We start from the raw sequence: 72089 nt of genomic DNA, 5'->3' as shown, positions 1-72089 counted from the left end.
AAGAGATAAGTTCCAAGTCAAGGTCCTACAATGACAAAAGATCTTCTAGTCATGATCGCAATTGCTACAATTGTGGAAGACCTGGACACTACTCCAATGAGTGTACGGTTCCCTACAAGAGAAGAGAAGATTCACCTAAAAGGAGAAGTAAAAGAGATGAATCGCCACCAAGAGAGAGAAGGAGTAGAGATCATCGTTATGAACGAAGACCCTCTCATAGAAGAAAGGATTCGGAAAGGAAAGACAAGTTATCAAAGAGCTACACAAGACGAAGACATCAAGCTCACGTTGGTGAATGGGTATCCAGTTCTGACTCCGACAACTACTCCGAGAGAAGTTATCACTCAGACTCCGAATATACTCAAGATGAAGGTGTTGCCGATCTTGCACTTGTGTCATCCAACTCCTACAACATATTTGACTCACCAAACAAAGGAATTGGAAGATGCTTCATGGCTAAAGGGCCTAAGGTATCACACCCTGAGTATGTTGATTTCAATAGTGATGAACATGATTTGCTAGGTGATGATGATTTACTTGTTGACAACACTTGGGATGAAAACTACGATGAATTTGCTATTAATCACGCTAATCAGGATAAAACGAATGACAATGATAAGAAGGAGATTGAGCATTTAACTAAAGAACTAAAAACTCTTAAGTTAGCTCATGAAACTACTTTAGAGGATCATCGAGAGCTTTTAAAGACTCATGACAAGCTACGCTTTGAGAAGCTCTATTTAGAGCAAGAGCATGTGTTCTTGAAAGCAATCAATGATGATCTTCGAAAGAAAAGTTCTTCTTACATTGCCAAGCGTTTACTCTTGTCTACTTACAAGCCACAAATAAAATCTAGCAACAAGAGCAAGAAAGATTCTTCTTCTAGTAGTAACAATAATCATGTTAAATCCAATATTGTTGCTTCTAGTAGTTCTATTGATTCCACTAATGTTTCTCTTAGCCAAGTTACACTTGAGCAAGAAAATAGCTTATTGAAGGGAATTATAGAGAAAGGTGTTTACAAGAACCTTGCCGGAAGTAAGCAATTTGAGGAAATTGTACACAAGCAAGGAAGGCACCGAAAGAATCAAGGTGTTGGTTTTGAACAAAAGTTCAATGCCAATGGAGTTGAGTGGGAAGAAGATCAATACCCCAAGACGAAGTTTGTTCCTCGATAAAAGAATTATGCCCCCACTTGTTTCAAGGGAACACAAGCTCAAGATGATCTTACACCACAAGACCACAAGATAAAAGGCAATGACAAGCTTATAGAAGAGATTGACTCATTTGAAGAAGATCCTAAAGCCTTGGTCAAGTGGGTTCCCAAGACTACATCAAGTTCTACTTCATCAAGTATGACTACAACTCCAAGGATTCCCATAAAGTTGATGTAGGTCCCAAAGGAGAAGAACTAGAGAGTTCTTGAGTGTGACTCCGCCAACATACTTCACTCATATTCATTTTGGCAAGAACAAGTGCAATCAACTTCTATATCTTGCACTAGTTCAAGGAGTCACAAACCCTCTTGTTGGTAAGACAAGGGACAAGGTAACCTAATGCTTTCATGGACATCATCATATGTGTATTTCACTCTATGTGTATGGATATCCTCATGTGTTCCTTGTGGGACTAACCCATGTAGGTATTGAAAGTGCAACTCACTCCAATGGATTGCTCCAAATGATCTACATCAACATTGAGCATCCACGTCTTCAACACCTACATGAAGTCATCATCGACAAAACCCAAGGTTAGTTCTTTAAGGGGGGATATCACATCTAGGGGGAGCTTTTCTCTAAGAATTGAGCTAAAGCAACTCTAATGATGTGAACACAACAATGCTTTATGTAAAAGTGGTAACCCCACTTGTGCTTAAATGATGAGTATGACCTACGATTAAATGTTCTCATTTGACTCCTTAGTCAATATACTCATGATGCTAGAGTGATTGTGCATGCTTTGCCACATATTTTATTTGCTATCTTATTGTGTGAGCATGTTGGTTGCACAATTTTCTCCATTCGAGGACATCCATTTGTTGCTTTGATTGTTTAGTTTTTATTTTTGCCAAATGGATGGACAAGAATGCCTAAGTACTCCCTCTAGCTATGTATGATTTTCTCGTCTCAAACTCTATTCATGCTACATCACAAAGTTCGAACAAGTCAATTACGGACCCTTCGGGTGAGGAGCACTCGGAGCCACCGATCCGTCAAAGGGCTTAAACTCCAAAACCTCTTAATGCATCTCGGTCAGACCAACCCACTCCTACTCGGTCTCACCGAATTCATTAAGTTGATCTAGGTTTTCATCTCGGTGCAACCGATTTGAACAATTCGGTCACACTGAGTTGCCGTAACTGCTAGTAGTTTTGCATCTCGGTGCCATCGAGTCGTTCCACTCGGTCACACCGACAGTTACTGGGTATATATACCGCGGGTTGAAATTTGGAAATTTCTCCAAACCTCTCGACCGCGCCTTCCCAGCTCTGCCGCCCCCTTGGTCTCTGGATTGTCACCGTCATCGCCAGTGCCTCCTGCCGCTGGTCTCTGTCGCCGTCAACGGGAATCTCACCGCCATTGCCTCCGTAGCAAGTTCGTCGCCAAGTTAGGGTACGAACTTGACCTCTTTGTGCGCTCCATTATTCTGATATTTGCACAAAGATCATTGCCATTGTTCTTACCACGAATGAGATCAATCTATCCACCGAAAGATTTCATTAGAATAGATTTGATGCAAAAACTTAGGGTTAGGTTTTCGCCAAACTCATCTGGGACCGACTGAACTAAGGATCTCGGTCTCACCGATTTGGCTCAGGCCATTGCACAAGTACAACTCGGTCTGACCGAAGTGTACTGATCGGTGTGACTGAAATCACTTTCTCTGTGAAACCCTAGCATCTCAGAGTCACCGAACTGCATTTTGGTCCAACCGAAACTCCGTGTTTAGACTCTGTTTATGCTTCGATGTCACCGAGTTTGTCAAATCAGTAGCTCCGAAATGCTTTCTGCAGAAAACTAAAATTAAGTTTTGTCTTAATATTTTTGCAAAATAGATGTACTTTGTGATGCTCATCAATTCTATCTATACCCATCTATTCACAGGTCCAGCTTCAGATATGTCAGAGGGCAGTGACAGCCAGAACAGGTCTGAAGAGCAAGTAAACCTCAGTGAGGGCACTAGTCCCTCCAATGGCAGCTATGATGAAGGTAGCATAAGCACTCCAAGAAACTTGCCTAAGGCTGCTACTAGCCAAAGGAAGAAGATAACTTCTGAGTCTGAGGATGAAGACTTTGTTGTTGATGAGGAGGTGACCTCCAAGAAGAAGGTGCTCAAGAAGGAGTATGATGATGCTGCCACCAAGCCTGGTATGCCAAAGAAAGCTCTTGCTAAGAGGAAGCCTATGTCTAAAGCCAGAGCCTCCACTCAAGAAACTATGGAGTTCACTCTTGAACCAAGAGAGGAAGAGGCTGTTGGAGGAAAAAAGAGGAAGGAGAGAGTCAGGAAGACTATAGCCAGAGTCATTGGCAAACCATCTATGATGAGAGACTCTAATGAGGAAGAGGAGGAGGAGGAAGAGCCTGTTGCACCTGCTGCAAAGCCTCAAAAGCTCATGGGGGGTGCTATAAGGACTGGGGCTGCTTCATCAAAGCCCAAGTCAGCCCCCAAGCCTCCAACTCAAGCTCAAGCTCCAAAACCTTCTGCACCCAAGAGATCCACCAGGAACATATCTGCTGCTGAGAAGAACAAGGCCCCAGTGCCTAGAGTTCAGGAAGAAGAAGAGTCACAAGTGCTTAGAAAGCTAAAGCCAGGGATTCCAGATCATAGTGATGGTCATCCTGTGACAGAAAACATGAAGGAAAGGAAGGATGCTGGTCTGAGATTATGGAGACAGACTGATCCTTATGCCACTAGGAGGAGGACTGTTGCAGATTATCGTTTCCATACCAAGGAACAGCAGGACTTCGAGACAGTCTTGCTAGACAAGAAGACCATTGTCAATGACATGAGGTGGGTTGACTGGACATATATTGATGACAATGAGGACTACTTCCCAGGTGTGCATGAGAGCTTCAGGATGAATGAAGTGGACAAGTTTGTTGGTCAGAAGTTGACAAAGTGGAGTGATGAGATGATCATGCAATTCTACTCCACTGCTCACTTCTACCCAGATGGAAGGATTGTCTGGATGATAGAGGGAACCAAGTATCAATCTACAATCTCTAAGCGGGCCATGTTGATCAATGCCCCAAAGGAAGATGAGAATGACACTGATGTATATGCCAAGCCTAGGAAGGATCACAACTCCATGGCCAATATGTACAAGACCATTCCAGATGATGCCTTGGAGACTCATAAGCTTGGGTTAATATACTATCTGATGTCAGGTCTAACCACCATTAACACCATCTTGAGGCACACTTTGTTGCCCAAGTCAGGAGACCATAGAATGATCGGTGGTCACTCCATCAACTTGCTCCATATGTTTGATCTGCCCCAGAAGTTCAAAGTGATGACTTTGATTGTTGAAACAGTGAAGAGGACTACAGCTAATCAGAAGAGATCATGTGGATATGCCCCTCATATACAGATGTTGATCAATTCCAAGATGGGAACAGGGACATATCTTCTAGATAAAGAGCATCTTCCCCTGAGGCCAGAATTTGAGGACAATGAGATTGTCATGGATGCATCTCATCCAACTAGTGCAGAAGCTCGGGAGAAGAGAGAGAGAGAGAGAGAGAGAGAGAGAGAGAGAGAGAGAGAGAGAGAGAGCAAAGGCTGCAAAGGCAGCCAGTGCACTAGATGCTTCAACTGTGATGCTCAAGACCAAGCAAGATCAACTCAGTTATCTGCTTGAGGCTACTGTGAGGATTGAGAAGGGCTTGGCCACTCTGACTCAAAATCAAGAGAGTCTTGAGAGGATCATTGAGACTAAAATCCATGATCTAGATGTGAAGGTCATAGAGATCCAGACCACTGTGGAGAAGCTCCAGGAAGAAGTTGAGGACAGGAATGACAGACCTACCACATATACCTTTCAGAGAGTGCCTAGGGCACAAAGGTCTTCAACAATGCTAGTTGTCAGTGACACCAGGACTACACTTTCAGCACCTGCAGCAACTGCCACTATTGCACCTCCAGTTTCAACTCCTCCAGCTCCATAGACGTCAGCTGAAGTATTTGCAGATGGACTCCTCTCCACGCCATCTACGCACACCGAAGCAGCCAGCCAGAAGACCACTTCAGGGGCTCTTGGAGATCGTGCCTAGAGTGTCGCATGGCACTATGCATTTTCAAGCTTTTTGGTAACTTGTTGCCAAAGGGGGAGAAAGTGTATAGATCATTAGGCTTCGAGAGAGAGAGAGAGAGCATTTTGCCTTTTTGTTGCCTCTCTTGCTACTTTGATCGTTTGCTTGTTTGATTCATGCTACAATATTTGTGTTATGTGTGTGAGATACTCTTGTGATCATGTGTTTGATCACACTATGCCTTAATGTGTGCTTGCATGATGATATCTATGATACTTATGTATGATCAATTATGTTTACTGATACGTCCATTTTGCATCATGCTTTCCTACTGTTATTTATGTATAATAATGCTTTTTGGAGTCATTCTAATGCCTTTTCTCTCATAATATGCAAGGTTCACACAAAGAGGGAGAATATCGGCAGCTGGAATTCTGGACCTGAAAAAGCTACGTTAGGCTACCTATTCCGCACAACTCCAAATGAGCTAAAACTTCACGGAGAATTTTTATGGAGTATATAAGAAATAATGGAGCAAATAAGTACCAGAGGGGGCCCACCAGGTGGGCACAACCCACCTGGGCGCGCCAGGGAGCCCAGGCGCGCCCTGGTGGGTTGTTCCCTCCTCGACCCACCTCCAGTGCCCCTCTTCTGGTATATAAGTCATTTTGACCTAGAAAAAATAAGGGGAGGACTTTCGGGACAAAGCGCCGCCGTCTCGAGGCGGAACTTGGGCAGGAGCACTTTTGCCCTCCGGCCAAGCGATTCCGCTGGGGGAACTTCCCTCCCAGAGGGGGAAATCATCGTCATCATCATCACCAACAACTCTCCCATCTTGGGGAGGGCAGTCTCCATCAACATCTTCAACAACGCCATCTCCTCTCAAACCCTAGTTCATCTCTTGTGTTCAATCATTGATGGTATGTATGTTGTGATTCCCTTAGTGGTGTCATGTGAACATCGACTACATGACACTTCACCATATTTGGGCCTAAGGGAATGCATTGTGGAGTAGTTATTAGATGATGGGTTGCGAGAGTGGCAGAAGCTTAAACCCTTGTTTATGCGCTATTCCGTAAGGGACTGATTTGGATCCAAAAGTTTAATGCTATGGTTAGAATTTATTCTTAATAGTTTTCTCGTAGTTGCGGATTGATGTCTACTACGCAAATTTATTCTTGTAGACACGTGTTGGGCCTCCAAGCACAGAGTTTCGTAGGACAGTAGCAATTTTCCCTCAAGTGGATGACCTAAGGTTTATCAATCTGTGAGAGGTGTAGGATGAACATGGTCTCTCTCAAATGACCCTGCAACCAAATACAAGAAACCTCTTGTGTCTGTCGGTGTTCTGGGAACGGGGGTCCCCAGACTTGCCTGCCTGTGGCCCATGGCGTGGCTCCACTCGTGGCCCAGTACGGCTCGTCTTCACCAGCAAACGCTCAAGACCCTCGCGAGGGGCCAAGCCTCGCGAGGCGGATGACACAAGACCTCCTCGGGAGCGGCCTCACCAGGCTGGCTCGCGAGGGGCGGCGAGATCAAGGCAAGGCGAACCTTGCGAGGTTCCAATGACATAAGCCATGACGACCAAGACCAGGCGGGCGCCAGGTGGACGCCAGTGCACACAGTGTCCTCGTTTCCTCTTTGGTGCTAAGGAGGCAAGCGCAGGCGAGGAGTACCGAGGCATCAGGCAAAGGTTTCCATATCGGTGCAACGAGACCAAGACCAGGAGGACGGCAGGACGGAGGTCACCGTGGAGCCCAAGATGGCGTCACCACGAGAGCCTTTGGCAGGCGAAGACCACCTTTAGTCAAGATAACTCGTACTAGTTGTCTCCCTTCGAATTTGGCAGTTGTTGGCTCCCTTCACGCTCAATATTTGGGGAGAGGACCAAGGCCTCTATAAATAGAACTAGCCACCACAGTAGGAGAGATTAGATTCAGATCATCCTCACACCCACCAAGCACAAGAACACCTCTCCTCAGGAGGCTGTTCTTCCCCTTGTACTGTTCATCCTCAGCCCAAGAGGCAATCCACCACACCACACTGGAGTAGGGTATTACACCACAACGGTGGCCCGAAGCAGTATAAATCTCGTGTCTCTTGTGTTGCGGGTTCGTCGAGCTAGGCTTTGAGATCGCGGCAAGGCTGAGGGCGTGATTAGGTAGGGGGAAATCTTCGTGCGCACCCGAGTGTTCGAACCTCAAGGGTTTTGCCGGAACCCGAAATCCGACATTTGGCGCGCCAGGTAGGGGTGCGCCGGAGCTTTCCTTCCGTCAATCTGCGCTCCACCATCACCATGCTTCGCCCCCATGGCAGGCGCCACGCTTCCGGCTCCAATGACTGGTGCCAGTGGCAGGGCCAGGAGGCTCCGAGCCTTGGCCCCCGCCTTACGGCAGGTGCAGTGGCCGCCAAAGTTCAAGACGGAGATGCCACCGCGCTATGACGGCGTGCCGGACCCGGTGGCTTTCCTACTGGCGTACGAGGAGGCCGTCCTTAAGGCCGGGGGCGACGACAAGGTCATGGCCAACTGGCTTCCCATGGCCCTCACTGACGTGCCGCGTGCCAGGCTGCTCAACCTCCCCGGATCCATGGTGGCATCTTGGGAGGAGCTGCGCGGCCTCTTCGCTGTGCGCTTCGCGGCACCGGCGCCCCACGCGGTCGCGGCCCTCCTCGGCGGCTCGCAAGTGCCACCCTTAGACCACCACGCCAAGCCGTTCTTTTGCCAGATCAGCACCGCTTCCGTGCGACAGGGAGCTCCCCCGGGTTGGGTGGCGCCCAAGGCCGACCTGACCTTCGACTCGGAAGATCACCCCGTCACCACCGTCGGCTCGGGCGTGCTCACCATCTGCCACATAGCCGTCACCAAGACCCTATGCTTTGCACGCACACCATCTGCCACATAGCCATCACCAAGACCCTCATCGACGGTGGAGCCGGCCTCAACATGCTCTCAGTGGAGGCCTTCAGCCTCCTTCACGTACCGCTCGAGCGGCTCCGCCCCAGCAAGCCCTTCTCTGGCGTCGGAGGCGGCTCCTCCAGCCCCTTGGGGCAGATCCATCTTCCCGTGACCTTCGGCACCTGCGACAACTACCGCACTGAGCTGACGACTTCGACATCGCCCACATTGGCCTCCCGTACAACGCTATTCTCGAGTACCCGGCTCTGGCTCAGTTCATGGCGGCGACCCATCCGGCCTACAACCTCATGAAGATGCCTGGGAGCAAGGACGTCCTCACCATAGTGGGAGATACCAAGGAGGCTCTGGCGGCACTCAAGCTTGCCCTCAAGACCGTCACGGCAGCGCAACCGGCCTACGCGGGCACCTCCGGAGCTAAGGCGGCCGCACCAGCCAAGAAGAAGCAGTTGTTCACCCAAGACCGGGCAGAAACCAAGCAGGTGCCGGTCGAGGAAGACGGGTCCTCAGGGGCCACCTCCACCATAGGCGCCAACCTCGGCCCCGACCAAGAGGAGGCACTGGTGAAGTTCTTGCGCGCGAACAAGGAAGTATTTGCTTGGGAGCCCGATCAGCTGGTAGGGGTCCCAAGAGGAGTGATTGAGCATCACTTGAAGGTGTGCCCCAATGTACGCCCTATGAAGCAGAGGGCGCGGCGGCAGTCCACGGAGAAGCAGTCCTTCATCGTCCAAGAAACCCGCAAGCTGGAGGCAGCAGGCGTCATTCGCGAGGTCCGGTACCCTGAATGGTTGGCAAACCCCGTCGTTGTGCCCAAGAAAGGTGGAAAGGAGCGCATGTGTGTCGACTTCACCAACCTCAACAAGGCCTGCCCCCAAGATCCGTTCCCGCTTCCACGCATCGACAAGATCGTCGACTCCACCGCCGAGTGTGACCTGTTGTGCTTCCTAGATGCGTTCTCAGGCTACCACCAGATCAAGATGGCAGTAGAAGACATCGAGAAGACGGCCTTCCTGACCCCGTGCGGGTTATACTGCTACACATGCATGCCGTTTGGGCTGCGCAACGCGGGCGCGACCTTTCAACGGCTGATGCACATCGCCCTGGGTCGATAGCTCAGGAGGAACGCTGAAGCCTACGTCGACGACATTTTGGTGAAGTCTTGGGAGGCAAGAACTTTAATTCAAGACCTGGAGGAGACCTTCGAAAGCCTACGCCAGGTAGACTTGCGGCTTAACCCGGAGAAATGTGTGTTTGGCGTCCCTTCCGGCAAGCTGCTGGGTTTCCTCGTGTCCCACAGAGGGATCGAGGCAAACCCGGAGAAGGTCAAGGCAATCGAAGACATGAGTCCACCACAAACGCTCAAGGAGATGCAGAAGCTCACCAGTCGCGTGACTATGTTGGGGCGTTTCATCTCCAAGCTGGGAGAGCGCACCCTGCCGTTCTTCAAGCTGATGAAGAAAAAGGGCCCATTCGAGTGGACTCTAGAGGCCGACCAAGCGTTTCAAGACCTCAAGAGATACCTGACCAGCCCTCCGGTGATGGTGGCACCCCGACCTCTCGAGCCCCTGGTGCTGTACCTTGCCGCCACCCCTTACTCCGCCAGCACAGCTCTGCTGGGAGTTCGGGAGGAGCGTCGAGCCAGGGACGCATCACGCCAAGCCGCTCCCTCAGCCAGGGCGGCGCAAGACCCAGAGGGCTCCGTGAGGGCTGCGGCGACGACAGCAAAGGACCAGGCTCAACAAGACGGCGCACTTGGGCCTGCGGAAGCCCCAACGAGCGACCAGGCTTTGAGGGCTTCATCGTCTCAGGAGACAACCCAACCTCCGGAAGCCGCGGGCCTCGTCAATGCACCCGCCCTCGTCAAGCACCCTATGTATTTTGTCAGCACGGTGTTGCGGGACGCGAGGGTGCGGTACCCCATGGCTCAGAAGCTCCTGCTCGCGCTATTGGTGGCCTCACACAAGCTTCAGCACTACTTCCAAGGTCACCCCATCAAGGTCGTCTCGGCCTACCCGTTGGAGAGGGTGCTCAGGAGCCCCAACTCCGCCGGGAGAGTCGCTGAGTGGAACATCAAGCTACAGGCATTCCAGTTGGAGTTCAGCACAACCAGGGTCATCAAGGAGCCGCGCTCGCAGATTTCGTGGCAGAATGGACGGACGCCCCAGGGCTTGAAGAAGGCGAGGATCGGTCCCTCTCACCGGGGAGTGAAGCGCCAGGCGGCTGGGTTATGTATTTCGATGGCGCCTTTGCGCGCCAGGGCGCGGGGGCTGGAGCAATGCTCATCTCACCCACTCAGGACAAGCTTTACTACGACATGCAGCTCTACTTCCAGCAGGGCGAGAAGGTCTCCAACAACATAGCAGAGTACGAAGGCCTCATAGCTGGTCTCAAGGCTGCGGTGGCCCTGGGGGTGAAGCGCCTCACCATCAAGGGCGACTCGCAGCTCCTCGTCAACTTCTCCAACAAGGTGTACGAGCTGAAGGACGAGCACATGGAGGCGTACCTCGCGGCGGTGCGCAAGATGGAGAAGCAGTTCTTGGGCCTGGAATTGCAGCATGTGCCCCGTGGCACCAACAAGGAAGCCAACGACATCGACAGGAGAGCATCCAAGCGGCTACCCCAAGGGCCTGGCGTCTTCGAGGAGCGGCTCTTCAAGCCATCGGCAACACCGCCACTTTCAAGAACAGCGCTGCCTCGGGAGGAGCTCCCTCAACCACCAGCCTCGGGAGCCCCGGCCTGTGGCCCGACCTCGGGAGCACGCTTACTTTTGGCGCTCGAGCCTCAGGAGGGGTGCTAGACCAGGGAATTCAAGGAATACCTGATGCAAGGGACGCTGCCGGAGGAGGAGGACACGGAGCATGTGGCCCGGCAGGCCATGACATACTGCGTCCAGGACGGTGAGTTATACAGGAAACGACCAAATGACGTCTCCCTGCATTGCATCTCCAGGGAGCAGGGGAAAGAGCTGCTAGCCGACATACACGGCGGGGACTGCGGGCACCACTCGTTGTCACGGACCCTCATCGGCAAGGTGTTTCGCAGTAGATTCTACTGGCCTACGGCACTCAACGACGCGACTGAGATGGTGAAGTCCTGCGAGGCCTGCCAGTTCCACGCCAAGCAGATCCATCAGCCGGCTCAGGGCCTCTAGACCATCCCACTCTTGTGGCCATTTGCGGTCTGGGGGCTGGATATCTTGGGCCCGTTCCCTCGAGCGCATGGGGGCTACCGCTACCTCTACGTCGCCATCGACAAGTTTACCAAGTGGGCAGAGGTAGAAGCCGTCCATGCCATCCCGGCCGGCTCCGCGGTCAAGTTCATCAAAGGTCTCGTGAGCTGGTTTGGGGTCCCCAACCACATCATCACCGACAACGGCTCGCAGTTCACTAGCAACCTCTTCAAGACATATTGTGCTAACCTTGGAACGCAAATCTGCTACGCTTCGGTGGCGCACCCCCGGAGCAATGGCCAGGCCGAACGCGCCAACGCGGAGGTCCTGAGAGGCCTCAAGACCAGGACCTTCAAGAAGAAGCTCGAGGCCTGCGGCAGGGGCTGGCACGACGAGATCCAGTCCGTACTGTGGTCCATCCGCACCACCGCCACCAAGCCAACGGGCGAGACCCCATTCTTCCTCGTCTACGGAGCAGTGGCGGTTCTCGCTCACGAGGTCAGGCATTGCTCCGCGCGGGCCCTGGCGTTTGATGAGGCACAGCAGGACGCCATGCGGGGGGTGGACCTCGTGCTGGGGGAGGAACACCGCCGTGAAGCCATGCTACGGGCTGCAAGATATCAGTAGGCGCTGCGACGGTACCACTGTCGCAACGTCCGCTCTAGGATGCTCGAGGTGGGTGACCTCGTCCTAAGGCGGGTGCTCTCCAGGGAAGGGCTGCATAAGCTCTCACCCATGTGGGAGGGCCTGTTTAGGGTCGCCCACGTCTCCAGGCCTGGCGCCGCGCGCCTGGAGACGCAGGATGGGGTACCCATCCAGAATGCCTGGAACATCCAGCACCTCCGGAAGTTCTACCCATGAAGAAAGGCCCAGCGCCTGTGAAGAAGGCCCCGTGCCTTTGAAGGTCTCCACTCGTGACGCTCTCACGTAATAATGAGTGAGTCTGTACACGCCCCCGAGTCTCAGGAGTGCCGCCCTTGGGCCTCTGGGGCTCCCTCCCACGTCCTAGTTGCAGCACTTAGCTCCGCGCTGGTGAGAAGACAAGAAGACTAGACTAGGTGCCGGACGCGGCTTTCCATTTCCTTTCCTTAGTTGGCTTGCCCCTCTTTAATCGAAATTTGCTTTCTGGTGTTGCTTGCTGATCTTGTTCCATCGACTTCTGCCTCTGTTTTCTGCCTTGGGTTGTTTGTTTGACCTGTACCCTCTCTCGCGTCCCTCGCGAGGGGGCTAGACAGGTGCCCTCATGAGCGTCTTGTCTGTTTTTCGCGAGGCACCCTCGTTCGAGCTGCATGCTGGCACACCTCTCTCAATCCGTGCCCCTCGGGTACCGCAATACGAGGAGCTTGGTCGTGGCCAGAGGTGCCTGCGACCGGGGCTCGGATCTCCTAACAAATTTTTGCAGTTCCTCCTCGCCAGGTACCGAGAAACGCGCGCCTCGTGAGGCAGAAACTACTTCAAGCGCGTCAAGCTAAGTTATTCCTACGTGCCTATATAAAACATTGATATTGCGACACGGCACAGGAACGATAAACACAGCGTAACAACTTGGAAATCATAGTTTGTTACGCGCCCCCGCGGGGCCCCATACTTGACTGTCTCAATGCAGGAAGGAAATGAAGAACGAAACAAAAGCGGCGCGTGCTTTGCAACAGTTCGCGAGGAGGTAGCCATGACGCCCTCCTGGGCTCAGCCAGACCCACCTCGTGCTTCACCAGAGCGCGACGACGAGACGACCCGCTGCCGCCCTCGAAGCGGGCGCGGCGGCGTGGCGGCTGGTCATAGCCACCGCTGGTGGAGCTGCCGCCGGAGGAAGAGCCACCATAGCTTGACGAGCCGCGGTCGGTGCTGAGAGCGGGTCCGCCTTCGTCCTCATCACGACCGTCGCCAAGACCAAGCACCTCATCGTCGTTGTTGTCCTCAGGGCAGCACCCGACGCGGCGGCCATCTTCTCCGAAGACCCTCACGTAGAGGGTCGCGTTGCCGTCGTACTTGAAGTGCAGGGTGCACCGCCTGCCCAGGCTGCGCGCGCGGGCAAATGTCTGCCAACCACGGGCCAGGGCAGCGTTGCCCGCAACGGAGGCCTCGACCGCAACCCAGGAAGCTTTGTTACAGCAGTCGTCCGCCTGCAGCCAGAGCCCGCCTGGACCTGTGGCCGGCAGCTCATCGGCGAAGGAGCGCGGGAGCTGAAGCCAGTTACCGGCAGGGTTCTCCGACCACACCATGAACTCCGGCAGCACCTCCGCCGAGTGGAAGCACGGCCGGGGAGGCGGCGCGACCATGGTGGGCCCCCCCTCATCGACGGGGCTGCCTCGACATGGGTGGCTCCCACCACACAAAGGGGCACCGCCGTGGCCGCGAGGGGCCACGGCGGGGGTCGCGGAGTGCTTGCGAGGACGGCCGCGTTCATGCTTGGGCGGCGGAGAGCCGGGCCCCTCCTGGCGAGCCTTCCCCTTCTCTGCGGCTGAAAACCTCTTCGCACGCGCCATGGGAGTCGCTACTGGCAATGGAGCAAGGGAGGAGAAGCGAGCGGAATAGGAAGATATGGGCGACGGGGGCTCTGCCCCCCTCCTCATTTATAGTAGGACAAGGCCAACCGGGGTCCCCACGATCACACGTAATGATGATATTTCTCTGCATGCAGCACGGACTCGTCACGTCGGGCAGTTGACGAGGCAGCATGGGGAAGCGGAGACACTCACGTCCAATCAATCACCACGCGTCGACCAAGGCCGCAGGCTGTTGTGGCCCGCGGCGCTCCGCACTTGCCCTTTGGCTTCGCCTCAAAGCCAAGTCCGAGCGCGCCTTGGGCCTGGGGGCTACTGTCAGTGTTCTAGGAACGGGGGTCCCCAGACTTGCCTGCCTGCGGCCCACGACGTGGCTCCACTCGCGGCCCAGTACGGGTCGTCTTCACCAGCAAACGCTCAAGACCCTCGCGAGGGGCCAAGCCTCGCGAGGCGGACGACACAAGACCTCCTCGGGAGCGGCCTCACCAGGCTGGCTCGCGAGGGGCGGAGAGATCAAGGCAAGGCGAACCTCGCGAGGTTCCAATGACGTAAGCCATGACGACCAAGACCAGGCGGGCGCCAGCGCGCACAGTGTCCTCGTTTTCTCTTTGGTGGTAAGGAGGCAAGCGCAGGCGAGGAGTACCGAGGCATCAGGCAAAGGTTTCCATATCGGTGCAACGAGACCAAGACCAGCAGGACGGCAGGACGGAGGTCACTGTGGAGCCCAAGACGGCGTCACCACTAGAGCCTTTGGCAGGCGAAGACCACCTTTAGTCAGGATAACTCGTACTAGTTGTCTCCCTTCGAATTTGGCCGTTGTTGGCTCCCTTCCCGCTCAATATTTGGGGAGAGGACCAGGGCCTCTATAAATAGAACTAGCCACCACAGTATGAGAGAATAGATTCGGATCATCCTCACACCCACCAAGCACAAGAACACCTCTCCTCAGGAGGCTGTTCTTCCCCTTGTACTGTTCATCCTCAGCCCAAGAGGCAATCCACCACACCACACTAGAGTAGGGTATTATACCACAACGGTGGCCCGAACCAGTATAAATCTCGTGTCTCTTGTGTTGCGGGTTCGTCGAGCTAGGCTTTGAGATCACAACGAGGCTGAGGGCGTGATTAGGTAGGGGGAAATCTTCGTGCGCACCCGAGTGTTCGAACCTCAAGGGTTTTGCCGGAACCCGAAATCCGACAGTGTCCCCAACACACCCAACCAATGGCAAATTGTATAGGTGCACTAGTTCGGCAAAGAGATGGTGAGAAAAGTGTAATATGGATGGTAGAAATATATTTGTATAATCTGAATAAATAAAAACAACAAGGTAACAAATAGTAAACGGGCACAAAAACGGTATTGCAATGCTTGAAAATGAGGCCTAGGGTCCGTACTTTCGCTAATACAATCTCTCAACAATGCTAATATAATTGGATCATATAACCATCCCTCAAAGTGCAAGGAAGAATCACTCCAAAGTTCCTATCTAGCGGAGAACATAAGAATAAATTGTTTGTACGGTACGAAACCACCTCAAAGCTATTCTTTCCGTTCGATCTATTCGAGAGTTCGTACTAAAATAACACAAAGCTATTCTTTCCATTTGATCTATCCTAGAGTTCGTACTAAAATAACACCAAAGCTAATTCATAATCATAATACTCAATCCAACACAAAGAACTTCAAAGAATGCCCCAAGATTTCTACCGGAGAAACAAAGACAAGAACGTGCATCAACCCCTATGCATAGATAACCCCAATGTCACCTCGGGAATCCGCGAGTTGAGTGCCAAAACATATATCAAGTGAATCAATACGATACCCATTGTCACCATGAGTATTCAATTGTCACCATGAGTATTCAATTGCAAGACATATATCAAGTGTTCTCAAATCCATAAATGTATTCAATCCGATAACACCGAAATCTCAATTCATCACAAGATAGAGAGGGGAAAACACCATATGATCCGACTATATTAACAAAGCCCGCGATACTTCAAGATCGTGACATCTCAAGAACACGAGGGAGAGAGAGAGAGAGAGATATTAAACACATAGCTACTGGTACAAACCCTCAGCCCCAAGGGTGGACTACTGCCACCTCATCGTGGTGGCCGCCAGGATGATGAAGATGGCCACCGGAGATGATTCCCCCCTCCGGCAGGGTGCCGGAATGGGGTCTAGATTGGTTTTCGGTGGCCACAGAGGCCTGCGGCGGCGGAACTTCTGATCTAGGGTAACCCCTAATGGTTTCTCTATTTATAGGATTTTTTTGGCGTTGGTTTCACGCTAAGATGGGCCTCGAGGTGAGCACAACCCACCGGGGCACGAGCAACGGCCCAGGCGCGCCCCGGTGTCTTGTGCCCTACTCCTTCATCTTCTGGTCCTTCCATGAAGCTTCGGGGGTCCCTTTTGTTCCAAAAAAATCATCAAAAAGTTTCAGCTCATTTGGAGAACTTTCATTTCTGCACAAAAAACAACACCACGGTAGTTCTGCTGAAATCAGCATCAGTCCGGGTTAGTTCCATGCAAATGATATCAAAACCATATAAAATTGTTGTAAACATGGCATGAATACTTCATAAATTATAGATACGTTGGAGACGTATCAACATCCCCAAGCTTAATTCCTACTCGTCCTCGAGTAGGTAAATGATAAAAGAAATAATTTATGAAGTGTGAATGCTAGCAAAGTGCATAAGTTTGATCAATGATAATTTCAATCACTTCTCCTAGCATCATAACAGCAACTCTTTCTCATAAAAAATATCATGATAAAGTAGCAATTTCAAATGGATTTTTTTGTGGAATGCTACCTATCATATTCATCATAAACTCTTTTATTTTGTAGCATGGACATTAGGACTTTTGTATGGTCCAAAGAAATAGTCTAGTTTTGACATGAGGACTTTAATACTCAAGCATACCAACAAGCAACCATGTCTTCAAAATATCAACGCTAAAATAAGTTATCCCTAGCCCATCATGCTCAATCATTGATCCATTCATGAAACACACTCGCATATTAGCTACACCCAATGCTCAAGTACGATCATAGTGCCTCCTAGTGGGTGCTTTATAAGAGAAGAGCAGACTCAAATTAAAAATAAAAATTGCATAAAGTAAAAGAAAGGCCCTTCGCTGAGGGAAGTAGGGATTTGTAGAGGTGCCAGAGCTCAAAGTGAAAATTGAGAGATAAAAACATTATGAGAGGCATACTTTTCCCACCAACGAAAACGACTTAGAGCTCCCAACACTTTCCATGCTAGATATATCATAGGCGGTTCCCAAACAGAAAATAAATTTTATTCCTTTTTCCACCATACTTTCACTTTCCATGGCTAATCGTATCCATGGGTGCCCTCCATACCAACACTTTCCAAGGAATTTATTATTTGACAACATAAATTAAATTCATTTTTCATTTCAGGACTGGGCATCCCTAATACCTTTGCCTTACTCTCGTGCAAAGACAAGTGAATAAACACTTATCGTCAGAATAACACATATAGCATGGAAAATATTGGCCACCCCTCACCGCCTCGCGAGCGGTACGAGCACACAAAAGAGAAATTTATTTTGAGAATTAGAGATGGCACATACAAATTTGCTTAGAACGGCAAAAGAATACCGCATATCGGTAGGTATAGTGGACTCATGTGGCAAAACTGGTTTAAAGGATTTTGGATGCACAAGTAGTGATCATACTTAGTGCAAAATGAAGGCTAGCAAAAGATTGAGAAGCGACCAACCAAGAAACGAATAATATCATAAGCGAGCATTGAGCATAATTAACACTGAATAATGCACCACAACTAGGATGTCATTTCATTGCATAACTATTGACTTTCGTGCTTGCATAGGGAATCACAAACCTTAACACCAATATTTTTACTAAAGCATAATTACTCATCAACATGACTCACATATCACATCATCATATCTCAAAACTATTACAAGGAATCAAGTTTATTTTGTCCAATGATCTTCATGAAATTTTTTATTATATCCTTCTTGGATATCTATCACTTTGGAACTAATTCTCATGTATTGCTTTTGATAAGCTCAAACAAATATAAGTGAAGATCATGAGCATAATATTTCTTTCTCTCAAATTAATTTAAGTGAAGAAAGAGAGAATTTCTTCAAAAATACTAAAGCACACCGTGCTCAAAAAGATATAAGTGAAGCACTAGAGCAATTTCAAAGAAAAGAGCTTCGTTGACGGGATTTGAGTGCCGCTTACTTAGCCTCCCTGGCAAATATTTGAGGACTCTATTTTATCTAAAAACTTTCAGATCTAAGTATTTTATTAAAACCGCAAGCAAAAACAAAACAAAATGCGATTCCAAGAATAGCACACATCATGTGAAGAAACAAAAACTTAGGCTCAACCGATACTAACCGATAATTGTTGAAGAAGAAAGGTGGGAAGCCTACCGGGGCATTCCCAAGCTTAGATGCTTGACATTTCTTGAAATATTATCTTGGGGTGCCTTGGGCATCCCCAAGCTTGAGCTTTTGCATCTCCTTAATTCCTCTCATATCACGGTTTTCCTAAATCTCAAAAGCTTCATCCACACGAAAATCAACAAGAACTCGTGAGATACGTTAGTATAAATCAATGCAAAACCTTATCATTCTCTACTGTAGCAAATCACTAAAATTATTATTCAACATTTCATACTAAATGCCTCTGCATATTTAATACTCCTATCCTCAAATAGAATCATTAAACAAGCAAACATATGCAAACAATGCAATCATAACAGCAATCTGCCAAAACAGTACAGTCTGTAAAGAATGCAAGAGTATCAATACTTCTTAAACTCCAAAGATTATGAAAAGTTACCACCCTGTAGAAAATTTATCAGAGCTTATTTTGCAAAAAGTTTCAAAATTTTATCACATTCTGACTTTTCTAGGGAATTTTTGCAACAGAGGCAAACTTTCTGTTTTCAAACAGCAACATGTAGGCATGCAAAATAAGCATAGTAAAGGCTATCATTGCCACTTTTATTGAAATAAAAGATGCAAAACATTATTCTAAATAACAGCAAGCAAATCCTAACAAAATAAATTGATGCTCCAAGAAAAACACATATCATGTGACGAATGAAAACATAGCTCCAAGTGAGGTTACCGATAATGTTGGAGACGAAAGAGGGGATGCCTTCCGGGGCATCCCCAAGCTTAGTTGCTTGGATCTTCCTTGGATATTAACTTGGGGTGCCTTGGGCATCCCCAAGCTTAGGGTCTTCTCACTCCTTATTCTCCTCATATCGACATCTCACCCAAAACTTGAAAACTTCAATCACACAAAACTTAACGGAACTTCGTGAGATAGGTTAGTATGATAAAGAGAAAACCATTTCACTTTGGTACTGTCAAAGACAAGATTCATAATTGTTTACACACAATTCCTACTGTAGCATATCATTTCCACAATTTATATTGAGCAATATAAGCCATAGAAACTAGGAAACAAGCAAACTATGCATTGAAAACAGAATCTGGCAAAAACAGAACAGTCTGTAGTAATCTGTACTCCAACCATATTTATACTACTCCAAAAATTCTGAAAAAATAGGAAACCCTGGGAAATTTGTCTATTAATCTTCTTCAAAAATAATCAGAATTTTATCACGCTTATGTTAAAAATGAGAAAAGTTTTCCTGAGCGCAAAAGTTTCTGTTTTTCAGCAAGATCAAATCAACTATCACCCAGCATGATCCCAAAGGCTTTACTTGGCACTTTATTGAAACAAAAGCAATAAAACATGATTACTACAGTTGATTAATCATGTTAACACACAAAAACAGTAGGTAAAAGTGTTGGGTTGTCTCCCAACAAGCGCTTTTCTTTAATAACTTTTAGCTAGGCATGATGATTTCAATGATACTCGCATAAAAGATAAGAATTGAAACACAAAGAGAGCATCATGAAGCATATGACTAGCACATTTAAGCCTAACCCACTTCCTATGCATATGGATTTTGTGAGGAAATAATTCATGGGAACAATAATCATCTAGCATAGGAAGGCAAAACAAACATAACTTCAAGATTTTCAACACATAGAGAGGAAACTTGATATTATTGCAATTCCTACAAGAATATGTTCCTCCCTCACAATAATTTTCAATAGCATCATGAATGAATTCAACAATATAGCTATCACATAAAGCATTATTTTCATGATCGACAAGCATAGAGATTTTATTACTCTCCACATAAGCAAATTTCTTCTCATCAATAGTAGTGGGAGCAAACTCAACAAAAAAACTATCATGAGAGTGAAAATTAAAATCATGATGACAAGTTTCATGGTTATCATTACTCTTTATAGCATACATGTCATCACCATATTCATCATAGATAGCAACCTTGTTATCATAATAATCAAGTGAAACCTCTTCCGAAATAGTGGATTCATGACTAAATAAAGTCATGACCTGTCGAAATCCACTTACATAATTATTACAATCAGATTCAACACCCTCAAAAATAGTGGGATCATTAGTACCTAGAGTAGACACTCTTCCAAACCCACTTTCATCAATATAATCATCATAAATAGGAGGCATGCTTTCATCATAATAAATTTTCTCATCAAAACTTGGGGGAGTAAAAATATCATCTTCATCAAATATAGCATCCCCAAGCTTGTAACTTTGCATATCATTAGCATCATGGATATTCAAAGAATTCATACTAACAACATTGCAATCATGCTCCTCATTCAAATATTTTGTGCCAAACATTTTATTGACTTCTTCTTCTAACAATTGAGCACAATTTTCCAAACCATCATTTTCAAGAAAGATATTATAAAGATGATCAATAATATGATGCAACCTCAATTCCATTTTTTATGTAGTTTTATTTTATAAACCAAACTAGTGATAAAACAAGAAACTAAAAGATTCAATTGCAAGATCTAAAGATATACCTTCATGCACTCACCTCCCCGCAACGGCGCCAGAAAAGAGCTTGATGTCTACTACGCAACTTTATTCTTGTAGACACGTGTTGGGCCTCCAAGCGCAAAGTTTTGTAGGACAGTAGCAATTTTCCCTAAAGTGGATGACCTAAGGTTTATCAATCCGTGAGAGGTGTAGGATGAAGATGGTTTGTCTCAAACAATCCTGCAACCAAATAAAAGAAACCTCTTGTGTCCCCAACACACCCAATACAATGGCAAATTGTATAGGTGCACTAGTTCGGCGAAGAGATGGTGATAAAAGTGTAATATGGATGGTAGAAATATATTTTTATAATCTGAATAAATAAAAACAGCAAGGTAACAAATAGTAAACTGGCACAAAAACGGTATTGCAATGCTTGAAAATGAGGCCTAGGGTCCGTACTTTCGCTAGTGCAATCTCTCAACAATGCTAATATAATTGGATCATATAACCATCCCTCAAAGTGCGATGAAGAATCACTCCAAAGTTCCTATCTAGCGGAGAACATAAGAATAAATTGTTTGTAGGGTACGAAACCACCTCAAAGCTATTCTTTCCGTTCGATCTATTCAAGAGCTCATACTAAAATAACACAAAGCTATTCTTTCCGTTCGATCTATCCTAGAGTTCGTACTAAAATAACACCAAAGCTAATTCATATTCATAATACTCAATCCAACACAAAGAACTTCAAAGAGTGCCCCAAGATTTCTACCGGAGAAATAAAGACAAGAACGTGCATCAACCCCTATGCATAGATTACCCCAATGTCACCTCGAGAATCCGCGAGTTGAGTGCCAAAACATATATCAAGTGAATCAATATGATACCCCATTGTCACCACGACAATTGCAAGACAGATATCAAGTGTTCTCAAATCCATAAAAGTATTCAATCCGATAACAATGAAATCTCAAAGGGGAAAACTCAATTCATCACAAGATAGAGAGGAGAAAACACCATATGATCCGACTATATTAACAAAGCCCGCGATACATCAAGATCGTGACATCTCAAGAACACGAGAGAGAGAGAGAGAGAGATTAAACACGTAGCTATTGGTACAAACCCTCAGCCCCGAGGGTGGACTGCTCCCTCCTCATCGTGGTGGCCGCCGGGATGATGAAGATGGCCACCGGAGATGATTTCCCCCTCCGGTAGGGTGCCGGAACGGGGTCTAGATTGGTTTTCGGTGGCTACAGAGGCCTGCGGCGGCGGAACTTCTGATCTAGGGTAACCCCTGATGGTATCTCTATTTATAGGATTTTTTGGCGTTGGTTTCACGCTAAGATGGGCCTCGAGGTGAGCACAACCCACCGGGGCACGGGCAACGGCCCAGGCGCGCCCCGGTGTTTTGTGCCCTACTCCTCCATCTTTTGGTCCTTCCACGAAGCTTCGGCGGTCCCTTTTGTTCCAAAAAAATTGTCAAAGAGTTTCAACTCATTTGGAGAACTTTCATTTCTGCACAAAAAACAACACCACGGTAGTTCTGCTGAAAACAACATCAGTCCGGGTTAGTTCCATGCAAATCATACCAAAACCATATAAAATTGTTGTAAACATGGCATGAATACTTCATAAATTATAGATACATTGGAGACGTATCACGGATGCTTGCGAGGGGGTTAATCATAAGTAGGAGGTTTGTTCAAGTAAGAACAGCACCTAAGCATCGGTCCACCCACATATCAAATTATCAAAGTAGTGAACACAAATCAAACCAACATGATGAAAGTGACTAGATGAAATTCCCATGTACCCTCAAGAACGCTTTGCTTGTCATAAGAGACTATTTTGGCCTGTCCTTTGCCTCAAAAGGATTGGGCTACCTTGCTGCACTTTTGCTACTACTATTATTACTTGCTCGTTACAAATTATCTTGCTATCAAACTACTCGTTATTTACAATTTCAGTGCTTGCAGAGAATACCTTGCTGAAAACCACTTGTCATTTCCTTTTGCTCCTCCTTGGGTTCAACACTCTTACTTATCGAAAGGACTACGATTGATCCCCTATACTTGTGGTCATCAAGACTCTTTTCTGGCGCTGTTGCCGGGGAGTGAAGCGCTCTTGGTAAGTGGAAATTGGTAAGGAAAAATTATTACTACGTGCTGAAATTTATTGTCACTTGTTACTATGGAAAACAATCCTTTGAGGGGTTTGTTCGGGGTATCTTCACCTCAACCGTAACCACAACTAGTCACCCCTCAACCTACTGCACCTACGGAAAATATTGGTTATGAAATTCCTTCGGGTATGATAGAACAACTGCTAGCTAATCCTTATGCAGGAGATGGAACCGAACATCCTGATATGCACTTGATATATGTGGAACAAATTTGTGGATTATTTAAGCTTGCAAGTTTACCCGGAGATGAAGCTAAGAAGAAGGTTTTCCCTTTATCTTTGAAGGTAAAAGCATTGGCATGGTATAGGCTATGCGATGATATTGCATCTTGGAATTGGAATCGACTGAAATTGGAGTTTCACCAAAAAAAAATCCTATGCATCTAGTTGATCTTGATCGGAATTACATATATAATTTTTTGCCTCGTGAAGGAGAAAGTATCGCTCTAGCTTGGGGAGGCTTAAGTCAATGTTATATTCATGCCCCAATCATGAGCTCTCAAGAGAAATTATCATTCAGAATTTTTATGCTCGACTTTCTCATGATGATCGATCCATGCTTGATACTTCTTGTACTGGTTCCTTTATGAAGAGTACTATTGATTTCATGTGGGATCTTTTAGAAAGAATTAAACGCAACTTGAAGATTGGGAACTCGATGAAGGTAAAGAGTCAGGTATTAAGATTAAGTATGATTGTGTTAAATCTTTTATGAATACCGATGCTTTTCAAAAGTTTAGCACTAAATATGTACTTGACTCTGAGTTAGTAGCCTCCTATTGTGAAATTTGCTATTCATGTTGATCTCCCTAAAGAGAAGTGGTTTAAATATCACCCACCTATTAAAGAAGAAATTAAAGAACCAGTAATAGCTAAAGATGAAACTATTATTTATAATGTTGATCCATTTGTTCCTACCGCTTATATTGAAAAACCACCTTTTCCTGTTAGGATAAAGGAACATGCTAAAGTTTAAACTATGGTCAATAAAAGCTATATTAGAACACCTAAACCAGCTGAACAAATCAAAGTAGAACCTAGTGTTGCTATGATTAAGGATCTCCTTGTTGAAAATATAGATGTGCATGTTATTTACTTCTGTGATGAAGCTGCTAGAATTGCCAAACCCGATGAAAAAGATAAACACAGACCCGTAGTTGGCATGCCTGTTGTCTCAGTTAAAATAGGAGATCACTGTTATCATGGTTTATGTGATTTAGGTGCTAGCGTGAGTGCTATTCCTTTTACCTTATATCAAGAAATTATGATTGACATAGCACCCGCTGAAATAGAAGACATAGATGTTACTATTAAACTTGCTAATAGAGACACCATCACACCACTTGGGATTGTTAGAGATGTCGAAGTCTTGTGTGGGAAAATGAAATACCCTACTGCTTTTCTTGTTTTTGGTTCCCCAAAAGATAACTTTTGTCCCATTATCTTTGGTAGACCTTTCTTGAACACCATTAATGCTAAAATAGATTGTGAGAAACAAACCGGCGGTGTTAGTTTTGGTGATGAGTCTCATGAGTTTAATTTTTCTAAGTTTAGTAGAAAGCATCATAAGGAAGGATTGCCTAGTAAGGATGAAATAATTGGTATTGCTTCTATTGATGTACCTCCTACTGATCCACTAGAACAGTATTTGCTAGACCATGAGAATGATATGCATATCCATGAAAGAAATGAGATAGATAAGATTTTGTTTGAACAACGTCCTCTGCTTAAACACAATTTGCCTATTGAAACTCTAGAAGGTCCTCCTCCACCTAAAGGTGATCCTGTGTTTGAATTAAAACAATTGCCAGACACTTTGAAATATGCTTATCTTGATGAGAAAAAGACATATCATGTTATTATTAGTGCTAACCTTTCAGAACATGAAGAAGAAAGATTATTAAAGGTTCTAAAGAAACACCGAGCTGATATTGGGTATACTCTTGATGATTTAAAGGGCATTAGTCCCACTCTCTGTCAGCACAAAATTAATATGGAACCTAATGCTAAACCCGTTGTTGATCACCAATGATGTTTAAATCCTAAGATGAAAGAAGTGGTAAGAACTGAAATACTGAAGCTTCTGGAAGCAGGTATAATCTATCCTATAGCTGATAGTAGATGGGTAAGTCCTGTTCATTGTGTCCCTAAGAAGGGAGGTATTACTGCTATTCCTAATGATAAGAATGAACTTATTCCACAAAGAATTGTCACTGGCTATAGAATGGTAATTGATTTTAGAAAATTAAATAAAGCTACTAGAAAAAATCATTACCCCTCTGCCTTTTATTGATCGAATGCTAGAAAGATTATCAAAGCACACCACTTTTGCTTCCTTGATGGATATTCTGGTTTTTCTCAAATACCTGTTTCAACACCTAATCAAGAGAAAACCACCTTTACTTGTCCTTTTGGAACTTATGCTTATAGACATATGCCTTTTGGTTTATGTAATGCACCTGCTACCTTTCAAAGATGTATGACTGCTATATTCTCTGATTTTTGTGAAAAGATTGTTGAGGTATTCATGGATGATTTCTTCATTTACAGAACTTCTTTTGATGATTGCTTAAGGAACCTTGATCGAGTTTTGCAGAGATGCGAGCAAACTAATCTTGTCTTAAATAGGGAGAAGTGCCACTTTATGGTTAATGAAGGTATTGTGTTGGGACATAAAATTTCTGGACGAGATATTGAGGTGGATAAAGCTAAAGTTCATGCAATTGAGAGTCCTAAAGATATTAAAGGTATTCATAGTTTCCTTGGTCATGCTGGTTTCTATAGGAGGTTTATTAAAGACTTCTCTAAAATTTCTAGGCCTCTTACAAATCTTTTACAAAAGGATGTTCCATTTGTTTTTTATGATGATTGTGTAGAAGCCTTTGAAACACTTAAGAAAGCCTTGATTTCCGCACCTATTGTTCAACCACATGATTGGAACTTGCCTTTTGAAATTATGTGTGATGCTAGTGACTATGCAGTTGGTGTTGTTCTAGGACAAAGAGTTGATAAGAAATTAAATGTTATTCATTATGCTAGTCAAACATTAGACAGTGCTCACAGAAATTATGCTACTACTGAAAAAGAATTCTTAGCAGTGGTGTTTGCTTGTGATAAATTTAGATCTTACATTGTTGATTATAAGGTAACTGTTCACACCGACCATGCTGCTATAAAATATCTGAAGGAAAACAAAGATGCTAAACCTAGACTCATTAGGTGGGTTTTGTTGCTACAAGAATTTGAGTTACATATCACTGGTAGAAAAGGAGCTGAGAACCCCGTGGCTGATAACTTGTCTAGGCTTGAGAATATTCTTGATGACCAATTAGGTGCAATAAATGTTTCCCATAACACTCCTTGGTATGCTGATGCTAATTACATTGTTGCTAAATATATAGCACCTAGTTTCACATACCAACAAAAGAAAAGTTCTTCTATGATTTAAGACATTACTTTTGGGATGACCCACATCTTTAGAACGAAGGAGTAGATGGTATTATTAGACATTGTGTACCTGAGCATGAACAGGGACAAATCCCATGAAAATGTCACTCTGAAGCTTATGGAGGGCATCATGCGGGAAACATAACTGCTCACAAGGTATTGCAATCCGGATTTTATTGGCCTACTCTCTTCAAGGATGCCCGTAAGTTTGTTTTATCTTGTGATGGATGTCAAAGAATTGGTAATATTGGTAAGCGTCAGGAAATGCCTATGAATTATTCTCTTGCTGTTGAACCATTTGATGTTTGGGCTTTTGATTATATGGGACCTTTTCCTTCCTCTAATGGGTATACACATATTTTGGTTGCTGTTGATTATGTTACTAAGTGGGTAGAAGCTATTCCAACTAGTAGTGTTGATCACAACACCTCTATTAAAATGCTTAAGGAAGTTATTTTCCCAAGGTTTGGAGTCCCTAGATATTTAATGACTGATGGTGGTTCACATTTTATTCATGGTGCTTTCCGTAAAATGCTTGATAAGTATGATGTTAACCATAGAATTGCATCACCTTATCATCCTCAGTCTAGTGGTCAAGTTGAACTTAGCAGTAGAGAAATAAAATTAATTTTACAAAAGACTATCAATAGGTCCTAGAAGAATTGGTCTAAGAAATTAGATGATGCACTTTGGGCTTATAGAACAACATACAAAAATCCTATGGGTATGTCTCCTTATAAAATGGTTTATGGAAAAGCTTGTCATTTGCCTCTTGAGTTAGAACATAAAGCATATTGGGAAATTAAAGTACTCTACTATGATTTCAAACTTGCCGGTGAAAAGAGGTTATTTGATATTAGCTCACTAGATGAATGGAGAACCCAAGCTTATGAAAATGCCAAGTTACTTAAAGAAAAAGTTAAAAGATGGCATGATAAAAGAAGCCAAAAGCGTGAGTTCAAAGTTGGAGAATATGTTATTTTGTACAACTCTCATTTCAGATTCTTTGCAGGAAAACTCCTCTCCAAATGGGAAGGACCCTATGTTATCGAGGAGTATCGATCGGGAGCCATCAAAATAAATAATGCCGAAGGTACTAACCCAAAGGTCGTCAATGGGTAAAGAATAAAACATTATATCTCAGGTACGCCCATTAATGCTGAAAGCAATATTATCCGAACTATGACACCGGAAGAACACATAAAGGAAACCTTCTGTAATACTCCAGAATCGTGAAAAAGGGGAGGTACGTGATACGGTAAGTAAACGGACTCCGAAAAATCCGCAAAAATATTTTTTGTCAGTTTTGGAATATTTAAAATTTTAGGAAAATAAGAAACTACCAGGAAGGTGACCCTGGTGGGCACAAGACACCAGGGCACGCCTGGCCCAGGTGGGTTGTGCCCACCTCGGGTACCTTCTGGACTCCGTTTTTCTTCCGTTTGCTTGTTTCCTGAGATAAAAAATCTTTATATACCCCCCGAACCTATTGACCACCGTATCGCAGAGAAATCTCCTATTTTCGTTTCCTTGCTATTTTCTGAAAGATCCCATCTACCATGGCCGCTTCAAGCTCCTCCAAGGACAAGTTCATTGAGAACGTCATCAACCCATATTTGCGAGAGGTGATGCAGCACCCTCAGGCTATCCAGATGCATGAGGGGGTGCTTCACATCCGCGATGTGCAAGGTCCCAAAAGGACGGGAACCTTGGAAGCCAGGCTTGAAGCTATGGAGCAGGAGGTCTTCAGGTGCAAGGGGATGGTGGAACGTGGACTCAATGCCAATCACCTCATGATCGCTGACTACACCCGTGATCTCAAGGTGGATGGCAAGTCCATGAAGGACATCGTCTTCACCTTGAATGAGCAAATCAACTTCCTCCAAAGCTAGATCTACGATCTCCAGAACCATGTCTTTGAATATGAGGCGAGGTTTAAAGGTATGAGTTCGGCTGCCGGTTGTAGGACCCGTGAGACTCACTCCTGCTCTTATGATGGTGAGCCTCTGCCATGGAATCCCAAGGATAAGATTGCTACATCATCACCAAAAGAAACAAGAGTATCGGGTATGGGCACTCCCCTTGGCTTGTGCCAAGCTTGGGGGAGGTGCCCGGGTATCGTACCACCTCCACTATCTTTTGCCTTTACTTTTCTTAGTTCCATCCATAGTTATCTTTTGCTTTATATGCATAAAAGTTTAGTTCGATCCTTTCTTTTTGAGAGTTTGCTTAGTGATCTATCCTTGTAATTGTGTGCGAGATATATAATAAAGTTTAGTTTGAGTTTTGCTTCCTTTACTTTCATGTTTCAATAAAAAGAAAGGAAATAAATGAAAAAGATCATATGCTAATCTTATGGCAAGTAATGACATCACATAAGGAGGAGTATAAGTAGAAAATTTTATTGGAGATTTACAAACATAGCATTGGTCAATGATGCAATTCATGAAAGAATTAATAACGGAAGAGAAGATTCACATACAAATATACAACCTTGGACATCTTTTGTGATTGTGAGCCCCCATCAAATTATTATATGCCAAAATTATTGGCGTTGGACAAGGAAGACAACTTAATGATTTATGTTTGTTCATATTCACATAGAAGTTATATTGTCATAGATCCTTTAACATGTGGTGCTTTTCCCTATCTTTGCTAACCAAAAATTCCGCACTAAGTAGAGATACTACTTGTGCATCCAAAAACCCTTAAACCCAAATCTTATTTTGAGAGTCCACCATACCTACCTATGGATTGAGTAAGATCCTTGAAGTAAGTTGTCATCGGTGCAATAAGGCAATAAAAAATTGCTTCTAAAAGTGTTAGATCATTTAGTGTAAGAGAAAATTGAGCATTGTACGAACTTGTGATGGTAAAGAATAAAAGCGACAGACTGCATAATAAAGGTTGCTATCATAAGGGGCAATATGACGTGACGTTCTTTTGCACTAAGAGATTGAGCATAAAAACAAAAAGCGCATGGCAACCTCTGCTTCCCTCTGCGAAGGGCCTATCTTTTACTTTTATGTATTTACTTTTATGCAAGAGTCGAAGTTTTTCTCTCTATTCCTTTTTATTTTCTCCTTTGGCAAGCATCATGTGGTGACGAAAGATCTAGGCACATATATCCAGTTGGATATGGGTGGCATGAGTTATTATTGTTGACATCACCCTTGAGGTGAATACGTTGGTAGGCGAAACTATAAGCCCCTATATTTCTATGTGTCCGGTTGAAACGTTTTTCTCATATGTATGCGGTGAGTGTTAGCAATCATAGAATACTATATGATGGTTGAGTATGTGGACTTGCCAAAAGGGCTCCGATACGTGACCCTTCCTGAAAAGATGATGAATTGTAGTTGCAAAGTTGACTGAGAACATAGTTTGTTGGTTTCCAATAGAGTTTATGCTTTATACTTCGATGTTGTGATCAATTGCTACTTATTCATGAGAAGTCTATGATAAAAGTTTTATGTTAAAGTTTGTTGTTGTTATAATAATATACATGATGCTTCTATGTCTGTATTTTGTTTTTATCGACACCTCTCTCTCTCTCTAAGCATGTGGACATGTTTTTCGATTTCGGTTTTCGCTTGAGGACAAGCGAGGTCTAAGCTTGGGGCAGTTGATACGTCCACTTTGCATCATGTTTTCCTACTATTATATATAATGTTTTTATGTATAATAATGCTTTTTGGAGTAATTCTAATGCCTTTTCTCTCATAATATGCAAGGTTCACACAAAGAGGGAGAATACCGGAAGCTAGAATTCTGGACCTGAAAAAGCTACGTCAGGCTACCTATTCTGCACAACTCCAAATCATCTGAAACCTGACGGAGAAACTTGATGGAATATATAAGAAATAATGGAGCAAATAAGTACCAGAGGGGGGCCACCAGGTGGGCACAACCCACCTGGGCTCGCCAGGGAGCCCAGGCGCGCCCTGGTTTGTTGTGCCCTCCTCGGCCCACCTCCGGTGCCCCTCTTCTGGTATATAAGTCATTTTTGACCTAGAAAAAAATAAGGGGAGGACTTTTGGGACGAAGCGCCGCCATCTCGAGGTGGAACTTGGGCAGGAGCACTTTTGCCCTCTAGTGGAGCGATTCCGCTGGGGAAACTTCCCTCTCGGAGGGGGAAATCATCGTCATCATCATCACCAACAAATCTCCCATCTTGGGGAGGGAAATCTCCATCAACTTCTTCAACAGCCCCATCTACTCTCAAACCCTAGTTCATCTCTTGTGTTCAATCTTTGTACTAGAACTATAGATTGGTACTTCTGGGTGACTAGAGTGTTGAGTACATCTTGTAGTTGATTACTATATGGTTTACTTGGTGGAAGATTACATGTTCAGATCCATTATGCTATTTAATACCCCTCTGATATTGAGCATGATTATCATTTTGAGTAGTTACTTTTGTTCTTGAGGTCACGGGAGAAATCTTGTTGCAAGTAATCATGTGAATTTTATATGTGTTCGATATTTTGATGGTATGTATGTTGTGATTCCCTTAGTGGTGTCATGTGAACGTCGACTACATGGCACTTCACCATATTTGTGCCTAAGGAAATGCATTGTGGAGTAGTTATTAGATGATGGCTTGCTAGAGTGACAAAAGCTTAAACCCTAGTTTATGCGCTACTTCGTAAGGGACCGATTTGGATATAGATGTTTAATGCTATGGTTAGATTTTATCGTAATACTTTTCTCGTAGTTGCGGATGCTTGCGAGGGGGCTGATCATAAGTAGGAGGTTTGTTCAAGTAAGAACAACACCTAAGCACCGGTCCACCCACATATCAAGTTATCAAAGTAGCGAACACAAATCAAACCAACATGATGAAAGTGACCAGATGAAATTCCCGTGTACCCTCAAGAACACTTTGCCTATTATAAGAAACCATTTTGGCATGTCCTTTGCCACAAAAGGATTGGGATTCCAGATGCACTTTACTTACCATTATCGTTACTTGCTCGTTACAAATTATCTTGCTATCAAACTACATGTTATCGACAATTTTAGTGCTTGCAGAAAATACCTTGGTGAAAACCACTTGTCATTTCCTTCTGCTCCTCGTTGGGTTTGACACTCTTAATTATCGAAAGGACTATGACTGATCCCTTATACTTGTGGGTCATCATTTACCCTGTGTGATGAGTGCATGTTGTTTAACTCTTATTATTTTGAGTCCTACACCAAGATGTATGTGACATGGAAGAGTGACCCATGATCCTAATCGATTGTGCATTTGCATTCAAAAGCAAATTTTAAATAATGCACAAATTTAGGAGGAGCTCTTGCTTATCACATACTTCTCAAAGCGATGATTTATTTCATTCATATTATCATTTGTCGAAGCTTTGATCTATATGTTGCAATCAATTACCAAAAAGGGGGAGATTGAAAGTGCAACTAATCCCCGGGTGGTTTTGGTAATTCATAACAACATATAGCTCATTGAACTAATATCCATTCAAGTTTGACATTTCAGAAAGTTCAATGATTGGCTTGGCATGGACTAGAGGTGTGGATCCCTCAAAATGCTAAGGACAAAGATAGGCAAAAGCTCAAGACTCTTCATTTTTATTTTAGTGATCCAAGATCACATTGAGTCCATAGGAAAGCCAATACTATTAAAAGGGGATGAGGTGTTGCTTAATGATCTACTTGCTCAAAGTGCTTAGTGATATTTCTCATTTCCACATTGGTCCAAAACTCAAAGTCAAACTTGGCCCCACCGATTTGATCTATCCGGCGCCACCGAGTTCATTTGACCTATCCACTGCCAGAAACCCTAGACAATTCAGTCTCACATCACCGAGATGGCCTTGCAAACTCTCTGTTACCTGTTGTAACTATTTTGGTCTCACCGAAATGTGCAATCGGTCCCACCGAGTTTGCTTGACCAACTCTTTGTTTGATCTTTGCTAAAATCAATCTCACTGAGTTCATGCAATCGGTCTCACCGAGATGAGGTTTTGCCCTAGCCCGAGCACATCAGTCCCACCGAGTTGATCATGTTGGTCCCATCGAGATTCCTAACGTTCACATTTTGAACTGAATCGGTCTCAACGAGTTCATCTATTCGGTCTGACCGAGTTGGGTCAAATGTGTGTAACGGTTGGATTTTGTGTGGAGGCTATATATACCCCTCCACCCCCTTCTCCATTTGTGAGAGAGCCATCAGAATGTGCCTACACTTGCACTACTTATTTTTGAGAGAGAACCACCTACTCATGTGTTGAGACCAAGACATTCCAATCCAACCACAAGAATCTTGATCTTGGCCTTCCCCAAGTTGCTTTCCACTCAAATCATCTTTCCACCATTGCCGGTGTCAAAACCGTCGGATCTCGGGTAGGGGGTCCCGAACTGTGCGTCTAGGATCGATGGTAACAGGAGACGGGGGACACGATGTTTACCCAGGTTCGGGCCCTCTCTATGGAGGTAATACCCTACTTCCTACTTGATTGATCTTGATGAATATGAGTATTACAAGAGTTGATCTACCACGAGATCGTAATGGCTAAGCCCTAGAAGTCTAGCCTGTATGACTATGGTAATGATGTGTCCTATATGGACTACACCCTCCGGTTTATATAGACACCAGGGGGATATAGGGTACATAGAGTCGGTTACATAGGAAGGAATCTTCATAATTGATCGCCAAGCTTGCTTTCCACGCCAAGGAGAGTCCAATCCGGACACGGGTATAGTCTTCGGTCTTCATGTCTTCTCAGCCCATCGGTCCGGCCCAATGGATAATAGGCCGGACGCCCGAGGACCCCTTAGTCCAGGACTCCCTCAGTAGCCACTGAACCTGGGTTCAATGATGAGGAGTCCGGCGCGCAGTTTGTCTTCGGCATTGCAAGGCGGGTTCCCCTTTCCGAACTCCAAGATATTCTTCAGATGTAATGATTGTATCCGGACCTGTATACACAACTTCAGAGGATATAATATTTCATGAGCTCAATCCGCTGATAATTTTTGGTAATATGACATCACGCCTGCTCGGCCATTATTTTTGAGCCGTTAGCTGGCCCACTGTCCCACGTCTCGAGATGTGGTTTTATTGGTATGTCTTATCCAAGCGGAGATCGTGTCTCCCCTTCTTTAGGGGATTCTTGCCAACCCATATGTGGGTAATCCAACCGTCGCTTGGGTACAACTCCTTGGGAATAGGCAAGTTTCGAGGCCCAGGAGGAGACGTTTGATATTCGCAGGCTTTATATCGCGGTATAGACCCGTCTTTTTCTTTCACGCTGGCTTCTCCTTCAACTCCTGCTACCCCGAGTTCCAACACCCGGGTCTCGATTGCCTCAAGCTCCAATCATGTCCGGATCCAGCTGTCAAGGTCGGTGGGTAGCTTCTTCTGTCACAGAGGGAGATATCGCCAAGCTTCGGTCGGCGAGGTACCTGACCGCAGAAATCCATCATCGGCTTCCTACCGAGGGGCAGGTCATTCCCACACCCAGATCCGGCGAGAGGGTCGTGTTTGTATCCCACTTCCTTCATGGTTTAGGGTTTGCACTTAACCCCTTCATCCGAGGGCTCATGTTCTATTACGGGCTAGATTTTCACGATCTGGCCCCGGACTCTATTCTTCTTATCTCGGCGTTTATCGTCACGTGCGAAGCCTTTCTGCACACTCCTCCGCACTTTGGTTTGTGGCTCATGACTTTTGATGTGAAGCCGCAAGCGATAGAAGGGGATCAAGCTGAGTGCGGTGGCGCTACTATGAGCAAGCTTGCTAGCGCTGTTTGGCTGAAAGGATCCTTCTCCAAATCTTCCGATTTATGGCAGCAGGGATGGTTCTATATCACCAAGCCCCGTGGCTCCAAGTGGGCAGCTGCGCCTGCCTTCCAATCCAGCCCACCAATTCAGCTTGCATCGTGGATTAACAAGGGGCTGGATTGGGGATCAACAAATGATGTGTGAACTCTGCGAAGTCGCATCCGAAGCCTCGTTGAGAGGGACATCGACATAGCCAACGTCGTTCAAGTAATGATAGTTCGTCGGACCCTGCCGTGCCAGCGACGGCCTCTCCGCCTATGGGAGTTCAATCCGGAAGGGCCGCCGACTCTTCAGCACTTCTTCGACACAATGCACGAAGGAATGTGGAGATTATTCTTTGGGAAACGAAGGCAATGGCCGGACACCACCGAAGATGTCGGCCTAGACTGTAACCATCCGGATACCCCGATAAGTACCCGTTTACCGAATACCTTATAGTCAGATGCCCGGTGGCAAGATACCAACAGTATCATCCTTTTCTCAGGGCTGGATAAAGAAGGTGGAACGGATTAGGTGTCCGGCTCCCCTTCCTGAAGACTCAGCTACTCCTATGTTAACAAGGATGCTGGTCTCGGCGCCATACCGGGCATCAGCAGGGGAGGGTGAGAAGACCCAAGATGACCTTGGTTCCGGAGGTAAGTCGGACACTGGGTCCGAAGAAATCGACCTTTCCTCGCCCGAACACGGAGGCGGAAAAGGACCCAGTATCCCTTCTCCAAGCAGGAGGAAAAGGGCCGCCTCTGAAGATTGGGAGGGGCGGTCTTCCAAGAAGAGCAAGGTGCCACCATCGAGCGGCTTGGGTTTGGAAGGCTGATACGTCCCCAACGTATCTATAATTTTTTATTGTTCCATGCTATATTATATTCTGTTTTGGACATTGATGGGCTTTATTATACACTTTTATATTATTTTTCGGACTAACCTATTAACCGGAGGCCCAGCCCAGAATTGCTGTTTTTGCCTATTTAAGAGTTTCGCAGAAAAAGAATATCAAACGGAGTCCAAACGGAATGAAACCTTCGGGAACGTGATTTTTGGAACGAACATGATCTAGAGGACTTGGACCCTATGTCAAGACATCAACCAGGAGGGCATGAGGTAGGGGGCGCGCCTACCCCCCTGGGCGCGCCCTCCACCCTCGTGGGCCCCACGTTAATCCACCGACGTACTTCTTCCTCCTATATATACCTACGTACCCCCAAACTACCAGATACGGAGCCAAAAACCTAATTCCACCGCCGCAACCTTCTGTACCCGTGAGATCCCACCTTGGGGCCTTTTCCGGAGCTCCGCCGGAGGGGGCATCGATCACGGAGGGCTTCTACATCAACACCATAGCCTCTCCGATGATGTGTGAGTAGTTTACCTCAGACCTTCGGGTCCATAGTTATTAACTAGATGGCTTCTTCTCTCTTTTTGGATCTCAATACAATGTTCTCCCCCTCTCTTGTGGAGATCTATTTGATGTAATCTTCTTTTGCGGTGTGTTTGTTGAGACCGATGAATTGTGGGTTTATGATCAAGTTTATCTATCAACAATATTTTAATCTTCTCTGAATTCTGTTATGTATGATTTGTTATCTTTGCAAGTCTCTTCGAATTATCAGTTTGGTTTGGCCTACTAGATTGATCTTTCTTGCAATGGGAGAAGTGCTTAGCTTTGGGTTCAATCTTGCGGTGTCCTTTCCCAGTGACAGTAGGGGTAGCAAGGCACGTATTGTATTGTTGCCATCGAGGATAACAAGATGGGGTTTATATCATATTGCATGAGTTTATCCCTCTACATCATGTCATCTTACTTAAAGCGTTACTCTGTTCTTATGAACTTAATACTCTAGATGCATGCTGGGTAGTGGTCGATGTGTGGAGTAATAGTAGTAGATGCAGGCAGGAGTCGGTCTACTTGTCTCGGACGTGATGCCTATATACATGATCATACCTAGATATTCTCATAACTATGCTCAATTCTGTCAATTGCTCAACAGTAATTTGTTCACCCACCGTAATACTTATGCTCTCGAGAGAAGCCACTAGTGAAATCTATGGCCCCCGGGTCTATTTTCCATCATATTAATCTCCCGTCAACAAGTTATTTATAGCGTTGTCTTTATTTTGCTTTCTTTACTTTGCATCTTTATCATAAAAATACCAAAAATATTATCTTGTCATATCTATCAAATCTCACTCTCGTAAGTGAGCGTGAAGGGATTGACAACCGCTTTATTGCGTTGGTTGCGAGGATTTATTTGTTTGTGTAGGTGCGAGGGACTTATGCGTGGCCTCCTACTGGATTGATACCTTGGTTCTCAAAAACTGAGGGAAATACTTACGCTACTTTGCTGCATCACCATTTCCTCTTCAAGGGAAAACCAACGCAGTGCTCAAGAGGTAGCAAGAAGGATTTCTGGCACCGTTGCCAGGGAGTCTACGCAAAAGTCAACATACCAAGTACCCATCACAAACCCTTATCTCCCGCATTACATTATTTTCCATTTGCCTCTCGTTTTCCTCTCCCCCACTTCACCCTTGCCGCTTTATTCGCCCTCTCTTTTCCGTTTGCCTTTTTTTCGCTTGCTTGTCACTATGGCTAGTCCCCTATCTTCTCCGTTGTCTCCCGAGAATGAAGTTCTTAATTTTAAGCAAAGGGAGGGAGAAAATCTAAAAGACGCTTGGTATAGAATTTGCAATGCTCAAAATAGATCTACCAGGAAGCAATCTACTTCCGTTCTTCTCCGCAATTTTTATGTAGGCGCTACTCCTTGGTACAGATATATCCTTGATACCATAACCGGAGGGAATTTCTTGGGTAGCCATACTTTTGATTCTTATAATGCTATGATAGATTTGTTTGGCTCACCACCTCTTTTGGTTAATGGAACTATGTTAACTTTGGAGCATGTAATGCAAAGACTTGAAATTATTGAAAACAAAGTTGCTACCGTAGAGTTAATTGAAAATCTAGGTAAAAAGATCCACAACCAAATTACCCAATATGGATCTAAAGTAGGAGTCACTTTGAAAAATATTAAGGACAAGGAACCCATAGTTAATGAAAGAATAAATCAGGATTCCACTAGAATCGATAAACTTGAGGGTCTCAATACCAACTTGGGAACCGCTTTTTCTTCCGTAAAGAATACTCCAAGTCCTCCAACTAAAATTGCCAAGCTTATGTATGTTCCTAAAAATAAGGGTGAATCCTCTAGTAAGGAAACTGCGGATCTCAAATCTATAAGTATTCATCCCAATCTTTTTGCTATCATTAAGGAACCATTTGCTACAAATGAATTTTTCGGTTATGTGCCTAGAAGTTTGATAATTAATAAAAAGAAAGAAATTCCTAAGGATGATAGATGTCTCATTTAAGAATTGCCTACCAAAGATGGCAATACCTAGATCTATCCTTGCTATTATGCCTAGCTAGGGGCGTTAAACGATAGCGCTTGTCGGGAGGCAACCCAATTTTATTTTTAGTTTTTTGCTTTTTGCTTCCGTTTAGGAATAAATATTTTATCTAACCTCTGGTTAGATTTGTTTTTATGATTTAATTAGTGTTTGTGCCAAGTTTAACTTATAGGATCTTCTTGGATGATAGTTATTTGATCTTGCTGAAAATTGCAGAAACTTTCTGTTCACTAAAACAATTGTTAAAAATCACCAGGAGGTGATAAAATATTGATTCCAATTGCTGCTGATCAATAAACAAATTGTCTAGGTTTTCCTATTTTGGCTGAATTTTTGGAGTTCCAGAAGTATGCGTTAGTTACATATTACTACAGACTGTTCTGTTTTTGAAGGATTCTGTTTCTCGTGTGTTGTTTGCTTATTTTGATGAATCTATGGCTAGTAAAACAGTTTATAAACCATAGAGAAGTTGGAATACAGTAGGTTTAACACCAATATAAATAAAGAATGAGTTCATTACAGTACCTTGAAGTGGTGTTTTGTTTTCTTTCGCTAACGGAGCTCACGAGATTTTCTGTTAAGTTTTGTGTTGTGAAGTTTTCAAGTTTTGGGTAAAAGATTTGATGGATTATGGAACAAGGAGTGGCAAGAGCCTAAGCTTGGGGATGCCCATGGCACCCCAAGATAATCTAAGGACACCAAAAAGCCAAAGCTTGGGGATGCCCCGGAAGGCATCCCCTCTTTCGTCTACTTCCATCGGTAACTTTACTTGGAGCTATATTTTTATTCACCACATGATATGTGTTTTGCTTGGAGCGTCTTGTATGATTTGAGTCTTTGTTTGTTAGTTTGCCACAATCATCCTTGCTGTACACACCTTTTGAGAGAGACACACATGATTCGGAATTGTTAGAATACTCTATGTGCTTCACTTATATCTTTTGAGTTATATAGTTTTTGCTCTAGTGCTTCACTTATATCTTTTAGAGCACGGTGGTGGTTTTGTTTTATAGAAACTATTGTTCTCTCATGCTTCACTTAGATTATTTTGAGAGTCCTACAAAACAGCATGGTAATTTGCTTTAATTATGATAGGCATTCAAGATTAGTAAAAAAATTCTTATGAGTGTGTTGAATACTATGAGAAGTTAGATGCTTGATAATTGTTTTGAGATATGGAGATGATGATATTAGAGTCATGCTAATTGAGTAGTTGTGAATTTGAGGAATACTTGTGTTAAAATTTGTGATTCCCGTAGCATGCACGTATGGTGAACCGTTATGTGATGAAGTCGGAGCATGATTTATTTATTGATTGTCTTCCTTATGAGTGGCGGTCGGGGACGAGCGATGGTCTTTTCCTACCAATCTATCCCCCTAGGAGCATGCGCGTAATACTTTGCTTTGATAACTTGTAGATTTTTGCAATAAGTATATGAGTTCTTTATGACTAATGTTGAGTCCATGGATTATACGCACTTTTCTTCCTTCCACCATTGCTAGCCTCTCTAATACCGCGCACTTTTCGCCGGTATCATACACCCACCATATACCTTCCTCAAAACAGCCACCATACCTACCTATCATGGCATTTCCATAGCCATTCCGAGATATATTGCCATGCAACTTTCCACCGTTCCGTTTACTATGACACGCTCCATCATTGTCATATTGCTTCGCATGATCATGTAGTTGACATCGTATTTGTGGCAAAGCCACCGTTCATAATTCTTTCATACATGTCACTCTTGATTCATTGCATATCCCGGTACACCGCCGGAGGCATTCACATAGAGTCATATTTTGTTCTAAGTATTGAGTTGTAATTGTTGAGTTGTAAGTAAATAAAAGTGTGATGATCATCATTTTTAGAGCATTGTCCCAAGTGAGGAAAGGATGATGGAGACTATGATTCCCCCACAAGTCGGGATGAGACTCCGGACTAAAAAAAAAGGCCATAAAAAAGAAAAGGCCCAAATAAAAAAATGAGAGAAAAAGAGAGAAGGGACAATGTTACTATCCTTTTACCACACTTGTGCTTCAAAGTAGCACCATGATCTTCATGATAGAGAGTCTCCTATGATATCACTTTCATATACTAGTGGGAAATTTTCATTATAGAACTTGGCTTGTATATTCCAATGATGGGCTTCCTCAAAATGCCCTAGGTCTTCGTGAGCAAGCGAGTTGGATGCACACCCACTTAGTTCCTTTTGTTGAGCTTTCATATACTTATAGCTCTAGTGCATCCGTTGCATGGCAATCCCTACTCACTCACATTGATATCTATTAATGGGCATCTCCATAGCCCGTTGATACGCCTAGTTGATGTGAGACTATCTTCTCCTTTTTTGTCTTCTCCACAACCACCATTCTATTCCACATATAGTGCTATGTCCATGGCTCACGCTCATGTATTGCGTGAAGATTGAAAAAGTTTGAGAACATCAAAAGTATGAAACAATTGCTTGGCTTGTCATCGGGGTTGTGCATGATTTAAATACTTTGTGTGGTGAAGATAGAGCATAGCCAGACTATATGATTTTGTAGGGATAACTTTCTTTGGCCATGTTATTTTGAGAAGACATAATTGCTTAGTTAGTATGCTTGAAGTATTATTATTTTTATGTCAATATTAAACTTTTGTCTTGAATCTTTCGGATCTGAATATTCATACCACAATTAAGAGAATTACATTGAAATTATGCCAAGTAGCATTCCACATCAAAAATTCTGTTTTTATCATTTACCTACTCGAGGACGAGCAGGAATTAAGCTTGGGGATGCTTGATACGTCTCCAACGTATCTATAATTTTTTATTGTTCCATGCTATATTATATTCGGTTTTGGACATTAATGGGCTTTATTATACACTTTTGTATTATTTTTGGGACTAACCTATTAACTGGAGGCCCAGCGCAGAATTGCAGTTTTTTTGCCTATTTCAGAGTTTCGCAGAAAAAGAATATCAAACGGAGTCCAAACGGAATGAAACCTTCGGGAACGTGATTTTTGGAACGAACGTGATCCAGAGGACTTGGACCCTACGTCAAGACATCAACCAGGAGCGCACGAGGTAGGGGGCGCGCCTACCCCCCTGGGCGCGCCCTCCACCCTCGTGGGCCCCATGTTGCTCCACCGACGTACTTCTTCCTCCTATATATACCTACGTACCCCCAAACTACCAGATACGGAGCCAAAAACCTAATTCCACCGCCGCAACCTTCTGTACCCGTGAGATCCCATCTTGGGGCCTTTTCCGGAGCTCCGCCGGAGGGGGCATCGATCACGGAGGGCTTCTACATCAACACCATAGCCTCTCCGATGATGTGTGAGTAGTTTACCTCAGACCTTCGGGTCCATAGTTATTAGCTAGATGGCTTCTTCTCTCTTTTTGGATCTCAATACAATGTTCTCCCCCTCTCTTGTGGAGATCTATTCGATGTAATCTTCTTTTGCGGTGTGTTTGTTGAGACCGATGAATTGTGGGTTTATGATCAAGTTTATCTATGAACAATATTTGAATCTTCTCTGAATTCTTTTATGTATGATTGGTTATCTTTGCAAGTCTCTTCGAATTATCAGTTTGGTTTGGCCTACTAGATTGATCTTTCTTGCAATGGGAGAAGTGCTTAGCTTTGGGTTCAATCTTGCGGTGTCCTTTCCCAGTGACAGTAGGGGCAGCAAGGCACGTATTGTATTGTTGCCATCGAGGATAACAAGATGGGGTTTATATCATATTGCATGAGTTTATCCCTCTACATCATGTCATCTTACTTAAAGCGTTACTCTGTTCTTATGAACTTAATACTCTAGATGCATGCTGGATAGCGGTCGATGTGTGGAGTAATAGTAGTAGATGCAGGCAGGAGTCGGTCTACTTGTCTCGGACGTGATGCCTATATACATGATCATACCTAGATATTCTCATAACTATGCTCAATTCTGTCAATTGCTCAACAGTAATTTGTTCACCCACCGTAATACTTATGCTCTCGAGAGAAGCCACTAGTGAAACCTATGGCCCCCGGGTCTATTTTCCATCATATTAATCTCCCGTCAACAAGTTATTTCTAGCGTTGTCTTTATTTTGCTTTCTTTACTTTGCATCTTTATCATAAAAATACCAAAAATATTATCTTATCATATCTATAAGATCTCACTCTCGTAAGTGACCGTGAAGGGATTGACAACCCCTTTATTGCGTTGGTTGCGAGGATTTATTTGTTTGTGTAGGTGCGAGGGACTTGTGTGTGGCCTCCTACTGGATTGATACCTTGGTTCTCAAAAACTGAGGGAAATACTTACGCTACTATGCTGCATCACCCTTTCCTCTTCAAGGGAAAACCAACGCAGTGCTCAAGAGGTAGCAAAGGCGACGCCGTTAAACAGCTCCAACAAGGGAATAAGCCCTCTGCCAAACCGTAAGTGAATCTGGAGTACTTTGATAGCGTCACGCTTTGTTGCTGTTACCGTAACGCGTTCATACATTTTACAGGTCGGCCTAGAGTTTTTCTGGGGATCCTCTTCTTCGGGAAGTCTCCTCCCCGAGATGATGGAGAGCGAAACGCCTCCTCCAACCTCTTCGCCCAATAAGGCGGATGACTCCGAAGTGTCATCACGGAGGGTCCCTTTAGACTAGGGGAAAAAAGAGGCAGTACCCGAAGGTGGACCTCCGACCATCCGGGAGTCCCGGGCTGATGATAACAAAGGCCCCGGATTGTCCGGTTCACAGCCGACAGTGATTTTGGAGACGGGTGAACAGATTCCTTCAAAGGATGATTGTGCTTTTGGAGCAGCTTCCGGGGACCTGGAGACTTCGGATATATTGCGGGACGTGTTGCGGAAAGCATCTGTCTCGGCGGAGCAGCGTACCTTGATGGGTACAGTGATTGAGAAGGTTTTGTCCGTGAAAAGCGGATTAAATGATGCCTTCGCGAGCCTACTGAAAGGTTTCGAGGTTTGTGACATAATGTTTTCAGCTATGTTTCATTTGTGAAGATGCGCCAGTGTATAGGTAGTAGCCCCTAAGACTCGGGTTGCCTTCCCTGGGGAAGCAAACGGAGGATCGAAAAGGATCGCTTGAGGACTAACCTGATAAACTTTGAACACAGGCTGCTTCCCCCTTGGCCACTTCCCGGACTATGGAAATTGCCGAGCTGCAGCGGAAGATTGATGCGGCAGGGGATGATCTTGCATTAATCAATATGCGTCTTGACGAGTCGCAAGGTATGTATTCGGTGCAATCCATATATATTTTTATGGTATAAGCATGACGCTAAAATCTGTATGCTGGAGTATGTGTGGCTCTAGATAGTGCTGCCGCCATTGAAGTTCTTCGAGCGGAGCTGGCCCAGGCCAAGGAGCGGGCCTGGCGTAGCAATGCTGCTGCCAAAAAGGCATCGGCCGAGCTAAAAGCGGAACAAGCAGCACGGCGCCAGGACGAGGAGAAGATATCCATGGTGGCGCTTGAATTGCAAAATGCCACTGGCCGCTGTGAACTTCTGGAGAAGGAGAATAAAGCCTTAATGGCTGAACTGGACAAGGCCTCATGAGAGGCGAGGGAAGCGCGATCGGAAGAGCAGTCCGTGTGGAGGTTCGGCAGGCTAGGGAGATTGCGGCTGGAAAGCAATTTCTGCTGCAGACTAAGTTCAGTGACCCGAACTATGCGCAGCTTAAACAAGTGTGGAGTTCTCCGGACGAGTTCTTGGACTTGCCGAAGAGTTCTGCCAATGCGGCGTGGTATTACCAAGCGCGAGATGGGTATGCAACGGAGAAGCTTTTTTGGTCGCAGTTTGGCGCGTCAAAGCGCCCTCTGTTGCTTAATGAACAGCTGTCCCAATGGGTCGAACTTCATAGGATATCCGGCGCTGCCATGAAGGATGTCATAATCCGGTTGTGGCCAACCGAGCCTGCTCCGAATAGCTATCTCGGTTTGGTGCGGAGGCTTGTTGACGCGGTGCCGCGTATCGACGCTATGAAGCGGTCAACGTGCATTGAGGGTGCACGGATGGCTTTTGCCCAAGTCAAGACGTTCCGGGGGAAGATGAAGGCCATCGATGTTGTGACGAAGAGTCCACCCAAAGGCAAGGACCATCCGGAACCGGAGCATTATTTTGAAGACGTCCTAGAGGCCGCCCGCTTGATAGAGGGTCAGTGCTCGAAAGACATAATGTTCGAGTGAGATGTATGGGAATTGTAAAAGACAATTTTATAGTTAATCTATTTTTATGTTTTGCTCGAAAGCTTGAATTCCTCCTGTGCGGCCGTTTTAATATAATCTGAAAGTTTTCCAGTCGTCGGCTTCAGCCCCCTCGTAGGAAGTACGGGGTGTTCGGGAAAGCATTTAATCACTCTTTATCCAACGTCTTGGTCCATGAAGGAGGTGATAATGCGGCCTACCAGGCAATCGGACTATAGGGCGTTAACACTTTCACTTAGCCATAGGAGTTTTACGGTGGGACTACGACATAGCCCCTCGTGTGTATGTGGCGTATGGTGCCTTACATATTTGATCTGAAAAAGATCCTTCATGTGACACGGAGAATCGCTAAAGATTCCAAGAAGTCGTCAAGTTGTTGACCAGCTCACGCCGCATCATGACAGTCAGTTTTTGGCTTTCTCTACTGAGGTGCTCGTCCGGTTTAGACCAGGGCACAATCGCAGTAGTTCTCCCTTTACTACCCTAGCCGATAGAGCGGAACATAGGGTAGCAAGCACAGGAGCCGGGCAACCCAACTATTGACCCAAGATAATGATTCAGAGCTGATGCATATAAGGCCAAACTTGCGACGCCGAAGTACGCTGTAGAGCTGTTCGGGCTTTTGCTGGCAACTGATTTGTTCCCATACCGAGCCCCTGGCAGTTTATGCCAAGGTATATCTGTGAAACAACCATGTGAGACATACTTAGTGGCAAGACAACACGGATGATTAGTTTGGATACTGTTTACTGGGAACTGGGCAATATGTCAATGATTACTTATGATATATATAAAAGCCATCCTCCCGGCTATTTGACATGCTCGGGGTCGGAGGGGGAGGAACAGGCATAGTACAGGCTCAAAAATAGAGAGTGCGGTCTAGAAAAGTTATTTTGGACCTCCTGTCGCACGTCCGCGCCGCCAGTCCTCGGTGGGGGGAATCCTTGATGGAAATAGCCCCTTAGGTGAGTGTACGGATCCGCACTCCGAGAGAGCCAGTTTCAGATGTTTATCCTGTTCGCCACCTATTTTTAAAGGGTAGAGAAGGAGGAAATAAAGAGAAACTAAATAATAATAATAATATGTTACTGGGGTGCTTGCAGGCTTGTCCATATTGTGCTTCCGCCAATGCCCATGGTATCTTGAGTACGTAATGATGTATGCGCGGTACAAACTTTGTAGGTGTACGGAGTGGGCGGCGGAAGCTGGGTTGCTATTTCCGCTCTGGGAGTGGCTGAACCTCGGGCGGAAATTGCTTCTGACCTCCAGTACTTCGTTGGTGAACCTCTCCGTCATCCCTGTCGCCTGGCGGCCTTCTCCCCTTGTGTTCGGCGTTGAGCTTGCTGGCTTGTTTAAAGACCCAACAGTTTCTGTTAGTATGATTAGCTGGTTTATCAGGGTGGCCATGAATCTGGCAGGGTCGGTCCAATATCCTGTCTAGGTTGGATGGTTCGTCTCGATTTGCCTTGAATGGCTTCTTCCGTTGACCGGTCTTGGGATTGTTGAATCCGGCGTTGACCGCTGTGTCGCGTGATCTTTCATCATCGTTGCGACTATTGTATTTGCTTTGTCGTGGCTTACCGTTGCCGTCTCGGATTTCGGAAGTGCCCGGGTCGCTGGCGCTGTTGCTTCTGTGAGCGAGCCAGCTGTCTTCTCCCGTGCAAAAGTGAGTCATCAGAGCAGTGAGGGCTGTCATGGATTTAGGTCCTTCTTGGCCGAGGTGGCGCACAAGCCATTCGTCCCGGACACTGTGTCTGAAAGCCGCCAGGGCTTCCGCGTCCGGACAGTCGACGATTTGGTTCTTTTTGACTAAGAACCGAGTCCAGAGCTTCCTGGCTGACTCTCCGGGCTGCTGGACAATGTGACTTAGGTCATCGGCATCCGGTGGCCGGACATATGTTCCTTGGAAGTTATCGAGGAAGGCCTCTTCCATGTCCTCCCAGCTGCCTATGGAATTTTCAGGCAGGCTGTTTAACCAGTGCCGAGCTGGCCCTTTCAGCTTTAGTAGGAGGTATTTAATGGCGTGGAGGTCATCCCCACGGGCCAGATGGATGTGGAGGATGAAATCTTCTATCCATACCGCGGGATTGGTTGTCCCGTCGTACGATTCAATATTGACGGGTTTGAATCCTTCGGGGAATTCATGATCCATTACTTCATTAGTGAAGCAAAGCGGGTGTGCGGCGCCTCTATGTTGGACCACACTGCGACGTAACTCCGAAGGAGTCCCTTTGTGGTTTTCGGTTCGGGCGTGGAGAGGTTTGATACGTCCGAATAGGTAGCCATCGTCGCGTGTCGAGGCATGCTTGCGTGTTCCGTAGATCGGTCTTGCGTATCCTGCTCTATTGTCCAAGTCCCACTGCAGGTCGTCTGGGCGATCGTGATCCGCGTTATTCTTGCCTTTACGGCGAGGTGGGGCGGTCTGGTGTTTGGCTTGAGTTGCCTCTTTATCCGGACAGAGTCGTCGGTGACCTGCCGCATTGTGTGACGATGGTACGGGCTCCAACGCCCTGTCGTCGGACTGGTATAGCAATCTGTGCGTTGGGTAGCTTTCGGCTAGGCCACTAAGGTTGTATTCTTCGGCGACCAGGACTTCGGTCCATCTGTCGTTGAGTAGGTCTTGGTCAGCTTGAAGCTGCTGCTGCTTCTTTTTCAGGCTCCTTGCAGTAGCTATTAGCCTGCGCTTGAAGCGCTCCTGCTCGAGGGGCTCTTCGGGTACGATGAAGTCTTTGTCGCCGAGGCTTACCTCATCTTCGAAGAGCGGGAGGTAGTTGTCGTCCTCCGAATTGTCGCTGGGCAGGGCCTGTTCATCGGGGCTGGCTTGCCTGTTTTCCTGTTCCTCCTGTTTGGATCTTGCTCCAACATAGTCTTCATTGTTTTCGACGTCGTCCGTAGTACTATTTACTCAGGTGCCAGCGTCGCTGCGATGTGACTTGGAGCGGTGTTTAGGGCGCCGGTACTTAGACTGTGTCCCAGGAGGTTTATTCTCAACTGGATCTCCTTTGTCATCGTCGCGAGTTTTTTTAGGTGTATCAACCATGTACGCGTTGTACGAAGGGGTGGTCGTCCCACGTCCGGTGACTGGCGGGTCTTGACCTTGCTCCTTGTCGGCATTGTCGTCTATACCGTCAATGTCTTCGGAGCCATAACCAGGCATGTCGGTTGAGTCCTCGACAGTGTCTATGAAGTGGGTGGTGGGTGGGAAGCGAAATTCACCATTATCAGCCTCTAGCTCGAACCGGACATAGTTCGGTCGCGAGTTCTCCGCTAGGGACAGGCTTTGCAATGAATTCAGCACATCGCCGAAGGGCGAGTGTTGAAAGATATCTATGGCGCTGAACTCGAAGATTGATAACCGATCCAACTCGGTGACCGGGGGTGTGCATGGTTCGGAACTTATAGCCGGAGACGAGTCTGGAATTCCGTCGACGCTGATATTGCCTGCTGTTGATTCTATGTGCGGCTCCAACACCGCGGACTCTGCGGCTTCGGATGGTGCTATCTGCTCCTGATCTAAGGCCGTAGCAGTTATAGGAACCATCTGCTAAACCTGGTCCGATGACAGATTTAAGCCATGTTCGTCGGAGCGAGGGGGAGCGATCGCCGCGGTCTCGAATCCATTGAAGATCAAGTCTCCACGGTATCCGCAACATAGTTCAAGCTCCCAAATCTGACCTGGTGGCCGGGGGCGTAGCTGTCGATCTGCTCCAGATGGCCAAGAGAGTTGGCCCGCAGTGCAAAGCCGCCGAATACGAAAATCTGTCCTGGGAGGAAGGTTTCTCCTTGGACAGCGTCACTATCGATGATTGAAGGGGCCATCGAACCTTTCATCGACGGCACAGTGGAACTCTCAAGGAAAGCACCAATGTCGGTGTCAAAACCGGCGGATCTCGGGTAGGGGGTCCCGAACTGTGCGTCTAGGATCGATGGTAACAGGAGACGGGGGACACGATGTTTACCCAGGTTCGGGCCCTCTCTATGGAGGTAATACCCTACTTCCTGCGTGATTGATCTTGATGAATATGAGGGTATTACAAGAGTTGATCTACCACGAGATCGTAATGGCTAAGCCCTAGAAGTCTAGCATGTATGACTATGGTAATGAATGTGTCCTATCCGGACTACACCCTCCGGTTTATATAGACACCGGGGGATCTAGGGTTACATAGAGTCGGTTACATAGGAAGGAATCTTCAGAATTGGTCGCCAAGCTTGCTTTCCACGCCAAGGAGAGTCCAATCCGGACACTGGTATAGTCTTCGGTCTTCATGTCTTCTCAGCCCATCGGTCCGTCCCAATGGATAATAGGCCGGACGCCCGAGGACCCCTTAGTCTAGGACTCCCTCAACCATAGCATAATCTGTGGGAGAGACTTGAGTGTTGGGGAGACTATCATTTGAAGCACAAGAGCAAGGAGTTCATCATCAACACACCATATATTACCTTTTGGAGAGTGGTGTCTCCTAGATTGGTTAGGTGTCACTTGGGAGCCTCCGACATGATTGTGGAGTTTGATACGTCCATTTTGCATCATGCTTTTATATCGATATTTATTGCATTATGGGCTGTTATTACACGTTATGTCACAATACTTATGCATATTCTCTCTTATTCTACAAGGTTTACGTAAAGAGGGAGAATGCCGGCAGCTGGAATTCTGGGCTGGAAAAGGAGCAAATATTAGAGACCTATTTTGCACAGCTCCAAAAGTCCTAAAACTTCACGGAAGTTATTTTTGGAATTAATAAAAAATACTGGTGAAAGAATCCACTAGAGGGGGCCCACACCCTGGCCATGAGGGCGGGGGGCGCGCCCTACCCCCCTGGGCACGCCTCTGCCTCGTGGGCCCCCTGGCAGGCCTCCGGTGACCATCTTCTGCTATATGAAGTCTTTTACTCTGGAAAAAATCATAAGCAAGCTTTCGGGAAGAAAATCCGCAGCGACGGAACCTTGGCGGAACCAATCAAGGGCTCCGGCAGAGCTGTTCTGCCGGGGAAACTTCCCTCTGGGAGGGGGAAATCGTCGCCATCGTCATCACCAATGATCCTCTCATCGGGAGGGGGTCAATCTCCATCAACATCTTCACCAGCACCATCTCCTCTCAAACCTTAGTTCATCTCGTGTATCCAATCTTTGTCCAAAAAGCCTCAGATTGGTACATGTGGGTTGCTAGTAGTGTTGATTACTCCTTGTAGTGATGCTAGTTGGTTTAGTTGGTGGAAGATCATATGTTCAGATCCTTTATGCATATTAATACTCCTTTGATTATGAACATGAATATGATTTGTGAGTAGTTACGTTTGTTCCTGAGGACATGGGAAAAGTCTTGCTATAAGTAGTCATGTGAATTTGGTATTCGTTCGATATTTTGATGAGATGTATGTTGTCTCTCCTCTAGTGGTGTTATGTGAATGTCGACTACATGACACTTCACCATTATTTGGGCCTAGAGGAAGGCATTGGGAAGTAATAAGTAGATGATGGGTTGCTAGAGTGACAGAAGCTTAAACCCTAGTTTATGAGTTGCTTCGTAAGGGGCTGATTTGGATCCATATGTTTCATGCTATGGTTAGGTTTACCTTAATACTTATCTTGTAGTTGCTGATGCTTGCAATAGGGGTTAATCATAAGTGGGATGCTTGTCCAAGAAAGGACAGTACCCAAGCACCGGTCCACCCACATACCAAATTATCAAAGTAACGAACGCGAATCAGATGAGCGTGATGAAAACTAGCTTGACGATAATTCCCATGTGTCCTCGGGAGCGCTTTTCTCTATATAAGAGTTTGTCCAGGCTTGTCCTTTGCTGCAAAAAGGATTGGTCCATCTTGCTGCACCTTAGTTACTTTCATTACTTGTGACGTGTTACAAATTACTTTATCACAAAACTATCTGTCACCTATAATTTCAGTGCTTGCAGAGAATACCTTGCTGAAAACCGCTTATCATTTCCTTCTGCTCCTCGTTGGGTTCGACACTCTTACTTATCGAAAGGACTACGATAGATCCCCTATACTTGTGGGTCATCAAGACTCTTTTCTGGCGCCGTTGCCGGGGAGTGAAGCGCCTTTGGTAGGTGGAATTTGGTAAGGAAAATTTATATAGTGTGCTTAAATTTACTGTCACTTGTTACTATGGAAAGTAATCCTTTGAGGGGCTTGTTCGGGGTATCTTCACCCCGACCAGTAGAGCAAAGAGTTGCTCCTCAACCTACTGAACCTACTGAAAATGTTTACTTTGAAATTCCTTCGGGTATGATAGAGAAACTGCTAGCTAATCCTTTTACAGGAGATGGAACATTACATCCCGATTTGCACCTAATCTATGTGGATGAAGTTTGTGGATTATTTAAGCTTGCAGGTATGCCCGAGGATGTTATCAAGAAGAAGGTCTTCCTTTATCTTTGAAGGGAGAGGCATTGACATGGTTTAGGCTATGTGATGATATGGGATCATGGAACTACAACCGATTGAAATTGGAATTTCATCAGAAGTTTTATCCTATGCATCTTGTTCATCGTGATCGTAATTATATATATAATTTTTGGCCTCGCGAAGGAGAAAGCATCGCTCAAGCTTGGGGGAGGCTTAAGTCAATGTTATATTCATGCCCCAATCATGAGCTCTCAAGAGAAATGATTATTCAAAAATTTTATGCTCGGCTTTCTCTCAATAATCGCTCCATGCTCGATACTTCTTGTACTGGCTCTTTTATGATGAAGACTATTGAATTCAAATGGGATTTATTGGAAAGAATTAAACGCAACTCTGAAGATTGGGAATCTCGACGAAGGTAAGGAGTCAGGTATAACACCTAAGTTTGATTGTGTTAAATCTTTTATGGATACCGATGTTTTCCGTGAATTTAGCACTAAATATGGACTTGACTCTGAGATAGTAGCTTCTTTCTGTGAATCCTTTGCTACTCATGTTGATCTCCCAAAGGAGAAGTGTTTTAAATATAATCCTCCCATTGAAGTAAAAGTAGTTGCACCTATTAAAGTTGAAGAAAAGACTATCACTTATAATGATCCTGTCGTTCCTACTGCTTATATTGAGAAACCACCTTTCCCTGTTAGAATAAAGGATCATGCTAAAGCTTCAACTGTGGTCAATAAAAGTAACATTAAGACCCCCAAACCCCCTGAGAAAATTAAAGTTGAACCTAGTATTGCTATGGTTAAAGATCTCTTGGCTGATAATATTGATGGGCATGTTATTTACTTCTGTGAGGAAACTGCTAGAATTGCCAGACCTGATACTAAAAATAAACATAGACCTGTTGTAGGCATGCCTGTTATTTCTGTTAAAATAGGAGATCATTGTTATCATGGCTTATGTGATATGGGTGCTAGTGCAAGTGCAATACCTCATTCCTTATACAAAGAAATTATGCATGATATTGCACCTGCTGAAATAGAAGAAATTGATGTTACAATTAAGCTTGCTAATAAAGACACTATTTCACCAATGGGGATTGTTAGAGATGTTGAAGTCTTGTGTGGGAAAGTTAAATATCCTGCTGATTTTCTTGTTCTTGGTTCCCCACAAGATAACTTTTGTCCCATTATATTTGGTAGACCCTTCTTGAATACTGTTAATGCTAGGATAGACTGCGAAAAGGATGTTGTTCCTATTGGTTTGGGGGATATGTCTCATGAGTTTAATTTTGCTAAATTTCGTAGACAACCCCGTGACGAGGAATTGCCTAGTAAAGATGAAATTATTGGTCTTGCTTCTATTGCCGTGCCTCCTAATGACCCTTTAGAACAATATTTGCTAGACCATGAAAATGATATGTTTATGAATGAAAGAAGGGAAATAGATGAGGTATTCTTTAAACAGGGACCTATTTTGAAACACAACTTGCCTGTTGAAATCCTAGGGGATCCTCCTCCACCCAAGGGTGATCCCGTGTTTGAGCTTAAACCATTACCTGATACTCTTAAATATGCTTATCTTGATGAAAAGAAGATATATCCCGTTATTATTAGTGCTAACCTTTCAGAGCATGAAGAAAAGAAATTATTGAAAACTCTGAAGAAGCACCGTGCTGCTATTGGATATACTCTTAATGATCTTAAGGGCATTAGTCCCACTCTATGCCAGCACAAAATAAAATTGGAGAAAGACGCTAAACCAGTTGTTGATCACCAACGACGGTTAAATCCTAAGATGAAAGAAGTGGTAAGGAAAGAAATACTAAAGCTTCTGGAGGCAGGTATAATTTATCCCGTTGCTGATAGTCAGTGGGTAAGTCATGTCCATTGTGTCCCTAAGAAGGGAGGTATTACTATTGTTCCTAATGATAAAGATGAATTGATCCCACAAAGAATTGTTACAGGTTATAGAATGGTAATTGATTTCTGCAAATTAAATAAAGCTACTAAAAAGGTTCATTACCCTTTACCTTTTATTGATCAAATGCTAGAAAGATTATCCAAACACACACATTTTTGCTTCACATCTCTGCAAAACTCGATCAAGGTTGCACAAGCAATCATCAAAAGAAGTTCCATATACGGAGAAATCATCCATGAAAACCTCAACAATCTTTTCACAAAAATCAGAGAATGTAGCCATCATGCTTCTTTGAAAAGTAGCAGGTGCATTACATAAACAAAAAGGCATACGTCTATAAGCAAAGGTACCAAAAGGACAAGTAAAAGTGGTCTGAAAGACGCATTGAAGTTGACAAAGCTAAAGTTGATGCTATTGAAAAGATGTCGTGTCCAAAAGACATTAAAGGTATAAGAAGTTTCCTTGGTCATGCCGGTTTTTATAGGAGGTTCATTAAGGACTTCTCTAAAATCTCCAGGCCTCTGACTAATCTCTTACAAAAAGATATTCCTTTTGTCATTGATGATGATTGTGTAGAAGCATTTGAAATACTTAAGAAAGCATTGATTTCTGTGCCTATTGTTCAGCCACCTGATTGGAATTTACCCTTTGAAATTATGTGTGATGCTAGTGATTATGTTGTACGTGTTGTTCTAGGACAAAGAGTTGATAAGAAATTAAATGTTATACAATATGCTAGTAAAACTCTAGACAATGCTCGGAGAAATTATGCTACTACTGAAAAAGAGTTTTTAGCAGTTGTTTTTGCTTGTGATAAGTTCAGACCTTTTATTGTTGATTCTAAAGTAACTGTTCACACTAATCATGCTGCTATTAAATATCTTATGGAAAAGAAAGATGCTAAACCTAGACTTATTAGATGGGTTCTCCTGCTACAAGAATTTGATTTGCATATTATTGATAGAAAGGGAGCTGAGAACCCCGTTGCAGACAACTTGTCTAGGTTAGAGAATGTTCTATGACCCACTTGTCAGTGTCAAAACCGGCGGATCTCGAGTAGGGGGTCCCGAACTGTGCGTCTAGGGTCGATGGTAACAGGAGACGGGGGACACGATGTTTACCCAGGTTCGGGCCCTCTCTATGGAGGTAATACCCTACTTCCTGCTTGATTGATCTTGATGAATATGAGTATTACAAGAGTTGATCTACCACGAGATCGTAATGGCTAAACCCTAGAAGTCTAGCCTATGAGTATATGGTAATGAACCCGTCTCTATCCGGACTATGCTCTCCGGTTTATATAGGCACCGGAGAGATCTAGGGTTACATGGAGTCGGTTACATCAATGGGAATACATAGTCGGCGCCAAGCTTGCCTTCCACGCTAAGTAGATTCCAATCCGGACACGGGTGCAGCCTTCGGTCTTCATGTCTTCACAACCCATCAGTCCGACCCAGTAGATAACAGGCCGGACGCCCGAGGACCCCTTAGTCCATGACTCCCTCAGTAGCCCCTGAACCTGGCTTCAATGTCGAGGAGTCCGGTGCGCAAATTGTCTTCGGCATTGCAAGGCGGGTTCCCCTTCTTCCGAACTCCAAGATAGTCTTCGGATGTAGTGAAGATATCCCGACCTGTGTATGTAATTGCAGAAAATACAACATTCCACGAGTCCAATCTGCTGACAACTGTTTATGACATTGCATCACGCCTGCCCGGTTACTATTTCCAACCGTTGGCTAGCCCGTCGCCCCACGTCTCGGGGAGCGGTTTTATTTGCACGTCTTGTCCAAGCAGAGATCGTGTCCCCTTATTCACGGGATTTTCAATAATGTAGGCATGGGTAACCCAACCGTCCCCCGGGTACAACTCTTTGAGGATAGGTAAGTTTCGAGATCTAGGAGGGGACGCTCGATGTTCTGGGCCTTTATATAGGGACCCAAACTTGTCTTTCTCTTCTGCGTTTGCTTCTTCCTCAACCCCAGCGACCTCGAGTTCTAGCCCTCGGGTTCCAATCGCCACCAGCCCCAATCATGTCCGGGTCCAGCCGTTCAGGCCGGTGGGTGGCCTCTTCTGTCATGGAGGAGGATATTGCGAAGCTCCGCCTGGCGAGGTATCTGACCCCAAAAATCCTTCATCGGCTTCCTGCCGAGGGGCAGGTTATTCCCACCCCCAAATCCGGCGAGAGGGTAGTATTTGTGTCCCACTTCCTCCATGGGTTAGGGTTCGCGCTTAACCCCTTCGTCCGGGGGCTCATGTTCTACTACGGACTAGATTTTCACGATCTGACCCCGGACTCCGTTCTCCTCATCTTGACATTTATCATCGCATGTGAGGCCTTCCTCTAGACTCCTCCGAACTTTGGTTTGTGGCCGCGGGTGACAGAGGAGGAGCAGGCAGAGTGCGGCAGCGTTATAATAAACAAGCTTGCAGCACAGGTTGGTTTGAAGGATCTTTCGCCGAGTCTTCCGACCTATGGCAGCAGGGGTGGTTTTATGTCAACGAGCCGCGGGGCTCCAAGTGGGCAGCTATGCCCGCATTCCGACCTGGCCCTCCAACTCAGCTTGCTTCATGGATCAATAAGGGATTAGACTGGGGGTCCGCCAATGAGGTGCAGACTCTGCAAAGTCGCATTCGAAGCCTTACCGAGAAGGGCATCGAACTTGTGAACGTTGTTCAAGTAATGCTAGTCCGCCCGACCCTGCCATGTCAGCGGCGGCCTCTCCGTATGTGGGAGTTTAATCCAGAAGGGAGGCGGACTCTTCAGCACTTCTTCGGCGCTACGCACGAAGGGATGTGGAGATTATATTTCGGGGAGCGAGAGCAATGGCCGGACACTACTGAAGATGTTGGCCTTGACCGCAATCATTCGGACACTCCGGTAAGTATTCAATCTCCGAACACCTTTCATTCAAGCATCTCTTGACAAGATACTGAATGACCCGTCCTTATATAGGACTAGATAAAGAAAGCGGTGCTGATCTGGTGTCCGGCGCCCCTTCCCGAAGACCCCGCGTCCGCCCTGCTTACGCGGATGTTAACTCCGACACTGTACTAGGTGTCTGCAGAGGGGGTGAGAGCGGGGAGCCCAAAGGAGATGCCCGCCCTGAGGACGATTCAGACGCTGTGTTTGAGGAAACCGAAACCCTTTTGTGCAGGGGCAAAGGTGTAGAGGGGGCCTTCCATAGCAAGAAGAGGGCCGCTTCTCGAGGTCAAGAGGGGAAACCTTCCAAGAAAGGGAAAACACCTTCGTCGGGCGGCTTGGGTCGGGCGAGCGATGTCGATGTAGAGCTTGATGATGAGGACGAACCTCCGGCCAGACCGTAAGTGACACAGGGTACTTTAACCATACCTCATTCCTTTCTTATTACTGAAGTAATCCTCTGACATATGTACGTCCTCGCTGGTTAACGCCTGGTGTTTCTCAATCGTCCTCCTCCTCGGGAGACCTTCTTCCAGAGATGATGGAGAGTGACACGCCTTCTCCGGCCTCCTCGCCCAACAGGGCGGATGATTCTGAGGCGTCGTCCTGGAGGGCCCCTCCCGTCCGGCAAGTAGCGCAGGAAGCGAGGAAGGAGTTACCCGAAGGTGGTGCCTCTGTCCCTCAGGGTTCGGGGGTCAAGAATGACGGCCCCGTACTGTCCGGTTTAAAGCCGGAGACGATTCTGGAGGCGGGTAAGCGGATTCCTTCAAAGAAATGTCATGCTCCGGCGGCGGTGTCCGAAGAACCAAGAGTGTCGGAGACGCTGACGGACATGCTGCGACGAGCGTCCGTTTCAGAAGAGCACCATGCCTTAATGGTTACGGTGGTCGAAAAGGTTCACTCCGCGAAGAGCAGGTTTACGAGACCTTTACGAGCCTTCTAAGAGGTTTTGAGGTTTGTGATGTAATGCTGCCAATTGAATGATATTGACAGAATGCACCTGTTGTGTATGCAGTAGCCCCTGAGACTGTTGCCTTTTGAAGGAAGCAATCGGAGGATCAAAAAGATGTGCTCAGGTACTAATCTTGATTTAATTTGGGATACAGGCTACCGCCCCTCCTGCCACTACTCGAAATACAGAAGTGGCCAAACTGCAGCGAAAGCTGGATATTGCGGAGGATGACATTGCATTGATCAACAGGCGTCTTGACGACTCGCAAGGTATATATTTCGAGCATTCCTTACATCAATGTGCTTGTAATTTAAGCCTGACTCTGAAAAAGAGTTTTATATGAAATGTGCATGAACACAGATGGTGCCACCGCCGTGGAAGCCCTTCGGGCAGAGCTGGCCCGGGTCAAGGAGCAGGCCCGGTTTAGTGATGCGGCTGCCGAAAAGGCATCGGCTGAGTTGAAAGCCGAACAAGCTGCGCGGCGCCAAGATGAGGAGAAGATGTCCACCATGGCGCACGAGTTAGAGAATGCGGCTAGCTGCTGTAAACTTCTTGAGAAGGAAAATGAAGCCAAAACGGCTGAACTGGACAAGGCCTTACGAGAGGCAAGAGAAGCGCGGTCCGAATCCAGAGCAGCCCGTGAGGAGATCCGGCAAGCTGGGGATATTGTGGCTGGCAAGCCCTTTTTGCTACAGGCTAAGTTCGGTGATCCGAACTATGCTCAGCTTAACCAAGTGTGGAGTTCTCTGGACAACTTTTTAGACTTGCCGAAGAGTTCTGCCGATGCGGCGCAGTTTTACCATGCGCAACAGGGGTATGCAACGGAGAAGCTTTTCTGGTCACAATTTGGCGCATCGAAGCGCCCTCTGTTGCTAAATGAACAGATGTCCCAGTGGGCCGAGCTGCATAGGATATCCGGGGCTGCCATGAAGAACGTCATAGTCCGGTTGTGACCGACTGAACCTGTTCCGAGTAGTTACTTCAGCCTGGTGCAGCGGCCTATTGATGCGGTGGCGCGTATCGACGCTGTGAAGCGGTCGGCGTGCATTGAAGGTGCACGGATGGCCTTCGCCCGAGTCAAGACATTCTGGGGGAAGATGAAGGCCATAGATGTTGCGGCGAAGAGTCCACCCAAAGGCAAGGACCGTCCCAAACCGGAGTATTATTTTGAAGACGTCCTAGAGGCCGCCCGCTTGATAGAGGGTCAGTGCTCGAAAGACATAATGTTCGAGTGATGTGTATAAGTGTTGTAACAGACAACTATATGGTTAATCTGTTTTCATCTTTTGCTCGAAAGCTTGTATTCCTCCTGTGCGGCCGTTTTAATGTAATTTGAAAGTTTTCTAGTCGTCGGCTTCAGCCCCCTCGTGGGAAATACGGGGGTGTTCGGAAAAGCCTTGAATCACTCTTTATCCAACGTCTCGGTCCATAAAGGAGGTGATAATGCGGCAAACCAGGCAATCGGACTATAGGGCATTAACACTTTCACTTAGCCATAGGAGTTTTATGGCGGGGCTACGACATAGCCCCTCGTATGTATGCGGCGTATTATAATTTTTGCGCCTTTACATGTTTTGATCTAAAAAAGATCCTTCGTGTGACACGGAGAATCGCTAAAGATTCGAATAAGTCGTCAAGTGGTTGACTAGCTCTCGCTGCATCATGACAGTCAGTTTTCGGCTTTCTCTACTGAGGTGCTCATCCGGTCAAAGCCAGGGCACAATCGTAGTAGTTCTCCCTTTACTACCCTAGCCGATAGAGCGGAACGTAGGGTAGCAAGCACAGGAGCCGGGCAACCCAACTATTGACCAAAGACAATGATTCGGAGCTGATGCATATAAGGCCAAACTTGCGACGCCGAAGTACGCTATAGAGCTGTTCGGACTTTTATTGGCGACTCATTTGTTCCCATACCGAGCCCCTCGCAGGTTATGCCGAGGTGCGTCTTGTGACACAGCCGTTACGGCCGTACTCATTGTGGGAAGAGTATGGAAGATTGGTTCGGATATAGTTTACTGGGAGTGGAGTAATAAGCCAATGATAAATTCATATATAAATAGGAAAAACCACAACCCGGCTATTTGACATGCTCGGGGTTGGGAACGGAGGAAAAAAGGCATAGTACAGGCTCAAAATAAAGAGTGCGGTTTACAAAAAGCTGTTTTGGACCTCCTGTCACACATCTGCACCGCCTGTCCTCGGGGAGGGGAGTCCTTAACGGAAGTGGCCCCTTAGGTGAGTGTACGGATCCGAACTCCGATAGAGTCCGATTAGATGCTGTCCTGATGGTCACCTGTTTTTAAGAGATAATAAAGAAAGATATGGAAAACAGATAAAAATGTTACGTGAATGTTTGCAGGGTTGCCCGTATTGTGCTTCCGCCGGTGCCCATGGTATTTTGAGCGCGTAGTGATGTACGCGTGGTGTGAATCTTGCCGGTATAGCGGGTGGGTGGCGAAAGCCGAACTGCTATTTCCGTTCCGGGAGTGGTCGAACTTCGGAGGGAAACTGTTTCTGACCCCTGGTGTTCGGCTGGCGAGCCGCTCCGTCGTCTTTATCACCTGGTGGCCTCCTCCCATTGTGTTCGGCGTTAAGCTTGCCTGCCTGCTTAAAGACCCAACAGTTTCTGTTGGTGTGATTAGCTGGCTTATCAGGGTGACCGTGAATCTGACAAGGTCGGTCCAATATCCTGTCGAGGGTGGATGGTCCATCCTAGTTTGCCTTGAATGGCTTCTTCCGTTGACTGGGTTTCGGATTGTGAAATCCGGCGTTGACTGCTGTGTCGCGTAATCTTTCATTATTGTTGCGACTGTTGTGTTCGTTTAGTCGTGGCTTGCCGTTGCCATCTCGGTTTCGGAAGTGCCCGGGTCGCTGGTGTTGTTGCTTTTACGAGCGAGCCAGTTGTCTTCTCCAGCACAAAAGCGAGTCATTAGAGCGGTAAGGGTATCATGGATTTAGGTCCTTCCTGGCCAAGGTGATGTGCTAGCCATTCATCCCGGACGCTATATTTGAAGGCCGCAAGGGTTCCGCGTCCGGACAGTCGACAATTTGGTTTTTTTGACTAAGAACCTAGTCCAGAGTTCCCTGGCTGACTCGCCGGGCTGTTGGACAATATGACTTAAGTCATCGGCATCTGATGGCCGGACATATGTTCGTTGGAAGTTGTCACGAAAGGCGTCTTCCATATCTTCCTAGCTGCTAATAGAATTTTCTGGCAAACTGTTTAGCCAATACCGTGCTGGCCCCTTAAGCTTGAGAGGCAGGTATTTAATGGCATGAAGGTCGTCTCCGCGAGCCAGGAGGATATGGAGGAGGTAATCCTCAATCCATACTGCGGGATCTGTTGTTCCATCGTATGATGCGATGTTGATGGGTTTAAACCCGTCTGGAAATTCGTGCTCCATTACCTCGTCGGTGAAGCAAAGAGGGTGCGTGGCTCCTCTATGTTGGGCCACACTGTGAAGCACCTCCGACAGACTCCGCTTACGGTTTTCGGACCGAGCGTGCTCGGGTCTGTTGTGTCCGAATAGATAACCGTTATTACTGGTCAGGGCATGTCTCCGCGATCTGTGTGTCGATTTTGTGTGTCCTGTTCTACCCTCCAGGTCTTGTTGGATGTCGCGAGTGTACCCCCGAGCTTCTTTATTCTTGCTTGGACGGCCGGATGGGTTGGTATGGTGCTCTGCTTGGGCTGCTGCTTTGTCCGAGCCGAACTGTAGTCGGCCTACCGGCTTATTCGATGGTGGTGTGGGCTCCAACGCCTTGCCATCGTATTGAGGGAGCCACCAACAGTTGCGGTGGCTTTTGTCTGGGCCACTAAGGCCGTATTCTCCGGCGGCCAGGACCTCGGTCCATTTATCATTGAGCAGATCTTGGCTTGCTTGAAGCTGCAGCTGCTTTATTCTTAGATTCCTTGCCGTGGCTATTAGCCGGCGTTTAAAGCGTTCCTGCTCGAGAGGTTCCTCAGGCACAATGAATTCCTCGTTGCCGAGGCTCTCCTCTTCCTCGGAGAGCGGGAGATAATTACTATCCTCCGAGTCTCCATATATGAATTGTTCATCAGGGCTATCTTTCCCGCTTTCCTGGTGCTCCTGTTCGGATCCTGTCTCAACAGGGTCTTCGTTGTCCGGAGTATTATCACCTCCGGTGCTAGTATTGTTTTCTCTTGAGTGACGTGACTGAGAGTGGCACCGGGGGCGCAGGTGTTCGGACTGTGTACCAAGAGGCTTATCCTCGACTGGATCCTCCTTGTCATCGTCGAGGTCGTCGTTGGGTGTGTCTACCATACACGCGTCATACCAGGAAGTGGTTGCCCCGCGTCTAGCGGATAGTAAGCTCTGACCTTGCCCCTCATCGTCGTCCAGACCATCGATGTCTTCGGAGCAGGGGTCAGGTGTGTTGGTTGGGTCTTCGACGGTGGCTATGAAGTGGGTGGCGGGTGGGAAGCAAAATTCTCCATCATCCGCCGTAAGGTCGAACCGAACATAGTTCGGCGACGAGCCGTCTGCCAGGGATAGGTTTTTTAGTGAGTTTAGTAGGTCACCCATGGGCGAGTGTTGGAAGATATCCGTGGTGCTGAACTTGAAGATCGATAGCCGATCGAGTTCGGTATCCACGGGCTCGCAGGGTTCGGAACTCGATACCGGAGACAAGTCCGGGGTTCCGTTGATGCAAGTGTCGTACGAAGTTGAATCTGCATGCGACTCCAACGCCGCCGGATCGGTAGCCCCCATGATGGGGTTGAGTTTCCCATCTTCCGACGACTTGATCTATTCAGGATCTAAGGCCAGAGTTGTTACAGGACCTATCTCCTGGATGCGGCCCGATGACAGGTTTAAGCCATGTTCATCGGGGCGAAAGGGATCGGTTGCCGCGGTCTCGAATCCGTCGAAGATCAAATCTCTACGGATGTCCACGATGTAGTTTAGGCTTCCGAATCTGACCTGATGGCCAGGGGCATAGCTATCGATCTGCTCTAGATGGCCGAGCGAGTTGGCCCGCAGTACGAAGCCACCGAATACGAAGATTTGTCCGGGGAGGAAGGTTTCTCCCTGGACCACGTCATTGCTGACGATTGAAGGGGCCATCGAACCTTTCATCGATGGCACAATGGAACTCTCAATGAAAGCACCAATGTCGGCGTCAAAACCGGTGGATCTCGGGTAGGGGGTCCCGAACTGTGCGTCTAGGGTCGATGGTAACAAGAGACGGGGGACACGATTTTTACCCAGGTTCGGGCCCTCTCTATGGAGGTAATACCCTACTTCCTGCTTGATTGATCTTGATGAATATGAGTATTACAAGAGTTGATCTACCACGAGATCGCAATGGCTAAACCCTAGAAGTCTAGCCTATGAGTATATGGTAATGAATCCGTCTCTATCCGGACTATGCTCTCCGGTTTATATAGGCACCGGAGAGATCTAGGGCTACATGGATTCGGTTACATCAACGGGAATCTAAATAGTCGGTCGCCGAGCTTGCCTTCCACGCCAAGTAGAGACCAATCCGGACACGGGTGCAGCCTTCGGTCTTCATGTCTTCACAGCCCATCACTCCGGCCCAGTAGATAACAGGCCGGACGCCCGAGGACCCCTTAGTGCAGGACTCCCTCACCACTGCCGATTGATGATAGCTTTCCTGATGAACAATTGGCTGTCATAAATGCTTCTCGTACTGCTCCATGGTATGTTGTTATGCTAATTATATTGTTGCTAAATTTATACCACCTAGTTTCACATACCAGCAAAACAAAAAGTTTTCCATGATTTAAGACATTACTTCTGGTATGACCCACACCTTTATAAAGAAGGAGTAGATGGTGTTAGTAGACGTTGTATACCTGAGCATGAACAGGAACAGATCCTACGCAAGTGTCACTCCGAAGCCTATGGAGGACACCACGCTGGAGATAGAACTGCACATAAGGTATTGCAATCCGGTTTTTATTGGCCTACTCTCTTCAAAGATGCCCGTAAGTTTGTCTTATCTTGTGATGAATGTCAAAGAATTGGTAATATTAGTAGACGTCAAGAAATGCCTATGAATTATTCACTTGTTATTGAACCATTTGATGTTTGGGGCTTTGATTATATGGGACCGTTTCCTTCCTCTAATGGGTATACACATATTTTAGTTGTTGTTGATTACGTTACTAAGTGGGTAGAAGCTATTCCAACTAGTAGTGCTGATCATAACACCTCTATTAAGATGCTTAAAGAAGTTATTTTTCCGAGGTTTGGAGTCCCTAGATATTTAATGACTAATGGTGGTTCACATTTTATTCATGGTGCTTTTCGTAAAATGCTTGCTAAGTATGATGTTAATCATAGAATTGCATCTCCTTATCACCCGCAGTCTAGTGGTCAAGTAAAATTGAGCAATAGAGAGCTCAAATTAATTTTGCAAAAGACTGTCAATAGATCTAGAAAGAATTCGTCCAAGAAACTTGATGATGCATTATGGGCCTATAGAACTGCATATAAAAATCCTATGGGTATGTCTCCATATAAAATGGTTTATGGAAAAGCATGTCACTTACCTCTCGAACTAGAACATAAGGCATATTGGGCCATTAAAGAGCTCAATTATGATTTCAAATTTGCCGATGAGAAGAGGCTATTTGACATTAGCTCACATGATGAATGGAGAACCCAGGCCTATGAGAATGCCAAACTGTTTAAAGAAAAGGTTAAAAGATGGTATGACAAAAGGATACAAAAGCGTGAGTTTAATGTAGGTGATTATGTTTTGCTATACAACTCTCGTTTAAGATTTTTTGCACGAAAACTCCTCTCTAAATGGGAAGGTCCTTACGTTATCGAGGAGGTCTATCGTTCCCGTGCCATAAAAATCAACAACTTCGACGGCACAAATCCGAAGGTGGTGAACGGGCAAACAATCAAACATTATATCTCAGGTAATCCTATAAATGTTGAAACTAATGTTATTGAAACCGTAACCCCGAAGGAATACATAAGGGACACTTTCCAGAATGTTTCAGACACCAAAAAGGAATAGGTACGTGGTACGGTAAGTAAACCGACTCCAAAACAATTCTAATGGCAATTTTTCTCCGTTTTGGAATATTTAAGAAAAGAGAAAAATATGAAGTAGTCCGGGAAGGACACGAGGCGTCCACGAGGGTGGAGGGCGTGTCCTACCCCCTGGGCGCGCCCCCTGCCTCGTGGGCACCTTGAGTGCTCTCCGGACTCCGTTATCTTGCACGATGCTTCTTTTGGTCGGTAAAAATTCATTATATAATCTCCGGAAGGTTTTGACCACTGTATCACGCAAATATCCTCTGTCTTTGTTTCGAGCTGTTTTTCTGACAGATCTGGATCACCATGACGTCTCCAAGTGCCCCCAAGGACAAGTTCCTCGAGAAGGTCATCAACCCCTACCTCGCGGAAGTGCTGCAACATCCTCAAACCATTAAGACGCATGAGGGGGTGCTGCACATCCGCGATGTTGAGGGACCAAGGAGGACCGGAAGCGTGGAGACAAGGCTTGAAGCAATGGAGCAACAAGTTTTCAAGTGTCATGAGATGGTGGAGCGTGGACTCGACACCAATCACATAATGATCACAGAGTTCACCAACAACCACAACCTGGATGCCAAGGACATTGGGGAGGCCATCTTCAAGCTTCATGAGAAAATCGAGCACCTCCAAGCCCAGATCTATGACCTGCAAAACCAAAACTGTGAGTATGAATATAGATTCAAGAGGATGAGTTTGGCTGCGGATTTAAGGATCCCGGAGACTCGATCATCCTTTTATGATGGAGAGCCTATGCCTTGGAAGAGGGACGACAAGCCTACATCATCAACAACTCCATCTCCTTCATTAGCGAAAGAGATATAATCACATGGGTATGGGCACTCCCCTTGGTAACTTCCAAGCTTGGGGGAGGTGCCCCGGTATCGTATCACCATCACACTCCTATCTTTACCGTTTTTCTTAGTTCGATCCTTTTGGTAATATCTTGATCTAGTAGAATAAAGTTTTAGTATGATTTAGTCTTGAGTTTTGCTTTATGATCCTTCTATGTAATCGAGTCCGTGAGCTATATATAATAAAGATTAGTGTTGAGTCAAGGGCTTGGTTATCTTACTATGACCGTGAGAAATAAAGAGATCATATTGATCTTATGGAGAGTAATGACTTCACATATAAAGATTATGATGAATAAAAATTGTTGAGAGTTGACAAACATAGTTTTGGTCATCGTTGCAATTAATAGGAAGTAATAAAGAAAGAGAGGTTTTCACATATAAATATACTATCTTGGACATCTTTTATGATTGTGAGCACTCATTAAAGTATGACATGCTAAAGACTTGATGTTGGACAAGGAAGACAACATAATGGGTTATGTTTTCTCATATCTAAAATAAAGTATATTGTCATGGATCATCCAACATGTTGATCTTGCCTTTCCCTCTCATGCTAGCCAAATTCTTTGCCCCAAGTAGAGATACTACTTGTGCTTCAGAATATCCTTAAACCCAGTTTTGCCATGAGAGTCCACCATATCTACCTATGGATTGAGTAAGATCCTTCAAGTAAGCTGTCATCATTTCATGCAATAAAAATTGCTCTCTAAATATGTATGATTTATTAGTGTGGAGAAAATAAGTTTTATACGATCTTGTGATGTGGAAGCAATAAAAGTGACGGACTGCATAATAAAGGTCCATATCACAAGTGGCAATATAAAGTGACGTTCTTTTGCATTAAGATTTCATGCATCCAACCATAAAAGCACATGACAACCTCTGCTTCCCTCTGCGAAGGGCCTATCTTTCACTTTTGTCTTACACTTTATGCAAGAGTCATGGTGATCTTCACCTTTCCTTTTTACATTTTATCCTTTGGCAAGCACCTTGTGTTGGAAAGATCCTGATATATATATATATATATATATATATATATATATATATATATATATATATATATATATATATATATATATATATATCCAATTGGATGTAAGTTAGCATGAACTATTATTGTTGACATTACCCTTGAGGTAAAAGGTTGGGAGGCAACACTATAAGCCCCTATCTTTCTCTGTGTCCGATTAAAACTCCATACCCATAAGTATTGCGTGAGTGTTAGCAATTGTGAAAGACTATATGATAGTTGAGTATGTGGACTTGCTGAAAAGCTCTTATATTGACTCTTTCCGATTTTATGATAAATTGCAATTGCTTCAATGACCGAGATCATAGTTTGTTAGTTCTCAATGAATTACTGATTCATACTTGACATTGTGAATAGATTATTACTTGAGCATAAGAAATCATATGACAATATATATGTTGCTGTTATAAGAATGACCATGATGCCCTCATGTCCGTATTCTATTTTATCGACACCTCTATCTCTAAACATGTGGACATATTTATCGTTATCGGCTTCCGCTTGAGGACAAGTGAGGTCTAGCTTGGGGGAGTTGATACGTCCATTTTGCATCATGCTTTCATATTGATATTTATTGCATTATGGGCTGTTATTACACGTTATGTCACAATACTTATGCCTATTCTCTCTTATTTTACAAGGTTTACATAAAGAGGGAGAATGCCGGCAGCTGGAATTCTGGGCTGGAAAAGGAGCAAATATTATAGACCTATTCTACACAGCTCCAAAAGTCCTGAAACTTCACGGAAGTTATTTTTGGAATTAATAAAAAATACTGGCGAAAGAATCCACCAGAGGGGGCTCACACCTTGACCACGAGGGTGGGGGGCGCGCCCTACCCCCTGGGCGCGCCCCCTACCTCGTGGGCCCCCTGGCAGGCCTCCGGTGACCATCTTCTGGTATATGAAGTCTTTTACCCTGGAAAAAATCATAGGCAAGCTTTCAGGAAGAAACTCCGCAGCCACGAGGCGGAACCTTGGCGGAACCAATCTAGGGCTCCGGAAAAGCTGTTCTGCCGGGGAAATTCCCTCCGGGAGGGGGAAATCACCGCCATCGTCATCACCAACGATCCTCTCATCGGGAGGGGGTCAATCTCCGTCAATATCTTCACCAGCACCGTCTCCTCTCAAACCCTAGTTCATCTCTTGTATCCAATCTTTGTCCCAAAGCCTCAGATTGGTACCTGTGGGTTGCTAGTAGTGTTGATTACTCCCTGTAGTTGATGCTAGTTGGTTTACTAGGTGGAAGATCATATGTTCAGATCCTTTATGCATATTAATAGTCCTTTGATTATGAACATTAATATGATTTGTGAGTAGTTACGTTTGTTCCTGAGGACATGGGAGAAGTCTTGCTATAAGTAGTCATGTGAATTTGGTATTCGCTCGATATTTTGATGAGATGTATGTTGTCTCTCCTCCAGTGGTGTTATGTGAACGTCGACTACATGACACTTCACCATTATTTGGGCCTAGAGGAAGACATTGGGAAGTAATAAGTAGATGATGGGTTGCTAGAGTGACAGAAGCTTAAACCCTAGTTTATGAGTTGCTTCGTAAGGGGCTGATTTGGATCCATATGTTTCATGCTATGGTTAGGTTTACCTTAATACTTCTCTTGTAGTTGCGGATGCTTGCAATAGGGGTTAATCATAAGTGGGATGCTTGTCCAAGAAAGGACAGTACCCAAGCATCGGTCCACCCACATACCAAATTATCAAAGTAACGAACGCGAATCAGATGAGCGTGATGAAAACTAGCTTGACGATAATTCCCATGTTTCCTCGGGAGCGCTTTTCTCTATATAAGAGTTTGTCCAGGCTTGTCCTTTGCTGCAAAAAGGATTGGGCCATCTTGCTGCACCTTAGTTACTTTCATTACTTGTTATGCTTTACAAATTACTTTATCACAAAACTATATGTCACTGATAATTTCAGTGCTTGCAGAGAATACCTTGCTGAAAACCGCTTATCATTTCCTTCTGCTCCTCGTTGGGTTCGACACTCTTACTTATCAAAAGGACTACGATACATCCCCTATACTTGTGGGTCATTAGAGTTGAACCAAGGAGTTTGTTAGGGCAAGAAGATCGCCTACATCGTGAAGATCAACCCGAGTGAGACAAGTCCTTCGTGGGCGATGGCCATGGTGGGATAGACAAGTTTGCTTCTTTGTGTACCCTTCATGGGTGGAGCCCTCCGTGGACTCGCACAACTGTTACCCGTCGTGGGTTGAAGTCTCCATCAACGTGGGCGTACGATAGCACCACATATCGGAACCACGCCAAAAATCTCCGTGTCTACATTGTGTTTGCCTTCTCCAAACCCTTCCCTTTACCTTCATACGCAATGTTTTACTTTCTGCTGCTACACTCTTAGAATTGCATGTGTAGGTTCATTGCTTGACTTGTGCTAAGTTGCTAAAATCTGCCAACACTTAAAATTGGGAAAAGGCTAGATTTTTATTTGGTCAAGTAGTCTAATCACCCCCCTCTAGACCTATTTTCGATCCTACAGAAACAATACATGTGTGTCATGTCTCTTTCTGTCACTGAGATTGAGCACCACAAGATTGAACCCATCACAAAGCACCTCTTCCCATTGCAAGAAAAATCAATCTAGTTGGCCAAACCAAACCAAAGTTTCGGAGAAGAAATACAAGGCTATAAAGATCATGCATAAAAGAGTTCAACAAAGACTCAAATAATATTCATGGATAGATCTGATAATAAATGCACAATTCATCGGATCCCAACAAACACATCGCAAAAAGTCATTACATCAAATAGATCTCCAAGAACATCAAGGAGAACATTGTATTGAAGTTCAAAAAGAGAGAAGAAGCCATCTAGCTACTACCTACGGACCGGTAGGTTTGTGGTAAACTACTCACGCATCATTGGAGGCGCAAGGGTGATGATGATGAACCCCTCCGTGATCGTTGCCCCCTCCGAGAGAGTGCCGGAAAAGGCCTCTAGATTGGATCTCGTGGTTCTGGAACTTGCGGTGGCTGCAATTGTGTTTTGTCGACTTCCCTAGGGTTTCTGGGATTTTAGAGTATTTATAGAGCTGAAGGTCGGTGGAAAAGCCTCCCGTGGGCCCCACTACCCACCAGGGCACGCCTGGGGCCTTTGGCACGCCCTGGTGCCTAGTGGGCCCCACGGTCCTCCTCTGGTGCACCTCCTTGGCCTCCTATGTGTCTTCTGGGCAGAAAAAATCTCCAAAAAGTTTCGTGGCATTTGGACTCTGTTTGGTATTCATTTTCTGCGAAGTAAAAAACAAGCAAAAAACAGCAACTAGCAATGGGCACTATGTCAATAGGTTAGTCCCAAAAATTATAGAAAGTTTCTAGTAAATGAGTATAAAACATCCAATAATGATACTTTAATAGCATGGAACAATAAAAAATTATAGATACATTGGAGACGTATCAGCGGCCCACATACCTCGCCGGCCCCATGCGTTAGTAACTGAGGAGGTAATGATCAACTGCGTTAACTCGGCGGCAAGGCTCTGTTTGGGCTTTTGTGAGAGTGGGGTGAGTGGGGGAGGCCAAAAGTGAGGAAATTTAGACTCCTTGGGCAAAACTGACCACAAATAAGCAATCAGGGGCACAGAAATAGAAAACCCTATTTTATAACTGCAAGCTTGTACTTACCGAGCTTACTACCAGAGAAACTAAAAATAATACAACGTAAAATAGTACGTAAGGGAGGAAGAAAGAACAGGGTGGGTATTGACATTGGGTTTTAGTAGCCCGGGCCGCATCCTGCCGCACGTCTGCGCTTCCAAGCTGTTTGCCGTCATGAATGGTGGGGATTGAGTAGAACTAGTGCAGTTTCGGCCCTTTATGCACTTCAGGCATTTATTGACCGAGCCCCTTCAAGGAGGCCTTGCACGAGTTTGTTGTGTGGTTTAGGCCACATTGATGGGGTCATACTTGCCGGATCTTTGACAGAGACCTGCTGATGTGAGGGCTCGAAGCCATGTCGCTCCTTGGTTGAGCCATTCTGCTGTTTCAATGAATTCTGGCTCCTTGGCGGCCCAGGGAATGTTGAGTTCGAAATTATGCACCCTGGGGATGTAGTGCCCCATCCAAAGAGGGCACGCCAGGAGCCCATATCCCTATTTAGGGTATGGGGGTATGTGGCGGAGGTCGATTTGTGTAGCCCGTGTTCGCTTCGAGGAGCTAGTGGTGCGTTTATCGACGCGGGCTACCTCCTCTGATGATGTACCTCTGGTGCAAAATCCGCGGTCTGCTCCTCGGTCCAGAGTGAGCGCTTAGTGTTACCATTGATTGTTATTACACCATTGGGTCCCGGCATTTTGAGCTTGAGATAAGCATAATGCGGGACTGCGTTGAAGCTTGCGAAGGTTGTGCGCCCTAAGACCACGTGGTAACCACTCCAGAAGGGGACGATGTCGAAGATTAACTCCTCGCTTATGAAGTTCTCAGGTGAGCCGAAGACTACTTCCAGAGTGACCGTTCCAGTGTAGTGAGCTTCAACGCCTGGAATGACACCTTTAAAGTTCGTGGTGCTCGGCTTGATCCGGGATGAGTTGATGCCCATCTTCCTAACCGTGTCCTTGTAAATGAGGTTGAGGATGCTTCCTCCATCCATGAGGACGCATGTCAGATGGTAACCATTGACAATTGGGTCCAGGACAAGCGTCGCCGACCCGCCATGTTTGATGCTGGTCGGATGGTCATGCTTATCGAATGTGATCGGGTAAGCCGACTAGGGGTTAAACTTTTGGGGCGACTCGGTCCAACGGTAGACATCCCAAAGTACATGCTTCCTTTCCCTTTTGGGGATGTGAGTAACATAGATCATATTGACCTCATTACATCATTTGGAAACTTATTTTGGCCTCCATTGTTGGGCCACCAAGGTTTATCCTCGTCTTCGCTGTGATTTTGGGTTTTATTTTGACCCTCTGTCGCTACCTTTCCGGCTTTTTTAAAGACCTAGCAATTCATGTTCGTATGGGTTGCTGGTTTGTCCTGGGTGTCGTGGATTTGGCACGGCCGGTCTAGAATTCTATCGAGCTGACTAGGTCCATATTTGTTCCCTTTAAAGGGCTTCCTTTTCCTATCCGGATTTGGGTCCGGTGAACCTTGCGTTGACCGCAGCGTCTTCTCTATCGCTTCCGCCATTTTTATACATGCGCTTATTTTTATTGCACTTGGATTTTCCATTGGCGTCGAGTGTTGCCGAGGTGCCTGCCTCGCTGTTGTGAGTACTGCAGGCGAGCCAACTATCCTCTCCCGCACAGAAGCGAGTCATCAGCGAGGTGAGGGATGTCATAGTCCTTGGCTTATCTTGGCCGAGCTGGCGGGCCAACCATTCATCTCGGATGTTGTTCTTGAATGTGGCGATGGCCTCGGCTTCGGAGCAGGCTATAATCTGGTTCTTCTTGGTGAGGAACCTGTTCCAGAATTTCCGAGCTAATTCGCCTAGCTGCTGGGTGACACGGCTGAGGTTGTCAGCGTCCGGAGGTTGGACGTACGTGCCTTGGAAGTTTGCTCGAAAAGCATCCTCTAGGGCCTCCCAGCTGCCAATAGAATGAGGAGGCAGGTTGTTAAGCCCATGCCTCGCCGGCCCCTTTAGCTTGAGCGGCAGATATTTAATAGCGTGGAGATCATCTCCGTTGGCCATGTGTATGTGGAGAATGAAGTCCTCGATCCATGCTGCTGGGTTAATGGTGCCATCATATGATTCTATATTGATGGGCTTAAATCCTTCAGGGAATTGATGTTCCATTACCCTGTCTATGAAACAGATCAGGTGGGCTGGACCTTGGATCCAGGGAGCATCTCGTCGGAGGTTGAGAGAGAGCCGTGAGTAGGCCTGGTCTTGGGCACAGCCGTTCATGTCCATCCAGGCATCGTAGCCATCAAGCCCGGCGGGCGCGCGTCCTCTTGATTCATAGATGGACTAAGGAGGTTCCCTATTTGCCTCAATGTGACGCTAAACGTCGCGAGTATCTAGATTCCATGGGGCCCTTACCATCACAGTGTGGAGGTGGCTCGTCATTGACGTTTTCCCGCCTTGGCCTATCCCGGCCTCTAGGGGGTCGGTCATAGTCGTCGGCGAGCTCTTCATCAAACTCCGACAGGAGACGCCTGCGTGGGTATGATTTCTGCACGCTACGACGCCAGTCTTCCATGTCTTATTCAGCGGAGAGCACTTCGACCCACTTTTCATTTAGTGCGTCGGTGTTGGCTTGCAGCTGCTGCTACTTGCGTTTCATGTTCTGAGTCGTAGCAATGAGGCGTCGCCGGAAGCGCTCTTGTTCGAAAGGGTCCTTGGGGATGACATACTCCTCGGTACCGAGGCTTTCGTCATCCTCATATTTCGGCATGTAGTTGCCATCGGACCCTTGAAAGAGGTCGTTGGGATCTAAGTCCTCGAGATGTCCTTCAGGTGTGCTGTTTCGCACTAGGGAAGCTTGATGGTCTCCCTCGGGGTTCTCGGCAACACCGGCCTCTACATCGCAATTATCAGCATGTGCGTTGTTGCCGCTGGGTTCCCCATTGTTGCCTCTTCAACGTCTTTGTCGATGTCTTGGAGGGGTATTGGGTGTGTCCACCATGTAGACATCATAAGTTGATGTAGCCGTCCACCTACCGGTGTTTACCAGGGACGAGCTGTCTTCTGTAGGGCCATCGGCATCTTCATCCATGTCGGTTGTCGGTGTACAAATGTAGGGACTCTCCTTTTGACCCCTTTACTTGTGCACGGGCAGTCAGAGCCGTGCCCGCGGCCACACTGAGCAGGGCAGGAAAAGGAAGCCGGGCACGAGGCGATCAGAGCAACGCCAAGCCAAGAGACCGCAAAGAGCAAAGGGGCGAGGCGGACTCCCCCAGCAAGACCCTTGCCGGGTGGCCTCTGTGGCTCCGGCAAGAGCCTTGCCGAGGCACCTTGCCCAATGCCAGCGGGGCGCGCCACCCTTGAGCCCAAGGGTTTCCGACAACCACATTGGGACCAGGGCTCGGGAGGCACTTTTGTGGTGGCATGCAGATCTTCGTCAAGATCATAAACACACGAGATCATATGAGGACCAGAAGACGACGATCCTCGGTAGGATCCTAGCCGAGGAAATCCACGAGACCCCCGGCAAGATGCTTGCCGGGGAAGACAACGATGCCACGGCAAGACCCTTGTCGGGGCCCTGGCAAGGCCCTTGCCGAAGACACCTA

This window comes from Triticum aestivum, chromosome 2D (assembly GCF_018294505.1).
Source record: "Triticum aestivum cultivar Chinese Spring chromosome 2D, IWGSC CS RefSeq v2.1, whole genome shotgun sequence".
NCBI lineage: Eukaryota > Viridiplantae > Streptophyta > Magnoliopsida > Poales > Poaceae > Triticum > Triticum aestivum.
Note: the sequence above shows the minus strand (reverse complement) of the source record.